This window comes from Pseudonaja textilis, chromosome Z (assembly GCF_049901715.1).
Source record: "Pseudonaja textilis isolate UNSWEBS1 chromosome Z, rPseTex1.2, whole genome shotgun sequence".
Classification (NCBI taxonomy): Eukaryota; Metazoa; Chordata; class Lepidosauria; order Squamata; family Elapidae; genus Pseudonaja; species Pseudonaja textilis.
The window spans coordinates 99758113-99830201 of NC_142008.1; positions in this window are offsets into that span (position 1 = coordinate 99758113).

The following is a 72089-nucleotide window of genomic DNA, read 5'->3' on the forward strand; positions in this document are numbered from 1 at the left end:
CCATGGATTCTATGGCTGGTAATAATGAATCCCACAGCATCTAGAGGGCCATAATCTCCAAACCTTGGATTTAGATTAGAATCACCACAGCAGAAAACAAACAAGAGATTTGGACAACAGGTTGATGCATTTAAGAATTTTAGATCAAAGATACCAATGAATGAATGAATGGATTTGTATCTCGCCTGTATTATTTTTATAGAGTGGCAAACACCTTCTTCCTATTTTCTCCATCTTTTTCTTCCTATTTTCTCTGCGAGGTGATTTGGGCTGAGAGAGAGTAATTAACTGAAAGTCAACTCGCCAGCTTTCATGCCTAATCTGGGACTAGAACTCACAATCTTCTGCCCTGTTTTTTGAAGCTGCTCTTTGGTCCGTTTGAAAGGCAACTAGGGCTATTTATAAAAGAAATTTATAGAAATAAACTTATGTAATTTATTTCTACAGTATATTTATAAATTAGAAAGCTAGTTAGTATTTTTTTCTTGTTGAGGCTGGAGTTGAACTGAATCCAGATAGAAAATGATTAGTCATCAGAGGAATGCCTCACTTTTCCCAACTCCCAATAGTTTCCCAACTCTGAATAAACCTGAGTATTAGTTCTTACTCTTATGTGGCATTAGTTTCAAAATATGGGTATATGCATTTAAAGAAAGATAGTAAGTGGGCTGACAGGTACAATGAGAAGCCTAAAACAAGTGGATATATTTATTCAAGCTTCAAGAAATCTTATCTGGAAATGTATTTCCACAGAACAGAGTACGAGTCAATTTTGTTAGATTTTGTTAACCTGGATTAGTGCTTCACCTATTAATTGAAACATAGAATGCAAAGGTTGAAATTAATCTTAGAGATTATATGGAACAGTGCAGGAATTCAATTCAATAGATCTACAACAAATGGTCTTTCAGATTCTGTTTAAATAACTCCAATGCAATAGTCTACCATCTCTGAATTTATTCTGATCCTAATATCCCACCAGAATCTATTCTCTTGAAATTTAAAATGGTTGTTCCTTGCCCTGAATTCTAGAGCAACTCTGAATAATTCTGCATTGTCTTCTATCTGACAGCTTATCAGATACTTTGGAAACAGCCATCACATTCTCCCTGTTATATTTTCTTCTCCAGCCTATCCAACAACTGTTCCCCATGATTCCCTCCCTTTATCACCTTGATTGTTCTCCTCTAGACATGTCCCAGTTTGTCAATATTCTTCCTCAAACGTGGTGCCTAAAATTATATAAAGTTGTCTGACTAATTTAGAATGAAAAGGTTTGGTTACTTCTCAAGTGTAATCCTATATTTCTGTTGATGCATTTGAGAATTGCCTTTGCATTTTTTATAGCTCCATTAAACTCCTAGTTCATCTTTAACTTGTGATCCACAAAGATACACAGATCCTTTCTCATGTGTTACAGTCCCAATCCTACACTCTTTTCTTTTCTTATCCTATTGTAGGATCTTGCCATTATCTTTGTTGAAATTCCTCTCGCTGATTCTGGTTCATTATTCCATGATCCTCCTGTAGTGCTTGCTATTCCTAATCTCTTAATGTTATCTGTAATAATTTTCTATTATCCAAGTAATGTAAAACTATGCCACACAAGTAGTCCTTAACCTATGTCTATAGGCAGTAAATTTTTAGTTGCTAAGGAAGATTATTAAGTTAATCATGATTTTACAAACTTTTTTTTGTCACAGTTATTAAACAAATCATAGCAACTGGCATAGCAGAAGAATCCATAAGATCTTTGAAGACTCACATAAGTAATTGGTTGGGTCCTAGAGATTTCATTCGTGACAGTCAGATAATCCCTAATTATGCATACTCCTCCTCTTTCTGCTAATTGTTCTGCTTAGGTTTGGGAGAGATTCATAGCAAAATAAAAACTGAAATGTTATGTCCTCTTCCCCCTCTCCTGTTATTATTTACCTATCTTCTTCTAGCAGTGGATCCATCCTTGGTTTACTTACTGGGAAAGCCACAAAATTTAGTTTTAGTGCTTTTATCTTCCCTTTTATCTTAAAGGTGATGTCTTCACTTCCACCGAAGGAAGTGCTTCACTGAAACCTCTTCAACCAGCATTTTCATACTTGTTATGATTTATCTCTTCTTCAACCCTTTGGGAACTGAAACAGCTGGAAGACCAGAGAAATGTTGGGATCAATTTAATTTTGGCCAGCTTTATTTTTCAAAGGTTTTCTGGGTCCCATTATTACTATGTATCTCTTCCCTGAAAATTCTGTAGCATGAACTGGAAGAGCATCATCCAGATCTTCTGCCTTTCTTCTACACTTGATTGGTTAAATTCTGAACCCCAATATATATATAATGTATATATAATGTAATTCTGTCTCCATTTTGCCTGTCTTATTATTTTTGAATAATTTATATTCCTCAAATCCTTACATTCAAGTCACGTTACTCTATCAAATTCATGAGTGGAATGAGTTATTTTTCTATTTACTCAGTTTTCTAAATCATTTTCTTATAAATTTCTTAATGATTCTAATTTTGCCTGTTCCCCTGCTCTTTACAGTTCTATATGGGCAGTAGAACCATTGGGTCACAAAACTTGGTCTGGTACAGGGGTGTCAAACTTGCGGTCTGTGCTGGCCACACCCAAGCCCTGTTTAGTGAAGGGGGGGAAAGATGCGATACATCACGAGACGACATCGTGATGATGTGAGTTTGACACCCCTGGTCTAGTAGTTAAGGCACCAGCTAGAAAGTGGGAGACTGGGATTTCTACCCATGAAATACAGCTGGGTGATCTTGGCCAATCACTCTCTCTCAGCCTAACTCACCTCAAGGGTTGTTGTTGTGGGGAAATCTGGAGAAGGAAGGTGATTTAGATATGTTTCATGCGGGGGTGGGATTCAAATTTTTAACAACCGGTTCTGTGTGGCTTAGGTGGTGGGAGTGGCTTGGTGGTCATGTGACTGGGTGGACATGGTATCTTAGGGTTACACAAGTGTTCCATCAAGGAGAACTGTGCCAATTCTTTACCTCCACAAAAAGAATCATATTATCTCCATGAAGCGCCTCTTCAAAATAAACCAAGCATCCACATGCTGAACCAACACACAACTAATTAGAAAATCATATATCTAAATGTCTAAAACGGAGGTTCACAAACTTTTTGCCATCACTCCCCCCTTTAATATCTTAATATACATACATACCTGCCATAAAATAGATAATCTACAATCATTTGTTTAATGATCAAAGTTACAGTGGTACTGAAAAAAATCATTTATAACTAGTCCTTGCACTTACAACTGTTGTAGCATCACCACGTTTTTGTGATTAAAATTCAGGTACTTGGCAACTAACATTTACAAGAGTTGCATCATCCCAGGGTCATATGATCATCATTTGCGACCTTCCCAACTGACTTGTGATAAGCAAAGAAAATGCGGGAACTCAAATTCACTTAACAACCATGTGATTCACTTAACAACTATAGAGACTTGTTTAAAAACTATGGCAAAAATGTCATAAAACTGAATGCAACTCACTTAACAATCACCTTCCTTAGCAACTGGAACTCTGGTTCCAATCGTAGTCATTAGTTATCTCTATTCAAACTCCAAAATGAATACAAATGAAGAATGAAAATAATATTGCATAATGAAACACTGGGAAAAATAATTTATTGTAACAATGTAACTAAAACACGTGTGCGTCACATTGCCATCACATGATGTCTTTCCCTTCATGGAATTGGGGTGGGCGTGGCCTGCGGGTGACACATCCGGCCCACAAGCCGCCAGTTTGACCCTCCTGAATTAAAAGGGTCTTCACACTTTCCCCAGAATGTCTACATCTCCACAATGGAAGTACATTTTACCATTTGGGAAACCTTGATCCCAAAAATAGATCATCAATAACCCAGAGTTTTTTGGAAAGGGGTGCCAGAGCCACTTCATTCAGTATTGAGGCCCATACTTTTTAAAAAGAGTACAAGACGGAGCAGGTTTGAAGGATGGTAACAGAAAATGCAGCATCTTCCCTACTACATGCAATCTCTTACTCCTTTTCCAGGGTAGATACACATAGCACCTGGACTGTAGCAGTACGTCGTTTTTATTTTCTAAGAAAGCTCATGGGATCTTTTTGAGCCCTGGAGGTATTCTTGGAAATAAAGTTAAGTCTCGGGGCTGGTACTTTTGCTTTATAGCATTCTGCTTTTTCATTTTTTTAATTAAAATAATTCTTTAATGTAAAAAAACAGGTGGGGCAGAGAGTCTGGTAGATGCCAAAACAAAATATCCATGGGCACCTTCTCTACACACAATTGGAGAGAGATGCTCTGTGTCTGGATTTCTTGAAACACATATGGGGTTGGACTACAGGGTTTTTCTAATTCAGTGACCTGCATTACCACACTAAACTTTGGTCTATTTAAACAAAGCACCACAATGGTGGACTTTTCCCAATACACTAAATGACAAAGAACTACTTACTAGCTTAACCCAATGTGTGATTCCAGTCAATGGTCTTCAGAATCTCCCTCCTAAGATTCTACCCTCAAATTCCCTACTAACCCAGCGGTGATTTGAACCTCTATCTTTCCAATTCTAGTGATCACTGACCACTACATCGTGGAACAAGGCAGAAAGCAATTAGACTGGTGTAATTTTCTGTTCAGCTTTGATATACAAACAACCGATACAAACTCAAGCGAAGCTGTTCCAAACTCGATTGCAGAAAATATGACTTCAGCAGCAGAGTGGTCAATGCCTGGAACGCCCTACCTGACTCTGTTGTTACAGCCTCAACCCCTCACACCTTCAAACTCAAGTCTACTGGGGACCTCCCCCTATTCCTAAGAGGTCCTTAAAGGGGACATGCATAAGCGCACCAGTGTGCCTACCGTCCCTGTCTTACTGTCCCTATTTATCTCTATTTACTCCCTTTGTTCTTATGTTCACACTTATACTTGTTGTCTTGCACATGTTTGATAAACAAACAAATAAATAAAACAAACAAACAAATGGAGCAAACCTTTGGAAGGCCAAAAAAAAAAAAAAAAGTTCAGCTTATGTCCCCTCTCCCCACTCTCCTTTTCTCATTAGGAGCCAAGTGAGGCCTGGAAACTCCAGGCTCTTAGAACCACTCCTTCACTGAGATTCCATCAGCCCAGGCCTTTATAAGGACACAGGCACTGATGGACTTGATCCTAGTTAAGAGAACTCGGCTTCCAAGGTACAGGAGCCTCTGTCAGGCAACCTCTCGCTCAGAAATGTGCAAGCCAGCAATCTCAACACCACCCAGCTAGCTAGCCAGCCACCCTCTGGACCTGTTGCCTTGACTCCCTCGCTCCCGAATCGGAATATTTCAAAAGGCAGTCGTTTGAATTAGCCTGGAGGAGGCAGCTCTTTCAACTCGATCCAAAAACGAGCTGGGATGAGCCGAGCTAGTCACGCAGCTGTCAGTCACTCTGAAGGAATGCAGACAGGGCTGCCCTGTGGTTAGAGCTGGCTCCACCCCAGAGACAGGGGCAGGCGCCCAGGTACCAACAACGCACAGGCTGTGGGGATTTGGCCGGAGTTCCCGACGCCTGCATTCAGCGGGTTAACTCTTCCCTATCTGCGGAGATCTCTCGCTTTTTTCTTTTCTTCCTTCTTTCTTTCTTCCCTTCGAATAAACGCTCTGCAACAGCGCGCGTTGTGAGCATTTCTAAACCGGGCTGGGTAAGGCGGCACGAAGGCGCCTTAATGTTGGAAAGAGGTTGGAAGGAGAAGTGTTTATTAGCCGGAAGGAGGCGCTCTCTATTCAACGCCAAATCGGTTCTACGGTACCTTCAATATAGCCAAGGCTAACTTTAAAGACTGCTGAAATTTCAGCTTCCAGCCGCCCCAAATCTGTCTGGTCAAAACTAGGGGATGCTGGGAAGTGTAGTTCAGTAAATAACTATACAGCGTCGCAACCAGCATTATGAGAAATCTTGGTTTAACCACAACTCGCTTAAGTAGTAAGAGATCTCGCAGATGGTTTCGTCAACAAAAACAGGAACTAAACCTCTTAGTTATGTTTTTTGGGTGACTTATTTCTATGTTCACAATCAGTTTTTTTCTTGGGTTATAATTAACTGCATTGTGTAAACTCAGAAAACTTAACTCTGATAACTAAGTTAAACACGCTGTTAGATCATAAATCTTTCTCAGATTTTCTTAGTCACTCGTGCCTTGATCGACTCTGATTAGCTATAAATAGTTACCCTTTTACAGCTTCCTTAGTGCTTGACTATTAAATCAGCTTTGGCAAGGGAGAAGGGTAATTATCTTTTATGTGAAAGGTTCAGCAACTGCCCTGTACTAAATGTTTACCAAATTAGAACCTCTTCCTACTAATATAACATGAATAATAATTGCACATATATCTTGCCTCATTTATTCTAAGGTGTTAGTTTGTGATTTGTATTCCATGTTAAAACATAGTGCTTAAGTGGCTCATTCAGAAATAACTCTCATCAATGCCCATTATGACTATCATTACAGTCTTAAGTATGCAAAATACTTTTTCTTCACTTTCTCCATCTCCTCCTCTTCTTGGGTTCAAGCTGTTGCCTTTACTTCTTTTTTAACCTCACTATGGATGCCAACTGTACATTGTAGAACAGGGTGATGATCTCTGTGCTCAACCACAGGCAATGTTAATCGTTTATTGGATAAACTACATTTAGTTGTAAGGAGGCCATTGCCAGGTAATTCCAAGGGCAGGAGAGGATGATGGACTTTGATGAATCTGTATCATTCTGAGTTTTCTGCATCCAAATCTAATGATTTTTGATATGCATGGCTGCCTGTAACTCTGTCTGGCATTGTAACATGAATAACTAGAACAGAAAATCACAAATCATTTTAAAAAGGAGCAACACTTTGCTAGATAACAGTGTAATGTGTAAACCTTTATAAAAGAAAGAGTGCAACTAAGTTGCTCTAAGAATTCCTTCATTTGTGGGTAAGTAAGGGCCGTCCTCTATAGTATATAAGCTATGCATTATTCAAAGCAGTGTAATACATACACAAATTTAAAAGAAAATGTAAGGAGTATTTTTATTGGAAGTCTAAGGAGCCTTCTAAACTATGGAGTGGACACTACTTTATAATCTGTTCCCCCCACCCCACCAAAAGCTGGCTTCACATCAAGGACAGGAAAGATAAACTGCCTATTAAACTTTCTCTCCTCTTTCTAAAGCTGTGTATGGGGAAAAAGTACTTTGTGTATACTCAGATGAACTCTTTGTTAATACTTTAAAATCTAGGGTTGTGCCCCTGATCTGGCTTCAAATTAGATAACCATACTCTTCACAAGTCACAGCATTTTTACAAAAGTTTTAAAAAGAATTTTAAATGGTGGGAATTATTTCCCACTTCCAGCTCCTTTTAATGTTATCTCCCCCAAAAGTTGAAAAAAGTTTTTTTCTAATCTCAAGTGGGGGTAAGAGAAGCAATTATCAAATGGCAGAGAAAATTATCTCTGGAAATGCGTGGCAGATTTAAAATATATTGCTTTATATAACAGTTAAGGTGGTTCTGTTTCAGAGGCAAAGAAGGAATAGTGTAGAACAGGGGTGTCAAACTTGATTTCATTGAGGGCCACATCAGGGTTGTGTTTGACTACAGGTGGGCCAAGTGGGCATGACTGGGGTGGGCATAGCCAGCTCGACATCCTGCAGACTGTGCATGGCCTTCCTGAGCTCCATTTTCAGATGTGATGGCCTCCTGCAGCCCTTTGCCAGTGAAAATGGATTTTGGGAGGGCCGCATGCAGTCCTTCCGAGCTCCATTTTTGCTGGCAGAGGCACTGTAGGCCAGTCCTTTGCTGTTTCTCGGATAGCTCTGTGGGTCAGATCTAAGCACTCTGCAGGCCAGATCTGGCCCATGGGCCTTGAGTTTGACACCTCTGGTGTAATAATTTTTTTTTTTACCTGTGGTGGTTTTTAAATCAAAATTAGACAGCCTATCTAAAGGTAGGCAGCCTATGGCTGGTGCCTGCATGCAGCCTCAAATCTAGATGTTGATGTCTTGTTTGAGAACAGGCAGTAGGCTAAGCCTCTGCTGTTTTAGCACACCTCTTTTGCCATCCCCCAAAGCAAAGGAAGCCCTCTGTTTCAGCTTGCAGCACAACCACCATAATTTTGGTTCTGCCCTGTGACCCTTGGAGGCAATAAATAAATAAATAAATTGCAAGTATCACCCTGGGAAGAAGAAAAATTCTTTACCCACTAAGGGACAGAAGAAGTATTTAATACAGGAAAGTATTAGCAGATAATCTTGGAGCAGATAATGGAAAACATTTATCTTTTGACTAAAAGTATTACAGTGGGGAGGGGTGATATTTGCTTAGTATGTAAAGCGGTAGTTTATTTTATTTTATTTTACCCAAACTTAGCAATTTTAAGAAGTATGGACTTCAACTCCTAGAATTCTCCTAGCCAGGATATTGACAGAGGAGTTCTGGGAGTTAAAAATCCATAGTTCTTAAAGTTGCCAAGTTTGAAAAATACTGAGGTAAAGCATCTCACATGCTAGGCTATACTAAAAAAACCTGCTTGGCTTTGTAAGAGACACATCAGGTTTCATCAAGTTAAGTAAGTGCTGAATGAGTAGTCAGGATGTTACCTTTCTCTCAGAGGCAAGAAACAAGCAGAGCAGGCCTAACTGCTGAACACCTCGGAAGCAGGGGAACATCTCCTTAAAAATCAAAAGAGAAGGAGGAGAGGATAGGACTACTTGGTGGTGACACCCAGATTGAAACACTGACCTGGTATCAATTGCAGGGCCAAGTAGTTGCATTAAATTGAACTCTTGGCACCCAGAATTTGTGGAAAGACTAGTCTGAGTTGCAAAATAATATGTTAAATTCCCACTGGTGGTTTTATTGTGCTTTTTTGTACAGTAATGTTTCAGAGAGCCATATTTCATATCAGAATAATTTTGCATTCATTTGTTCTAGAGTAACATAAACTAGACTTCCTTCTCCTGCTTGAAAGTTGTCACGGATCTGTAGGGTATGTTTAAAAAAGTCAAAGTGATAGTCACAACAGCATGATTCAGTGATTACATATGGTTATGTTTAAAAAAAGCTGTCAGGTCAACAATGTAGATCAAGAAACCAATGCCATAGAGGTCATGACTATCTTTATTGTAACTGCTAATAGCAGTATTTCTCAACTTCATTATCTTGAAGTCTACATATCTCCAAACGGCCAAGGCTGAGAAACACTCAGCTAGAGGAACAAAACCTTGTAAATCTGAATGTGCTTCTCCTTCATTTTAATTTTCTGTAATCTATTGTATGAAATATTTTTTGATGTTATTTCCTTAGCCTCTCTTCCTTGATAGCAGCTCTCCCTTCTATCCTGCAAGGCCACTTTTCCTTCTGCTCTCTAAACAGGCAGAGGTTTAAACTTACTATTGCAAGGGCCATCTTGGGATATTTTATCATACCCACAATCACTTCTGGTTTGAGAAATTTTAGGGCAGCTTTCAGGGCAGGGGAGACAGCCTGTGACACCATTACAGGTGGCCCTCAAGCTATTTTGATGCTGCTCTCTGCTTTCCAATTTTTAGAAGCGTTCTGCCAGTATTCAGTTCAGGCCTTTGATAAGAGTCATCTTCTGTCCTTTTCCTGACAACCAATTGCTTGAGAGAAAGAAAAAGGGTGTCAAAAGAAGAAAAGTTCTGACTAGTCCAGGTCATTTGCTTAAAATTTGTGGCTGTATTTGGAGAGCATTTTAAACTTGGTTAGTTTTAATCATAGTGGGTTTTGGATGGGTGGTCTTAGCTTGATGGATGAGCTCGGTCCTTTTGTTAATTTAAAATTCAATATGTTATACAAATCCAGAGAAATGACTCAACTTACTAACCAAACGCATTGTATGAATACACCCTCTGACAGAATAGCAGGGTGTAGGAAAAAAGGAAAAGGGAAATGTAGAATGAAATGGGTACCTGATTTTAGACTCGATTCATTTTGGCCCTGCCCACCACCAACAAGAAGTTGATACAAAGATCATTGATGCTTTTGAATGTTGGCGTGGGAGAAGATTTCCAAGATTCCTGAGATTCCTATGGCCAGACAAGAAAATAAGTGAATCCTCATTCAAATCAATCCAGAATTTTCAACCAGAGCACAAATGACTAGACTCAAATTAACCTAATTTGACACATTATACAGAGACTAACCCTCTGGAAATGGTGCTAATGCTGGGAAATTTGGAAGGGAAAAGAAGAGATGACTAGCAGCCAGGTGGATGGATTCAACACTGGCAAATGATACACCATTAGAAGACTTGAAACCAGGGAAAGGACGTGGAGAAAATCTATGTGATCTAAGAATTTACAATAACTTGATGACATATAATTAGCCAGTGAATCAATCGGTCAATAAAAAAGTACAGTCTTCAACAAAAGAAATTTTGTCGCTATTTTATTTAAAAATAAGTCACTTTCAAGTTAATTTAAATAAAAAGGATAAAAGGTATATTTGGATCTAGACTTACTGTCTAGATAAACCAATTGAAAGAAGAGAATGAAGTTAATTAGTTATAAATAATACATTTAAATCCAATTCAGTTCCATAAAACAGAAATCTGAATGTTTCAAAAGCCAGTTCAGAACCCATATTAGCTGAAGCAGGCAACATAAGCAAATAGCAAAGACCAGTTTAAAAATAGCAGCCATTTATTTTATTATTTTTTAAAGACAGGCGTCCTGATGAAAAACAGCTCACAGAAACAGGTTTTCCAGGTCCTTTTAAAGAGGCAATAATGTACCAAATGCATATCCCTTGAAAGGGAATTCTGTAAATACAGAACATACCTAAATAAAGAAATAAAGCTCTATGCCAATTTCTCCCTCTACCCCAAATTAATGTCATTTTCTCTTCTTTTTTCTACCATAGTTTCTAATCACTTTGGGTTGCTTGACATCAGTTGTTTGTTAGCAATTTTACAGCATGGGTTTGACTAATTGTTCACCTCTACTGTAGCTGGTTCTTCTTCTTCTTCTTTAATTGTCCATGATGCCCAGTTGTTCCTGTATTTTATGTGTTTCTAAAGAACTTGAAATGTTTAAATCATGCATAAAAATAGAGAATATAGCTAAACTGATATATGATCTCTTGCCTACATATTTCTGCTGAGATTGTACTTACAGCATCTTGAGAGATCTCTCATTCAGCCTTTTCCTAATATAATATTGCATAAGTTTATATTTAGAATAGTCATTACATAAATATAGAATTATATTTAGAAAGAGATTATGAAAATACTTAGCACGTGGAACCAGCTTCCATAAGGCAGATTACTTCTTTGCTTACTTTGGCTTTTGGGATGGGTGATGTACCTATATGAGGTATTTGAAGGTTGCTTGCAGCATTCCCACCTCAGGAAATGGGTCTGCATTTCTCCAATTAATCTGGTTGTCATTGCCTATGGGGGGTGGGGGGGAGAAAGGAAGGGAATAATACAATATCCCTAAAACAAGGGTTGGAAATGAAATATTAGTATTGTAAAGTATGTGGTCACTGATTTAAGCCAGTGTGGAGATTCCAAAAGATGCCCCCCTCTCTCTCATTTGGAAAGCATCTTAGTTAGCCAGCAACCTTGGGAAGAGGTATATGCAGGGGTGGGCTGCTGAGGGTTCGCAAGGGTTCAGGAGAGCCCCTAGCTAAGATTCTGTACAGTTTGGAGAACCCCCAAATCCCACTTTTGGCTGGCCCCACCCACCCTGCCCCTCCCCTCCCAGGAGTCCCCACGTGGCCTGTTTTGGATGCAAGTAAGTGCAGGGTGCGTATGGAGGCTCAGGGAGGGCGATAAATGGGCCTCCCAGAAGTTCGGTGTGCAAGTAAGTGCAGTCGCCTTCAGAGCCCAGGGCGGCAGTTTTTACCCTCCCAGAAGCTTGAGAAAAACCTCTGGAGCACGGGGCGGGCAAAAACACCCCCCCACTATGGTGCAGGAGGCCTACTAGGCCACACCTACCATGGCCACACCCACCCAGCAATTGGGCAGAGAACCCTTTGCTAAAATTTTTGAAGCCCACCCCTGTGTATGTGGAAACACAGGCATGTTTATGGAAGTTTGGTCTTGACTAGTGAGTGCTGAAGCTCATGGGAACTAGAGGGCCTCATTTGGACCAGATAGTAGCCCCCGCTGTGAACTATCTTTTAGTTTGCTGTAGTTCCATATGCCAAACTGGCAAAGGGAAGAATGGTAAGCCAAGAGAAAGCACAACTCATTCTGCTTTTTACCAGAGCCTTCTCCAAACCTTGGATGTGCCCTCAATTTTCAAAGCTTGTTACCAATTTATAATTTTAAATAGAATAAAAAGAGGAAATTATTGCTAACAGGGAGTAATCATATTAACTATATTTAATGTTTATTAACTATAGAGATAGTATCCCTTTTAAGGATTCTTCTGGCCTCGCCCATTATTTTTCAGGATGTGTTTCCTCCCCAGAACATCCCTCAAAAACCAAGCATGGTCCTTGGTCTAGAAGGCATCTCTCTTCTAAACAAGCACCAAGTGATATTATGCATACTATTGCCATATGTTTCAGATCTGATTTTTGGAAGGAAAAAACTGGGAAAACCCTAAGTTTTGAACTAGAGTAGAGTAGAGTAGAATAGAATTCTTTATTGGCCAAATGTTATTGGACTTGGACAAGGAATTTGTCTTTGGTGGATAAGCTCTCAGTGTACATAAAAAATATCAATGATGAATCATGATAATAGTCATCATTAAATCTGGGAAATAATTCTGCCCGTACAGTATTCTTGCCATGTAAAATTGAGTTCTCAAGATTTGAATTCAAATGATGTATGCTTATTTTGGGGGTACAGGAAGAGTAACCTGTCAATGAATTTTGTCACTGTTGCGAAGGCCTGAAGAAGATGGGCAATATTGGTACCAGTCAATACTTGAATTAGGACCAACCACACAAAACAAACTTTTGAATTTTCTTTTTTTTCTTTTTTTTATTCTAGAAAAAAACATTTATTTGACATACAATTAAAACAGACAAATCAACACACACACACACACATATATACATATATACATTTTACAGCGTATACTGAGCAATTTTTATACAGCGTATATTGAGTTAATTTTTTTTCTTTATCATTGACATGATCTGCCTTGTTACAATAACTCCTTCGTTCTTTTAATGTTTTAATTTCTCGATATAGTTTATAATTAAATGCACGTCTTCTGTCATTTCTATGACTTATCCAAATATCAAATATTACCTTTTCTTCAAAAAATTCAAAACTATAGACCAATATCACTTTTAAATGTAGATTACAAAATAATGGCTACAATATTGGCGGAAAGATTAAAGAGAGTATTAAGTAGAATTATCCACACTGGTCAGAATGGCTTCCTCCCCCATAGGCAAATAAAAACAAATACAAGAACCATTATGGATATATTAGAATACTACGAAGTACACTCAACCAAGACAATGGCATTGATACTTTTAGATGCCCAGAAGGCTTTTGACAACCTGAATTGGAACTTCCTTATTAAACAACTGATAGGCATGAAATTTGGTGAAAATTTTATAGGATTTATTAAGACAATTTATAACATGCAAACCGCAAAAATATTAATAAATGGGGAAAATACAGATACCATAAAGATAAATAAGGGAGTAAGACAAGGCTGCCCCTAGCTCCCCTACTGTATATATTGGCAGAAGAGACTCTCTTAGCACAAATTAGGCAAGATCAAGAGATTAGAGGACTAAAAATTTAAAAAGAGGAATATAAACTCCAGGCATTCGCTGATGATATGACATTTATATTAGAAGAACTCTTAGAAACGAGCGCTATACTACTAAGAGAAATAGAAGAATATGGAAAGGTGGCAGGGTTAAGAATTAACAAAGAAAAAACGAAAGTGTTAACAAAAAACTGTACAAAGGAGCAGGAGGAAAAACTAGCAAATAAATTAGGTATGCAGGTGGTAAATAAAGTAAAATACTTAGAGATCTGGTTGACTGCTAGATATTCGTCGATTAAAAAAGATAACTATGATAAGTTAATAATGCAAATAGTTAAAGATTTAGATAATTGGGCCAAATTGCAGTTATTGCTATTGGGATGTATTTCGACAGTAAAAATGAATATTTTGCCAAAACTGTTGTTCCTGTTTCAGACAGTGCTAGTCAAGTTGGAAAAGAACTTTTTTGTAGAATTAAACAAATGTATATCTAAATTTATGTGGCAGAGGAAAAAACCCAGAGTGAAATATAAGTTATTACAGGACGCCAAGAAGAAAAGTGGATTTGGCCTTCCAGATTTTGAATTATATTATGATGCTGCTTTAGTAAACTGGCTTAAGGATTGGGTTAAATTAGAAAATAGAAGGGTATTAGTATTAGAAGGTTTTGATCCCCAACTTGGCTGGCACGCCTTCATGTGGGATGGAAAATCTAAACAACATTCATATTTCCAAAGGCACTATGTAAGAAATTTGTTGTTCAATATCTGGGGAAAGATTAAAAAAAAACACTACCCAAAGGTTCCATTGTGGCTATCTACATTGGAAGCAGTCACATATCCAAATCTATTAGATTATGAAAATATTGTCAGGTATAAAGATTTACTATATGATACTGGAAAGCTTAAAAATAGGAACCAAATACAAATTCAAGGAAAGGAGATAGCATGGTGGCCCTTTGCACAAATACAAACCCATTATAAAAAAGATAGAGAACAATTTGGCTTTAATATGATCCCACAAGAATTAGATAAAATATGGCTAGGAGAGGAAAAGAAAACAATTAGTAAAACATATAAATATCTTTTGGATTACAAATTAAAAGAAAAAATAGTCACAGAATCTATGATAATTTGGGCTAAAAACGTGGGTCATAGTATTGAATTAGATAAGTGGGAACACATCTGGCAAACAAATTACAAATTAACCATGTCAGTCTCGTATAAAGAAAATTTATATAAAATGGTTCATTGTTGGCACCTACCTCCCGCGAGACTGGCTAAGATGTTCCCCAACCTACCACCCAACTGTTGGAAATGTAACTACACACATGGAACATATTTTCACATGTGGTGGACTTGCCTGTGTGCTCAGAAGTTTTTGAGAAATATTAGAAATTGGATTTTAAATATAACAAAACAAAATTTAAAACTTGAACCCGAAATCTTTCTGCTAAGTATGATAGATTTAAACATGGAGAAAAAATATCAATATTTAATTTTGCACATGATAACTGCGGCCAGAATAACCTACGCACAAAACTGGAAACTGTCTTTCATTCCTTCAGAGGATATGGTAATTAAAAAAATACATGAATGTGCTGAGATGGATAGCCTAACCAAACTGTTAAAAAATAAACAAGATAGTGACTATTATGAAATATGGAATATTTGGTATGATTGGTTAAAAACTTTTGAGTTTTCTATAACTCTGTCACTAGACTGGATATTAGTCAAAGAGAAGCAAATAAAGCTGAACTGAGCTGAAGTCAGAAAACTTACATTTAATCACAATTTGCAGGAATATAGACAGTTGGGACATTCAATTTCAATAAAGAGTATAAGATGAGTATAGATTTGAGATTCTTTTTCAACTGGACCAACAAAGCTCTCTTTGCTTTTTAGGAAACCAAAGGCATCTTGAGTTACCCCTGAGGCTTAGCGTTCCACTGATAATCTATCCAGGCAGAAATCAGTTGCCCTAGGGAGTCTCCAAGATTACAGGTGTGAAGTGCACTTGGGGTTTGTTTAGGATTTTTTTTTACTCCCCCTACTCTGTTTTTCTCTATTCTGCAAAGAAAACATACCTGGTAATGTCTCTGTAGCGGCAGCAAGCCACTCCTTCTCACCTTTCAAAAAGTACTTCAGCAGATCAAACTCCCACAAGGCATTATTTGTGGTATCTCTGGAGACCAAGCCAACTTCTGACAGAGGCCCAGAGTGGATTGACGTGCAGGCCCGTTTACAAGTGGGACCACGAAGTCACGAGAACAGCTGGGGACCAGCTGCTTTTTAGCTTCTGGGATGTTTGTAAGGGAGAGGAGGGTGTATCTGAACAGTCACAGGCAATGGGTCCCTGAGGACCACAAAGAAACCAGCTTTTACTCATTTAGAAACTCATCTTCCTTACTTCAGGACTTCCCACTGAACTTGGACAAGAGAAGCATTTAAAGGAGAATCTTAATACCCCTGCCAATGCAGCCAATGCTGCCAAATAACAATATATTAGGGATGGGTGCTAAACTAGGGTATTTTTATGTAACTTGTATCATTAAATGTTGGTTTTCCCCTTCATTCTTACTGGATTTTCTTACTGAATACCCCAATCTAAAGTAGCAACAAATTGATTTTACCTTACAGAAGCCCAGGAGATGGGTTTTTCTTCTGTGACCTGAAAAGGCCAAAGAGAATATATACACATTTGTGAGATTACACAAAACAGCAACTGCTTCAAATCTTTCCAGGATTTGTAGGCAAATGGCATTGGTTCAACCCAGAGACATATGGGAATGACTTAAAATACTCTTGGAAAGCTGCTGCCTATTCAGAAGGACTAACAATGGGCTTTGTATGAAGGGAACATGATTTTATTGATTGGTCAGGCTGGGGAAGTCATAATATCATGAGACTGAACAAGTAGAATATGTTTAGCTTTTGGGTGGCATGGTGAAGAAAGGTTTAAGTGATTAAAAAGGTCACTTAAGTTCAACCCCCTCTAGTTTTCCCTTCAAGAACAAAGTTGCTTCAATATTTATCCAATCTATACACAGTTGCTCTAGAGGTCTCCAAACAGAATTCTGGGAATTGAAGTCCACAAGTCTTACAGTTGCCAAGTTTGGGGACCCCAGACCTAAAGGATTGCAGGCTATCTGGGTTAGGCAATACTGGATGGCATATAAACAATGATGGAGCAGTAGCCTAACTCAGGATAAAGCATTTTCCTACCTTGATTTCCCCTTCATTTTATAACACTCCAAGCCAGTGTAGGATAGTGCTTCAGAACAATGATCAGGGGCATTGAAGGAAATTTAAAAGCCAGCTTGATTTAGCTTTCTAGGTTGCCTCGTGCACTACTTTTGCTACATTTGCCTTCTGAGGTTATGCTTTAAGAGCATAGTTCTTTAAATAAAGTACTTTAAGCCCTTGCAAGTAGTAAGCTTTGATTTCATTGGCTTTGATTTCATTGGAAAAGGCAAATTTTCAATCTGTATTTCCTTCTTTTTCTCCCCTTTTCCAAATAGGTGCATTGAATCTACTAGAAGATGGTTAATCATAGTTATCAGATTAGAGGTTGGATGTTCCTTTGTTTTACTGAAAACTAGTCTTTGCAACCCAAACATGGTGACTTGATCTTCAGAGGGTATAAAATGGGACTGAGGACTGTAATTGGTCCACTTGTATAACTTGACTGGAAAGAAAGCCTAGTCCAAAAATCAGAGGAAAGGAGAGTTGAGTGTTGATGTACTTAATTAATTAATTACAGCTAGGTCTTGATTAGGGCAGTTAATCTGGTGCAAGGGTCACATTTAAATTTAAATTTCACCTTATTTAAAATTGAATTTCACTTTAAAAATCAATTGATTCACTCTGGAAGCAATTCACTTTTGAAAATAGGATAACTGGTTCCAATAGAATAAAATATTCTATTATATATGCATCTCCCGGTTGAACTGTGAAGTCTTTCATACTTTCTGATGTATGACTGAGATGTTACCTACTAGGTTAATAAAATGTCTGCAAGCAAACAACCAAGTTCAGAAAGCGCCAAGAAGTTCAAAACTGGTTATAGCTTGTTGAAAATGTAGGCAATCAAAAAAAGGTAAATGTATTTTACATGTATATTAATGAAATGTTACAGGAGAGATAGTCCTTCACTTATGACTATAATGGAGCCTGCCCATTATGGTCATAAGTTGTGACAATTGCACACCAACCCAATTTTACAGTCTTTTTTGTGGCAGTTGTTAAACAAATGTTGTGGTTGTTAAGCAAACCTATTGTTATGGAGCATTTTTGTCAAAAAACAGAAGTAAAGACTGTAAGTACCTTTGGGGGGGGAAGGTGTTATGTAAAGCAGCGATCCCCAATCTTTCTGGCCTTGCAGACCGACAGTGTCGACATTGGCCTGTGTGTGGGAAATAGGGGATGGTCCCAGGTGCACATACTCTGTGAAGACCTAGCTCTCCGGAAAAGGTTCTAATGCTGGGAAAGATGTAGAGGGGATGATTGGCAGGAAGGTCAACGGATTCAGTTACAGTAGTGATGAGTGCACCATTGGGAGATCTGAAATACTCGATAAAGGACAGATTGTCATGGAGAAAATCCATATGGTCACTAGGAGTTAAAAATTATGCCACATAATCAGAGAATATGAAGCTGGGTTCTCACAGAATATTTAACTAGGTTACTAAATTTAAATAATTAAAATCATTTTCTGGGTTAACTTAATGCATTATAGTATAAACTAATCAAATACACTAGACTTGTATAATACACTAAGACACAAACAGACCAGGGGTGGGATTCTCCCAGTTCAGATCTATTTGGGCGAACCCCTCGTTCCAACAATCAGCTGGCTCCTAACTGGTTCGCTCCGATGAACAAGTGGGCCCTCCTGCCCTTGCTCTTTCTTGTGCTTTATGTCTTTGTGTTAGAGCTTAGCTGATTTGCGTGGCAGAGAGTTTGCCACACCTCAGCTGTTTTCTTCAGCTGCAGTTGAAGATAATTTTTAGCTTTTTTAAAACGCAGAGCATGCGCGCAGAGCACGCGTTTGGCACGTGCTCTCACTGAACCAGTTGTTATGCCGGCTGAATCGCTGAAACAGACGCACACAAACTAACCAATTCTAACACTGTAGTGACCCACCTGTTACACATACACAGTTGCTAAATCTTTCACTGTCCTCGTTAAGCATGCTGGGTGAACAAATCTATCAGCATAACAAATCTGTGACTTCTTTGTAATCTTTTTTAAGATTAGTCCCTTCTTTTTCTCTGTGTATGAAGAGAGGCCTAGAGCAAGAGAAAAGGTCTTCCACAAAACATTTTGACCAGAATATCTTCTCAGTTTTAAGATTTAGACTGTGTAATTGCAGTCCTTAGGAAAGACTGTTTAGGATAGCACTGGAAGAAAACCCACTCTTGGTAGGTTGTTTGGAAGTCCAGAGGCAAGAGGCATATTTACATTCCAAGGATGAGACATGCTGTATTGTCTCTATATTAATATCTGAAAAAACTAAAAACTTGAGCATAATGTGATTCTATGAAGAATGAAAAAGATTCATAACTTGTTTATTCCCAGAAGTTTTCAAGAAATAAAACTTCTACTTCAATGGTTAAAAAGACAAAGAAACTGATTATATCTATCTGTAACTGTGTGTAAATAAATATATAAAGAGAACAAGAACATATTATTATGACATGAAACTCCCTCTTCTCCCTTCACAGTAAAAACAAATCATGAGAAAATAAGGGAGACCACAGATGGGGAAAATATTCATGGAAACAGAAGTTTCTTATCTTAATAAAAGAATGAAAAGTCATTGAAACAATTCAGAGAGAGATGGTCAGTAAATCGGTCTGGGAACTGAAACCATGTGCTTTTAATCTCTTTCACTGTGCTGGAAGCAAAGGATCATGTTATATGGTTCAGTTCACAAACAATATGGCCCAGTACTATATAGAATAAGCTATGTGATACTTGAGGCTTGATATAATTCCAACCTTCTTTAGGAATTCTGTCTCACTGTATCCTAGAGCAGGGGTCTCCAACTAAAAGAATAGGGAAGTCTATAACATGTGAATCAGGCATCTGATGTTATAGCAGCTCCCTGAAACCCCCAAACATTAAAAAAAAAATGTTAATCTTACTTCCACTGGGGTTGACATCATCACTAATTCTTTACAAGCTTCAGTGGCCTAATTTTTCAAAAACAGAAGACAAAAATTTAAAGTAACCCTGCCTGCCTTTCCTTATCATAGCAGGACATATAGATCCCTGCCACAAAGAGCTTATCCTGAATTCTAAATGCTGTTTGTGGAAAACAGCCAAGAAGGAAAGTAGCAATTTTCCTATCAGGCTTGACTACAGTTTTGCGGAATTCATTCAGCATACTATTCCAGGCTGAAATTATTTTACATTGTTTAATGCCTTAGTATCTTGCATTATTCAACCCATCATTTTACACCAAATGCGTGCTTTATTTATTTGGATCTAGTTCTGTTTTTAACACCAGGTTTAGAGCAGCAGTGGTGCAATGGTTAGATGCAGTACTGAGAGCTACTTCTGCAGACTGCTGGCTTCCTGCAATTCGGAAGTTCAAATCTCACCAGGCTCAAGGTTGACTAAGCCTTCCATTCTACCGAGGTCAGTAAAATGAAGACCCAGATTGTTGGGGACAATATGTTGACTCTTTGTAAACTGCTTAGGGAGGGGTGTAAAGCCCCGTGAAGCAATATATAAGTCTAAGTGCTATTGCTATTTAGTATGGTGTATGAATTCAGGCTTTCCAACATCTATTGTGATGGTGGTGGCAGTGATGGTATTATTAAATATTTAATGGTAAAGGTATGGTTTGAAGAAGATTTAGTTTAAGCAGTGAGTGGAGATGCCTACTGCCAATTTTTTGTGAAACAGTTATAAAAAGTTATCAACTCAATGTTATCAATAGTGTTGCATGAGGAAAGTATTTTTTCTCCTATACCTCAATATAAACGAGCTTGTAGATGCGCAAAAGGGGAAATTGCAACCATGGGTGATTGCTGCCCCATACCATTGTTTTAGGTAATATGGACCTTCTTGGAAAAAAGGGGTATGGACATGGAACCATGTCCTACAGTGGTTCGTGGAGGAATTTGCACAGCATCTGTTGGATAAAGTTGTTTCGATTTTTTTCCTAGTTGGACAGTGGTCTTGTCTCAGGACCAGAGGAGATAATGAGTCTTGCTCAGTTATCTGTCAGTGGATATTAACTCATATTAACTGGACCCTAAACGAATGTAAAACTGAACCCATACATGCAACCTTCTATAATGCCATAACAAATCTGGGACTGGAACAACTAGTAACCAAGAATACTAGACTTAACAATTGCCTCGATCTCATCTTCTGCAATAGTTTGAAATCAATTTACGGAATACAAATTGAAGAACCCTTTTCCAACAATGACCACAGCATGACTGACTTTTGTCTCAACATATGTCCACACAAAAATCATAATGACGGGATCCCCAATTATAACTTCAAAAAAGGCAACTATGATCTTATAGACAATGATCACTCATCCCTTGACAGGCAATTTCTATTCACTGAATGCAATACTGTTGAAGACCATTACAACATATTTTTACTTGAAGTCAAAAGAGTCATCAAACTATATGTAACAATAATAACTCCCAAAACCAGAAAAAAAAAGATAACCCATAACAATAAGGAAGCTACAATCCAAAAAGAGATCCCTTTGGCGGGAAAACAAATCTGGTCACGTTGCCAACTTCAAAAGCTGATACAAAAATTTATGCCACCAGATAAAGACTGAATGCACCAATTATCACATTAAACAAGAGGAAAATCTACACACTAATTCCACTCAGGCTTTCTACAATTTTGTAAACAACAAACTAAAAGACTCAAGGTCAATCCCACCCCTGAAAGGACCTAATGGTAAAGACTGCAACGATGACACCATTAAAGCCAACCTCTTTAATACATTCTTTGGCTCAGTATTTGTAAACAGCAATGGATCATGCCCAGTATTTCCTAGTCGAACCACAGACAACTACAATGATCCAATACATATCGATTTTACAGAAGACAATGTTGAAAAAGCACTACGCAATCTAAAACCATCTCTATCTATTGGACCGGACGGAATATGTGCCTACTTCTTAAAAAAGTTATCCACTGCCATAGCCAAACCTCTAAGCATAATCTTTGAAAAATCCTTCAGGACCAGCTCCTTGCCAAACCTATGGTCACTAGCCATGGTCATCCCCATCTTCAAAAAGGGAGACCCCAGCCTAGCTGAAAATTACAGACCAATCTCTTTATGCTGCCTCACCTGTAAAGTCATGGAATTAATTATTAACCTATCCATAATCCTCCACTTAGAGACAAACAACCTACTCTCTGACAAATGATTTGGTTTCAGAAAAAAACTATCCTGTAATCTGCAACTCTTACACTGCAAAAACATGGACTACACAACTCGATCAGGGCAAAGCAACAGATGCAATTTACATAGACTTCTGTAAAGCCTTTGATTCAGTGGTACACGACAAACTACTCCTAAAACTAAAATCTTATGGTATTTCTGGACACCTGCATAACTGGATAGAAGCATTCCTGTCAAACAGACAACAAATGGTCAAAATTGGGAGTGTCCTATCAAATTCTGTACCTGTCAATAGTGGTGTCCCCCAAGGCAGTGTTCTGGGACCAACTCTCTTCATACTCTACATAAATGACCTCTGTGACCATATTAAGAGCAACCGCGTTCTCTTCGCTAATGATGTAAAGCTATTCAATACCACAGAAAATACTGCTACCCTTTAAAAAGATCTTGACTATGTATCAGAATGGTCAAATAAATGGCAACTTCAAATCTCAACAAATAAATGCTCTGTCTTACATATTGGCATATATGTATATATATCAGAAAATAAAATACAAGCTGAATAGTCAAGACCTTGTTGATGATCCAAACTCTGTCAAGGATCTTGGAGTACTCATCTCTAATGATCTAAGTGCTAGAGCTCACTGTAACTACATAGCCAAAAAGGCATTAAGAGTTGTTAACCTAATCCTGTGTAGCTTTTTCTCCAGTAATATCATGCTACTAACTAGAGCATACAAAACATTTGCTAGACCAATACTTGAATACAGCTCCTCAGTCTGGAACTCATATTACATATCTGATATTAATACAGCTGAGAAAGTCCAGAAATATTTCACAAGAAGAGTTCTCCACTCTACTCATTGCAGAATACCTTATGCCACCAGACTTGAAATTCCAGACCTAGAAAACCTAGAACTATGCTATCTTCGGTCCAATCTAAGTATGGTATATAAAATTATATATTGCAATGTCCTACCTGTCAATGAATACTTCAGTTTCAACCATAACAACACAAGAGCACACAACAGATACAAACTCAAGGTTAACTGCACCAAACTTGATTGCAGGAAATACGACTTCAGCAGCAGAGTGGTCAATGTTTGTAATACCCTACCTGACTCTGTGGTTTCTTCCCCAAACCCCAAAAACTTCAACCTTAGACTGTCTACTATTGACCTCATCCCTTTCCTAAGAGGTCTGTAGGGGGCGTGCATAAGCGCACCAACATGGCTACTGTTCTTGTCCTATTGTTTCTTTTATATATATATACATGTATCAATTTCATGTATTCATAACTATGTTTATACTTATACCTGTTATCTTATAATCGCTTGACAAAATAAATAAAATAATTAAATAAATTAAAAATGGCTTGTTAAAGCAGTCCATGGACTGTGTTGCATGAGTGGATTCTGATGGTGATTAATTCTTGTTTGAGGGAGGGACTTGTTTCTTCACCTCTTAAATAGATGTGGGTGGAATGGGTAGTGTATCTATCTTTGCCCTACTTGATCTCTCTGTGAGTTTAAATACCACTGACTATGATATCCCTCTGGATTAGTTTAGAGGATTGGGGGTGTTGTGGTGATTTGCCTCCTTCCTTGATTCCATTCAGTGATGATTGGAGAAGAGAGATCTCAGCAATTTGTGAATTGCTACATGATTTGGTGCTTTCTCCTCTCCTTTTTAAGGGCTGTATGGGGCTTTTGGATGAGCTCATTTATTTCCACAGGGTTAGAATCATAGGTATGCTGATGGTACTCAATTATACATCTCCACCATGGGCAAATTAAATGATGCTCTGAATGTCTTATCTCTGGAGGCTGTGAGGACCTGGTTGGGGAACAACAGACTTCTACTAAACACTGGCAAGAATAAGTAGATCTGGATTTTAGGGCCCACAGGTTCCAGGACTGTGCCATCTTTAATTCTAAAGGGGTTGCACTGCCCCTGGTAGACCATGTACAACCTATTGATCCTCCTAGACTCATAATTCCTATTCAATAAGCTGGAGGAAATCATGGCCAGGAGAGCCTTTGAACAGCTTAGTCTTCTGAGCCTGTTGCACCTGTCTCTGGATTAGAAGGCCCTGCTCACGTCACTCATAGTGTGGTCATCTCTGGATTGAACTATTGCAACACATTCTACATGGGGCTGTCTTTGAAGCATATTTAGAAGTTTTCGCAGATACAGAATGCAGAGGAGCAGGGAATCATGTGTTCCTAGAACATCACATGTTACACCTCTGATCCAGGAGCACATTGGTCAGGATCAAGGTGTAGATAGCTTGGGATCAGACTGTCTGAGGGACCTCCTCTCCCAGGTCATATCAACCCACGCCATTATATCTATCAAAGAAGGCATACTGCATGTACCATCAACCAGCAGCCTACATTTGGCAGGTCTTGGGAGATGTGCCTTCTCTGCCATGTTGTGCACTTTAAAGAACATTCTTCCTCCTCCCCAAAATTAGATTAGTTCCATCCCTTTTGATAATCTAGAACAGGGGTCTCCAACCTTTTGGACCTCAGGGACCACCAAACTCATAATTTTAGATCCCAGGGACCACTAATTGGTTCTGTGGGCATGGCCTAATTTGTGAGTGTGGCTTGATGGTCGTGTGACTGGCTGGGCATGGCTTGTATGTAAATATTATAAATATTTATATAAATATTGAATTTTTTATAAAAAAGAGCAACTTTTACCCAAAATCAGGCAAAGCAGGCAGGTAGATTAAATTGCTCACAGAATCACACATTCATTCAGAAATCTATCTGCCATTGGCTAGCTCAGTCTGTCACATAAAATTTGCTTGCAAGCAAACTCACAAAATTAACTCACAACACACCATGCATGTAAATATTGAATTTTTTATTTAAAAGAAAAAGCAACTTTTATCCAAAATCAGGCAAAGCAGGCAGATTGAGTTGCTCACAGAATCATTCAGTGATCTATCTATCTGCCATTGGCTAGCTCAGTCTCTCAAATTTGCTTGCTGTGAGTCTGCACTGAATGTGCTTGCAAGCAAACTTTCAGTCCTAAGGGAGGGTAGGCTGTGCTTAGCTAGAAAGCAGGAAATCCAACCATTTTCCTGCTTCCTAGCTAATCTAAATCTCCCGGCACAGCAGAGCAGATGATGGTCAGAAAAAGGAAAAATAGCAACTTAACAAACAAGTTTGCCGGGTAAGGAGTGAGTGGGCGGGGAGGGTTCCCATGGGCCATGTGTGCTGAGCAGCCTTGTGTTTCTGTGCAGCCTGGATTAATTGCTTTGGGAGGGTGCTCTGGGGGTGAGATTTCTCTGCGGCCCACCAAAAATTTTTCACGGCCCACCAGTTGGTGACCGCTGATCCTCAAAACTTGATTACCCTCAAAACTTGATTACGTTATATGGCTGAGGGCTCCTAAGGAACTTGAGACACACTTACATGGCTACATTCTGAGTAGACTATTTTTATTCCTTCTTTGCCTATGTCTTCTTTGTCTGGGGTCCTTTGTATCTAATAATATTTTATAGTACACCATTATTTGGTGTATCTGTCATTTTCTATGTGGTTTTACCCATTAATAGTGTGCTGTGGCTTTCAATGAGATAGGTGGCTATATAAAGTTAATTAATTAATTAATAAAAAGTAAAGTTAACAATTAAACAAAGATGGCACATATTATTCTGTTTTCTGTTATATGTGCTAAGCACTTAACAACTTGTATAGTATAGTATATGAATAATCTTATTTAGGTAAACATTTCCTCTCTGAAGGTCACAGTATCAGGGTTTCAACCGTCTTAATAAAAACAAAGCAAAAGTGCAAAACAAACAATAGAAACAACTCATAAGTGCTCTGACAGGTGTTTTCTAAATTGGGTTATGTACTTTTAAACATTGCCAAGTCTTTGCCTACACTTACAAACCACAGAAATGAATGTCAACATTCCAATATTGACTTGCTATGATTATTCCACAGAATGTGAACCAATACGGGTTGAACATCGCTCTTCAGAGATCTTTTGTTTCTGAGACTGTAGCATTTTATGTACATTTACAATACCTTCAAAGGCTTTTATTAGAACCAGTTCTGAAATGCTTCAATCAATACCATCATCCTTATAAATCTCAATTCTTTTGAATCAGAACTTTGGAGATACCACTAATCTGTGTCACCCTTATATGGAGCTTTGTATTGACACAATCCATGCAGATACCCTCCAGATATCTAAGCAGTTCAATGTTCAATGACTTTTGTTTCTTGAAGTAAAGAACATGAGAGAAGATATGTCTTCAAAAGTTGGTCAAATAGGAACTGGGTTTTATTATAACAGCAGTGATGAGACATTGTCCTCTTCTTAACTTGAAGGCAGCAAAATAGTTTAGAAGGCAGAGAACAGGCCTTATAGAATGCCTAGCAATATCTCCCACTGAAAGAAATGGTAGAAAATTGTTTCTCAGTTCCCTACCATCATCTGTTCACATGGTCTAAAAGTAGGTCAAATGGTTTATTCAAACACAGCTGCTTTCCTTCATTGAACTTCGGTGTTTTGAGAGCTGACATCCTAAGCAGATATTCATGCACTTCACAATCTAAGAAGTCAACATAACTTGACTAGGCTGTCAGGTCACCTTTTAGGATCAGAGTTTCACCTGAGGAAAGGTGATTCAGAACACCATGGCTGTGAAGAAGAAGCCAGTGTGCCTGGACATGGTGAATCATCTATGGCTGGAAAGGGAGAAGAAAAAATTATGAAGAAGCATGCATGAGAGCATAAAAGACCCAGGAGCATAAGAATCACCCAGCAGTCCCAGAAGGGTACCTGTCATCATTTCAGGAATGCATTCAGGAATCCGCAGCTGAACATTTTTCACATGCATCCCATTTATATATATTTACAGATTATCTCAAACCTAAAAGATTCTAAGAATTCCTGAATTAATTATTCTTAAAAGATAAAGGTTCCCCTCGCACATATTTGCTAGTAATTTCTGGCTCTAGGGGGCGGTGCTCATCTCCGTTACAAAGTCGAAGAGCCAGCGCTGTCCGTATGGCCAGCATGACTAAATGCCAAAGGCGCATGGAATGCTGTAACCTTCCCACTAAAGTAGCCCCTATTTTTCTACTTGCATTTTAACATGCTTTCAAACTGCTAGGTTGGCAGAAGCTGGGACAAGTAATGGGAGTTCACTCCATTATATGGCACTAGGGATTCAAACGGCTGATGTTTCTGATCGACAAGCTCAGCCTCTTAGCCACTGAGCCACCATATCCCTGTATAATTATTCTCAGCTAGGTGCTTTTTAAGCTGACAAGTAAGCAAATTTTATTGTTTATTTTCTGACAGGTACATTTCAAATACTGAAACAGACAATTCCCATTGTATAGATTGTTGGGGGCAATATGCTGACTCTGTAAACCACTAAGAGAGGGCTGTAAAAGCACTATAAAGCAGTATATAAGTCTAAGTGCTATTACTATAGGATCCTGGCTCAGTCATCAATGTTCATGGCCTTTAAAGGATCTATATAACTCTGGGAATTAGAGAAATGAATTTGTTCATTCTTTTTGAAACAATACTTTTGAACCACCTCTGAGCAGACTATAATACTTGCCTCTGTCTCTCTCTTTGTCTCTCTCTGTCTCTGTCTCTCTCTTAGGAAAATTGATTTAAACAATGAAGTAAGTTTATATCACTTGTATTTCAAGTGTATCAGTACAGGTTGTCCAAATTGGCAGGATGCATAAAATACAACTTTGGCTTGCTCAGTAGACCTAAAATTCAAGAGGCTAGGTTGCATATAACAATGTAAGTATGCTTGGGGTTAAACTGGACTTTGAATTTAATTGTGGCATACTAGCCAAAATGATTGCTCAAGCCATGGGAGGTCAATATCTATAGAGTGTTGGTAACCATAATATATGGAAGGCTGCAATTTGGAATGAAAGTGGAGTAAATGAAATTAATTACTTAATTAAAGGAAAAAGAAAGAAAAGGTTAGGTGTCATCAATAGGTCTTAATAAAGGCATATAGTGAAATTGATAAATACTATCCAGGAAGTAATTGTGTATGTCAGAAATGGTATCATCAAGGTTGATTTTTTTAAAATGATTTAAGGCTCTCACCAAACAATCCTCGGTGACTTATGTAAGATCAAAACTATTATGTAGGATAAAAATCATAACAGTAATGAATGTATTAAAAACACATTACACTGGGCAATTGACTCCAAACTCCACCTAAGCAGGATCACGTGACATCTTGGCCCAGTGCCTATAGTAAACCCAGGTCTTTAAAATCCTATAGAAAATTAGTAGGATTGAAGCTGTCCAGATCTTGGCATGGGGATTCTAATCCACAGAGAAAGAGTGGTGACAAGAAAAAGCATGCCTCCGGAGTTCCATCAGGTGGCATTATTTTATTGATGGAACTGGAATATGTTGAAAGTACATATGCAAGTAGAAGTCATAGGCTGGAGGTAAAGACATCTTATGAACCTAATTTGGAAGAACCTGGGTTGAGTTTAGGGAAATATTATTCACTTGAATTAATGCAATATAGAAAAAAATTAAATGATATGAATGGATAGGTTGGATGAAAACAAGAGATTTAAAGAAAAAGTGATTGCGCAATTGGAAAAAAATATTGGTCCCCTATTCAAAGAGAAAACCCCCAGACTGAATGCAAAACATTTATTGGGGAAATAATTTGGGAAGTGTCTCCAGACAGTATTTGGCAGAATTCTGATTGAAAGATTATGAAGGATGACAATGAGCAAAATTTGGTAAGTGCACTAAGCAAAGATGTGTGATAGTCTCTTAGTTGTTCACTGTGTGGACAAAGTGATGTCCATATAAATAATACTAATGGTGACATCAATGCTGTGTGGTTAGGGACATGAACGTGCTTTTTCCATTCCTTTGGCTGAGAAAAAGAATGATTTCCACCAAATGTTTCATTTATTCTGATACATTTTTCTGAGAAGGGGCATGAAGGGGTATTTCAAAGGGGTCCATGACACAACCAAATAAAAAACCCTGCCACAGCCAAATTTATTTGAATTCCAGAAAAAAAAGATGTATTTTCTGATGTATATCTTAAAATCCTACGGAACATAGGATTTTAAGCTACACATGTAAAGTAAAGATGTAAAGATGCCTCAAGAAGTGGCGATCCAAACAGTCATATATCAAAGATCAAGGAAGTTGAATTTCATAAGGAAAATTGAGCAAACAACTAAATCAAGCAAATAAATTTGTCTGTCTTTGTATAATGTTTTTGATACCAAAGCTAGGAGTGGCACAAAGAGCCATGGAAAGATACTTGCTCAGCATTACAAGACGAGATAGAAAGACCCTCACATGGAAAGGACAATAGTAATAGTTACCAGTCAGTGATAAAGTTCACAGCCAATTGTTTTATCTTGCTTATTTTGGAAAATCTTGATTATACCTAAGGAGGGCAGATTTGTGTAGTGTTTAAGTAAGAACCCACCAGAAATCCCAAACTTTTAGAACAGAAAGGTAAGATTTTTTTTTTTTTTTAAAGGAGAAATAAACAGTAGCCAACTATTTCCATTCTGCTGCCAAGGAACTATACGGACATGGAGCCACCAGAAGCCAAAGTCCTCATGAGGGAAATATGCAGACATTTTGATGTTTGTTGTTCAAGTGTGCTTTGGCAGAACATGCCAAGTAGATTACAAACTCATCTCCTTTTAGGTTTTAAAAACTGCCCCAAGGAAAAATAAATAAAGGGAGAGGTTATAAAACAAGTTCAAAAGACAAGCTAAGGCTCCTTTTCCACCTCTCCCATTTTTACCCCCTGGAAGATATAACATGTCATTTCTAGATGAAATATTTTTATTTTTCCTGATCTGACAAGTTAATTAGAGGTGGGTTAATCAAATAAGTGATACTTGATTTTTCTCTGTGTGTGTGTGTGTGTTTGTATGAGGAAGCTAACTTTGGCAGGAAAAGTTGTAAAACGGGGCAAAATTCATTTAACAAATGTCTCAGAAATAGAAATTGGGTTCAATGGTTGTCGTAAGTCGAAAACTACTTGAATTAAGCAGATTAAATAAATACAGGTGGTTCTTGATTTATAACCACAACTGAGCCTCTTTTGCTGAATGAAACAGTTGTTAAGCAAATTTTACCCTATTTTGCAACCTTTCTTGCCACAGTTATTAAGTGAATCACTGCAGTTGTTAAATTAGTAGCACGGATGTTAAGTGAATCTGGCTTCCTCGTTGACCTTGCTTGTCAGGAGGTCACAAAAGGGGACACTGCAACCATCATAAACATAAATCAGTTGCCAAGCACCCCAATTTTGGTCATGCAGCCATGGGGATGCCACAACAGTCATAAGTATGAAAACCAGTTATTATACGTCCATTTTTTCGGGGCTGTTGTAACTTTGAATAGTCATTGAATGAACTGTTGTAAATTGAAGACTACCTGTAAGTTGAAAATGTTGGCTTTCTTACATCTAGGCAAAGATCTAAAGGCCTTGGGAATGGACATCAACAGCTGGGGAACCTTGACCTCTGATCGTTCAGCTTGGAGGCTAAAGACACAGCATGGTCTTCTCCAATTTGAAGAGACACTCGTTTGGCAGGCTGAGGTAAAGAAGCAGTCCCGGAACCAGTGAAACCTGGGAGCTGGACAGGGGATAGGCTGTATTTGTCCTCAGTGTGGACGGGATTGCCACTCTCAAATTGGCCTTTTTAGCCACACTAGATGCTGTTTTAGGACCTCTTTTCAGACCACGATACCAGTCTTTTGAGACTGAAGGATGCCAATAAAGGAAAAGATCCCTGTTTGGTCGAGTCTGTTAGAGAGGGAAATGTGAGAGATGGATGCGAGCCCCTGTGTGAGGGGATCAGAGGAGCATGAACATGACGGCAAACTGTTGAATTTCCACCACATGCTTTATCGTATCAATTAATTATAACCTAGAGTTGCATTTGCTATTAGTGCTACGTTCGGTTCAGATTAAATTTCATTGGGGTTTTTGCTTTGGAGTTTTGCTTAGCCAGTTATATAAACCCCACTTGCTTGGTTAGATTATGATTTCTTAGGAGAGAAAAGGAGATGCTATCAGATTTCAGCATAAAGAGTAAAGAAAAACGGGTCCAATCAGAGGCATCCTCATGTAGTGTTGGGGAGGAATGAGGTAAGCAGGGTTTTGCCAGCACAGTGCAAACTCTCCCTCATTTATTTATTAAATTTAAAAGAGCCACCCAACTTATATACTTGTATGTGCAATGTGACTCATATGCATATAGGAAAGGAGTGGAGTTTGCAGCATGATACATGGTGTTGTTTTTGCCATTTTGACAGAAGTGATGGATCATATGGACACCTCCAGGATTGCCATCAATTCACTCGAGAAGCCACCTTCTTCAGGTTCTATTCTATCCAAAGGTCATTCTGCCAATCACTGCCAAGGAACTGTAATGGCATAAGAAAGGACTTTGGACGTACCATGTCCAAAGATTGGCTATCATTTTGGAATATGACATTTTATTCTGTTTGCTGATTATCTTGACCAAAAGATAACCACCAAATTGTTACTTCCTCTCTTTCGACGCAAGATTGCATTCTAGCCACCTAGAACTCTATTCCAGGGTATCTGTTCATCTTCTATAACAATGCAAACAATCTAATTTGGACATTTTGTCAACATTACTTCCTCTACCCAATAACTTTCTTGCTCAACTGGAAGAAGTTCCTCTCCTCTGGTTAGGCCTTATGATCTCATGTCATAGATTGCCTCAGAAAATAGGTTATGGAATTGCTGCTTGACAATAGGATGTTGCTAGTAGGAGTCAAGAATAGTCTGAGATCTGATGTGGTGTGCAAATGCCTTCAGGGACTTAGGTAAGTTGTCATGCTGCAGAAGAAGGCTTCTTGGCTCTCCAAGCTGGGTGTTCACCAACTTCAAAGGTGCTTTGGGAAACAGGATGTAGAAGGGAGGGCCTGTTTAAGAACACCACTGCATAAAAGCAACATGATTTACTACAGTTAAAGGTTCAGCTTATTCTGAAAAAGAATTCCTGAGGATTTTACCAGATCATACTCTAAATGGCTTGTTCTGCTAGTTAATCACAACCTTTTGCAATCTGGTGCTTTCCTGGTGTGTTGGATTGTGTTGTTGGGAATGAGAACAATTATCCTATACATTTGGAAGACACGAGTTTGCTTTATAACATAATGTTGTAAACATACACCTGCACACACCTACATCTTATGATGGTGCTTTACAGTCAAGAAGTATAGTATCACATTAGCAAACACCCTTGTATACACACCCATAAAGATAAAGAGGAAGAAATTGCTGTAAACAATGGACACAAGCACAATTAATATTTCTATGGCCACATATTGCTTGGGGGGGAGGGGAAGGGGGAATAGAACATCTGATGGGAGGAGGAGGAGTGGAATCTAGAAGGGCACCCAACTATATTCTGAATAGAATACTTTTATTAAAGTCAGGCCAGAATGCGAAACTAACAATGAATGATAAGCATGGATCATTATGAAAAATTCAGATGAAAATGACCACATTGGTAACAATAGAATTGGACTTTAACAAATTAACTCAAATTCATGTAACAAATTCAAACTGAACCTGTAAGGATTACAGGAACATGATAAATCTTTCTGGGTAAAAAAGCTTAACATTTTGCAACCAAAAATAAAACTTTTGCTTCCCCCCCACCCCCCCAGCTTTTCCTTTCTTTTTTAAAAGAATAATTATCTCAAAGGAGGGAAAGGCAGTGCTCCTGAAATACTGGATATATTACTTCCTATCCTTCTTTTGAAAAAGTTATAGGGAACACATCAGCCTTTTCTTGCCTAATATTGCTTCACTTCTTGAGTGAAATGGACAATGTTGAATTAATTTCTCTACAAGCTAGTCTTCATCAATCCCTTTGAATGTGGCAGCTAATAAATCCCAAGACAGACAGAGAACAAGTTCAGTCCCACCAGGTACTAGGCTGAGAAAAGTAGACAGAACTTAGGAGTTTCAATTGCATCAAGGAGTTTTATTATATGCATCTTCCTGTCCAGGAGGATTATCCAGTGGGTAGAGTCATGGAATGACATTGGCCAGCACCTATTCAAAAACTCAGTAGTCATTGTGCCATAATTTATGGCAGGGTTTCTCAACCATGGCAACTTTAAGAAGTGTGGATTTCAATTCCCAGAATTCTGCAGCCAGCATCTCCACCCATCTTAAAGCGGCTGTGTTGAGAAACACTGATTTATGATGTTTTAGTATGGAGGCCCATGGTGATCCCGGAAATGAGATGGCATGGGCAAGATGAAAACAAGTCCCAGACTGATAAAGATTCTGGAGATTGTGATCTGTCAACTGCATGGCTTCCTATGATCACTGAAGGGTTCTTAAGAACTGTGTCATAGTAAGCCTGTTTGGAAGGAAAACCAGAAACTCACCACTCAAATATTCTCTTAAGTACGTATATCAGTTTAACTTGAAAGTAATTCTAACCTTGGAATTCTCATAGTTCCCTCTTTTCATTTTAGTAAATGTTATTTAAGAGAACTATGGGAAAGTGTGAAAATCTTGCTGGGGAAATAAACATTTTCAGTTTTAGGCGACTGCTAAATATTCTGTTTCAATTTGTTTGGGATATTAAAATAAATGTATTACATGTTGTAGTTTCTTCTAGGGATTAAACTACAGTGTACAAAATCTGTACCATTAAGATTCAGACCAACAAATATCGTTCCCTAGTAACATAACCATGGAGTTATAAGAGCCATGCTAGTGCAATGGTTAGAATACAGTATTGCAGGCTAATTCTGCTGATTGCCAACTGCCAGCAGTTTGGCAGTTCGAGTCTCACCAGCTCAAGGTTAACTCAGCCTTCCATCCTTCCGAGGTCAGTCAAATGAGGATTCAGATTGACTCTGTACTGCTGCAGAGACTGCAGAGATTTACAATATATCAAAAACACTTACACTTATCTACCACCTCATAGTGGTTTTACAGCACTCTATGGTGGTTTACAATGTCAGCATATTGCCCCCAACAATCTGGATCAACTTTGAGCCCCATCAGGATCAAACTCCAGACTGTGAACAGAATTTGTCTGCAATATCACACTTTAACCACTGTGCCACCAGGTAAATGTGTTATATGAACACAGCCAATGTGTGTACTGAACAGAAATTTGGATTTTTGATTCCTTGTACCATGACTGGAAACTTGAACACAATACATAGTTGGGTTTCTGATTTATTTTTTAATTTGACCCAGATTTGGAAGAAGCACCCACTCCTCTTGTGATCTTTTGCTGAAGTTCTCTGGGTCCTGATGTTGTCGAGGGACAAGTCTGAGCATTCTCAGATGGCTTCTCCCATAACGTCTGGCTCCAGAGAAGTTTGGAGACAACAAGAAGAGCCATGATTTTCCCACGGTATTCCCTTATAGGCTTGATGAGAATGTCTCTGTATTTTCAGGGGGGAAAAAAAAAGTGGAGACAGAATTGGGAGCATGGGAGTGGATCTTTATTCCTGTCTTGTGAGTAACAAATCCCTCCCCCCAAGGGTACAGGGAGATTAGTCTGCCTCAGGGAGGGTGTTGAGTCATCCCTGACACCACAAGGGACTTTATGAATTAGAGGAGAATTTCTCTGTGCGGAATGGGATGTTCCTTGTGAAATGGGTGACCACAGATGCTTGGCAAGGCCAGCTAGTGATGATGGGAAAGTAGGGAGATTCAGGGAGGGCAGCTTATGCTTTCAAGTACAGCTCTGAGGTTTGTTCAATGGTTTGTTTTTATGCACAGCTATTTGCTTTAGTTTCAACATTGTCCTTGGTAGAGCTGGAAGGAAAACTCCTGAGTGTAGACCAAACCAATATAGTTCTATTTAGGGGCAGTTTCAGAATTTTTTGTAGTTTTTTTAAAAAAATCTTGCTAGTAGCAAATAAATCTGCTAATTTCCCTTTGTTAAATCTGGGAATAGTTTTTCTAAGCATTTTGCTCTAAAAAACATATCCTTAACATTATTATTGTTTTAATAAATTAAATATATGCCTAAATATCTATCTATCTATCTATCTATCTATCTATCTATCTATCTATCTATCTATCTATCTATCTATCTACCTACCTACCTATCTATTTAATAACCACCAATTCAAGACCTTGGTGGAGTTTTACTTATTTTTGGATATGTTAGATGCTTCCTCTATAGCGGACTAGTCTTGCCTGTAGGCATTATTTCAGTGTGTCAACTTATTTTTATTGGGCTGTAAGGATCCTGTATTTACCGTGTCAAATGATCCACCCAATGCAATATTTTTCTTTCAGACTAGCAATGACCCTTAAGAAATTGAAGTAAAGGTTTTTACCATTTTCTGCTCCCTAATACCATTAACTGAAAAGGAAAAAAAACCCTCACCAGAGATTAAACCTGTATTCAAGAGCTGTACCCTGTCCTGAAATTATGTCACTCCACAAGTCTTTCCTTTTTTCCCACACTATAGTCAGGTATGTGCAACTTTCAGCAGGTTTACTGATGGCAAGAGGCTGGAGGGTTGGAGAAAGATATTAAACTGATTATAGCTGTTGAAAAAAAAGTGTAAAGGATGCCAAAATGAGAGATAAGCATTTACTTATGACTTAGACACTGATATAGAAAAATCAAGTTGCCTTGTGCTAAAAAGGATGGATTCAATGGTTAGACAATTTCTTACATCAGGAAATTTTCCTTCTATCTTGAAAAAAATATATCTAAAGAGATATCTGAGAAGCATCATCTTGTTTCAAATATTTCTTTTAGGGCCAGGTGCTCAAGAGGATGGTAGCTGACAAGTTTTAGTATGGGACAGTATGGATTATCTAAACCCATCCCGGTGAAGCTTCAGATGGGTTGTGGCACCAAAACTGACTTGGAGGTCTTGGTAGATGACTTGCTTTGGGAACAGTAGAGGGAACAAAGTGGATCATTTTGAATGTGCGTTTTTTGATATGTAATGGTCAAATTATCCTATCAAATTGACTTAGACTTTTTTCTGATAGCAATGACTTACTCCCAGTAGCTTGATTAGATTACCAAAACATACCACCTGTTGGCTTGTCTTTGAAGACAATTTGGGGGGAGAGTACAGAATGGATCAGTGAGAATGCTGCCTGAAATTCCTTTTATTGCCAAATAACACAGAGACAAATGATAGGTGATCTTGAATGCTATGCTGTGAAACTGATTGATTTCTGCAGAATAAGCTCTCATTAAATAGTATGAATAATAGTTAATAGAATAGAATTGTGATCGCATATAATATTTACCCTCTTTTGATCAATAATGAATCTCTATTAGTGTTGTCAAACATTTGAGGTTTTGTAGGTTAGGCTACTTCAGGGAAAATAAGTTTACTTATCTACGTGGTTTGGATTCTTCTCTTCATCAGGTATCATACTGACTGTCATAGAGGCACAAGGACAGTCATGTTGTTGTTGTTTTAAGTAAAAGAGGTACATTCAGTGAAGTGAGGACTTAACGCAACTCTTTACTGGGTTATTTTTTTCTTAAGTAGAAATTCACACCGCAAGAATTTACAGATTTGATGTTGCCTCTCAGAAATGCAATACTGGAGAGAAACATCTGTAATCTGCAACAAAAACTAGATGGCATATACGGCTAGCAAGTTGCATATTGTTCATCTCAGTGACTATATCCCAGTGAATTTTGTATTTCTCGTGTGTGTCGCCTATGGGTTTCAAAACTGAGCTTGGAACAAGACTGAAATTGGGAGAACTAAACACAACACAAAAGCTAAGCATCCAGGTGGATATAATTTTTGTGGGCTTTAGGGAGTGAGTGGAGAAGAATGGAGTTTAAAGGAAACATTTCTCTTTGCTTTACAATGTTCCAAAGAAAGAGGGGTTGAAATGTGTGGTTTGAAAGAGCTGGAGCTAATGTCCTCCCTGAAATGGGACTGCAAGTATTGGGTTACAGCATAGCCTGACATGTGAAAGTTCCACTGGAGGTCACAGATGGATTAAAGAATTCCAGTCCCTATTCAGTGGCCACTGAACCAGAGTTAACAAGAATATTGTTATGAAAGTGGACAGGTAAGGTTGTAAGAGAAAGTGTCTACAATGAACAGTCTACCAATAGAGGTATTCATCTTTTCTCCAAATGACTGCCCAGACTACGTAATCTAATGGCAGAGATCTAAGGTTGAAATATTGAGTTTACCATTTGATTCTAGACTTGTACAATTTCAAATATGATCATTCTAGTAAAGGACTTTGATTTGATTGGGAAGTTCAAAGGAAGCCTTCAAAGGACTGACATGTTTGTGAGCCCAAACCTGTCAACCCTTTGAGTATAATCTCAGATGGATGCTGATGCTAGTAATGTTATTGGGCCTTCATACAAATGAAATCTGAAGGATAATATACAGTAGCTACATGGAGTTCTGTTTGTTCCATATTCCAGCTAACCTGTGAGCCCTGTCTTTCCCCACAAACCTGCTTCCAATAAGCACTAACATACCTTGGCCAATCAGAATGCTCATTTCCATTTCCACAAACATGTTTAATATTTTTTTAAATTTCCACAATTCTGTGAATTATTACATTCCCTGAATCCTTTTATCTCTTATTTATTGGAATTTGTAGGATTTATGTTCAATCTGTCATTAGTAAAATATTGAAGTCAGCTTTCTCCAGCTTGGTGCAGTCTACTGGCCATGCTGGCTAGAGATGACAGGAGCTCTAGTCAGCTGACTTGGAGGGCATAAGAAGACATCATCCTTCTTCCATAAATAGGCCCCCATGTGACATTGTAGTGTCACCAAATAGACTACTGAATTTTAGTACCACAATTCTGAAACCTGGGTGCAAAGGGGTTTTTTTGACAACTGAAGAGCGAACTTACAGAATTGGCAAGGTTTACCCCAAATAGACTAAACAGTTTAAAAAACAAAAAACCCATTTGCTATTTAAAAAAAATGTCCAGAGACTCTCCTCAGCCCCCAAATCCAGTTTTTCTGACACGAGTGATGAGTCTTTTATGTACACCATTGTCCAATACATCTGAGGCGGGAAAGGCTCCCTCCAAAGGATTTCCACATACTTCTTGTTGTCTCCCTTTCTTTTAAGAAAGAAAGAATGAAGGGAAAAAAACACAAGAATAGGATTCAAAAAAGGGAGGCATGGGTTTGGGTATTTTTTTTTTTTGACTCCTACTCTTTCAAGCAAGCCTTCTTGATCTCCTTCTTTCAGGTTGGCTTTAGAAATGAAACATAACCAGGGTTGTGAAATACAAACCTCTAGAATGAATTCCAGGGACTAACCATTGAGGAAATCAGCAAACAAAAGACAAGGGCAATTTAGATTTTAAAACACTGAAAAGGAGAAGAAGGGATATACTATTATATAGCAGTAATGTTTCTGATTAACACAAGCTCATCTGTATTTTCTTTAGTTGTTAATTAGATTTTTGATATTGACTGGCTGATACAAAATTAATTTATAATTTACAAGGAGTTTTTAATGGTTTATTTTTTTTTAAATGAGTTAAGTACCTTCCCTGCTTTTCAGTATTTCTTTTAGCTCTTGACCTTTGGTTCTCTACTATTTAGCAACAGGATTCTCATTTATGAAGCTGCCAAAGAGATGTACAGTATTTCTGGGCCCAGCTGCAGGTATTCAGGTAGTCCTTGATTTACAACAGGTCACATGGTCACATTTTGGGCCCTTAATAAGTGGCCCACATTTATGTCTATTTGCAGCATCCTGTGGCCATGAAACCATGATTTTAGACATTTTTTTTTTCTAGAATCTTTCACTTTTAGTTTCAGGTCATAAAATCAGGCATGGTCATATAATGACCTGTTTAATGACTGCCACAGCTCACCACCATAATTCCAGGCCCAATTATGATTATAAATCAAGGACTACTTCTATTTGTACTTGTTCAAATGTTCCACTAATGTCAATGGAATACTATACCGTATTGGATGACAATCCTGTTTTCTTGAATGTAGGAAAGCATTTATTTCAACATCCAAGATGAAGGAGATTGATGCTATCAAAGTTGATTCACTGAGCATTCAGCAGAGAGGTGTGGACTTCATTGTGCATGCTGTCTTGGTAATTTGCTTTCTTTATTTAAAAAAGGGACAAAACTTCATTTGGATATAATTCTAATGGATTTGCGGCTCCATCAACAAAAATACACTTTTGTGCATTGTTATAATTCTTCTTGAACTAAAGCAATAGAATTGAAATAAATCATTAATTGTCTGATGGTAAGGACTGTTTGAGAAATAAAGGACTTGAGAAGTAATGGATTCGTTTTAAGGTTTACACTGGCAAGTATTAGACAAAAAGAAAGGGAGAATAAGAATAGGCAATGCAGTATACTCAAATACAGTATACTCAAATGAGACAAGAAAGAAAGGAAGGAAGGAAGGAAGGAAGGAAGGAAGGAAGGAAGGAAGGAAGGAAGGAAGGAAGGAAGGAAGGAAGGAAGGAAAGGAAAGAAAAAGGTTATGGAATTCTGGGAGTTGAAGTTCATACATCTTGAAGTTGTCAAGATTAAGGAACACTGTTCTACTCTGTTCAAATATTTGACCAAGAATTATTGGAATTTTGATTAATAAATTCATTACATCTGCCTTTATCTGCAAAATAAAGAGAGGGATGAATATAAAGTTCCTCAAATATATAGCCCCACCAGATCTAAAATTAGTTAGTACTGATGAATGGACACTCAGAAATGAGACCAAGAATCTTTTTTCCTGTGTGTGTATGTGTGTGTGTTTGTGTTATTCCCACTTGCTGGGTTGGCAAAGCAAATCCAGCTGTGAATTGTTCTTGGTATTAGCCCAGAAGGCAGGAATTAAGCAGTTTTTTCTACCAATGAGCTGCAGCTGATGGAAACATTACTCCAGCATAACTAAAGAGACCAGGTTGGGCACCTTAAATAGGATGAGAGAAAGAAAGAAAAGAGAAGAGTGTTCAGCCCCTTTTTTCGTTCTCTGGTTGCAAAGAATTGTGCCATTTGTTCCACTGAGTTTCCTTTGCTTGTCTACCATGCTCCCAGTAACAACTGCTGCACATGTGGTCTGAAGGTTTGAAAAACAGGTCACCATAGAAAAACCTAAAAATGTGGGAGTGTGTATGTGAATGGGGGAACCTGGTAGGTGAAAATTTTGGTGGGCTGCAAAGAAATCTCACCCCCAGAACACCCTCCCAAAGCAATTAATCCAGGCTGCGCAGAAACACAAGGCTGCTCAGCCCACATGGCCCGCAGGAACCCTCCCCGCCCACTCACTCCTTACCCGGCAAACTTGTCTGCTAAGTTGCTATTTTTCCTTTTTCCGACCATCATCTGTTCTGCTGTGCCGGGAGATTTAGATCAGCTAGGAAGCAGGAAATTGTTGGATTTCTTGCTTTCTAGCTAAGCACAGCCGAATCTCCCTTAGGAATGAAGATTTGCTTGCAAGCACATTCAGTGCAGACTCACGGCAAGCAAATTTGAGAAACTGAGCTCGCCGATGGCAGATAGATAGATCACTGAATGATTCTGTGAGCAACTGAATCTGCCTGCCTGCTTTGCCTGGTTTTGAGTAAAGGTTGCTCTTTTTATATAAAAAAAATCAATATTTACATACATGGTGTGTTGTGAGCTAATTTTATGAGTTTGCTTGCAGACAAATTTTATGTGACAGACTGAGCTAGCCGATGGCAGATAGATAGATCTCAGAATGAATCTGTGATTCTCTAAGCAACGCAATCTGCCTGCCTGCTTTGCCTGATTTTGGGTAAAAGTTGCTCTTTTTTAAAAAAAAAAAATCACTATTTATATGAATATTTATAATATTTACATACAGGCCATTCCCAGCCAGTCACATGACCACCAAGCCACACCCACAAATTAGGCCACACCCACAGAACCAGTTAGTGGTCCCTGGGATCTAAAATTATGAGTTTGGTGGTCCCTGAGGTCCAAAAGGTTGGCGACCCCTGCTTTAAATTGTCTAGGACAAGAAGGATTTATTGGTCTAAAAGTAGATAAGTTTTTTTCTCTGTAGTTAGTGATGTCATAATTTTGGGAGTTGGGGTAGGATTTGATAGATTCTTAAAGATTACAACAGACCTCTTAAACTCCTGTAAACCTTGCCAAAAATCCAGCAATACTTATCACATTATTTTGAGGTAAGCACTGTTATGCAAAGTTCAGAAGAGGAGTACACTGAATAAATTAAATATCAGCTAAGAAAAACTGAAGGTTCTACAGCAGAGCTGAATCTGGTTTGCACTGACCATTCTCTATACCTGGCCATATCTTTAAAACCCTACATACTTTCCTGCTTCCACCATTTTCACACGGTTATTCATAACTATTCCTCATTCTTTAAACTTACCTCTTTTTTTCAGAGGATGTCACAAACTCCATCTAACAACGTTCTCAATTTTTTTCATTCTTCTGTGACTCATTCATTCTTCCATTTTTACCTTTTGAACATTTATTCTCTATACAGTATGACCAAACCACTTTATTTTACTTTTATTTATTTTGATTTTATATTTAATTAACATTTTTTCTGTTATTTCCTGTCTTTATCTTTTCTTGTTTCACATATCTTTGAAACTATCACATTCCCACAACTTTCAACTTATTATGTTGTTCCTTACATATGCAACTTTCACTTATGTATAACAAAGCGGGCAGAAATATATTCTTCTTTTCTTCCCACAAAAAATTATTTCTCACTCTAGCTACTTACTTCCCACAACTTTTTCCCCAGCATTTCTAGAAGAGGTCAATGAAGTAAGATAAGACCCCTTCTCCTCCTCGTATGCATCTTGCTCTCTTTCTCCTTATCTTTGTCAATATTAAACCACATTTAATTTTACTATTTATTGTTTGGATATTTCATCTTGGTGCTCTATTGATTGTAAACCACCTAAAGTCATTTCTAGGTGAGATATGCAGCTTATAAGCTTAATAATTAAATAATACCTCTTGAAGTTCTTCCGTCTATGTATCTGTTGTGGAGCGATGGTAAGGAAGAGGCAGAAGCCAGAGCGTACAACTAACAAGGCTTTATTGCAGAGAATAAAGGGTTGTCACGTCTGCTTGCTAACTGGCAGACCATCGGGCGACAACGGAGCTGGCTCTGCTCAACAGCCGGCTTTTATAGCCGACTGTCAAACGGAGCCAGCCAACGGGAGCGGCTGGTGCTTCCGCTCAAACAGCGGACCTGGTTGGGAACTCCAACCAGTTCCACAGACATAACACTCCTTTCCCCCAGCTGGGAACATGCGTAGTCTTGTAGGTAAGTTGGCTGCCTGCGCTGGCGACCAGAACGTCGCAGTTCGGGTGAACTGTTGGCTGGTGACAAGTCCAGGCCCTCGGGACATGCCTCGACGGTCGTTGGGGCATGGGCTTGCCCTGGCGTAATGTTCTGAGAAGTCAGCGATTTCCCTTGCTTGGGCTGACCTGGGCGAGTCGCGATGTCCGGTTGGCAAACTGGCTCGCTCGGCTGCGGGGTCGGTGATCCTAGCCAGAAACTCGGGTCCTCCAGCAAACCCTCCTGATCGACGGGGAAGACCGGGTTCCGCAGGGAGCTTCCGTCTGGCACCGGTAGGGAGACGTTGGCGCTGGCAGGTCGGGTTGGGTTGGTATCGGTCGCACTTCTCCATCGCCTTCTGAGTTGGTCCACGTGTCTCCGCCACAAACGTCCATCTTCCAGGAGGACCCTGTAGGATCTTGGACCTGTGACTGACACGATTTGACCTGGTACCCACAAAGGATCCCTCGCATAGTCCCTGGTGTACACCAGGTCTTGCAAGGCAAAGTCTCTGACCAGACTGTCAGACCCTAAAGGGGTGTCTGGGCAGTAGTGGGAGTGTAACCTGTCCAGGGTGGTTCTAAGGCGTCTCCCCATTAAAAGTTCGGCCGGGGATTTGTTAGTAGTGGTGCAAGGCGTCGTATGTTGGCTGAGCAGGTAACGAGACAGTTTAGAGTGCCAGTTTTCCTGGCCAAACCTGGCGAGTGCCTCCTTGGCTGACCTAACTGCTCTCTCCGCCATCCTGTTGCTAGCGGGGTGAAAGGGGGCTGTAAGGACGTGTCTGATGCCCAAATTAGCAACATACATACTGAACTCGCATGAAGTGAACTGTGGGCCATTGTCAGACACCAGCGTGTCTGGAAGTCCATGGGTGACAAATAAACGGGTCAGGGCCTTAACTATTGCCTGGGTGGTGGTCGTGGGAAGCAGGGCCAAGTCTATCCACTTGGAGTAGGAGTCCGCGACCACCAAGAAAGTCCTGCCATGCACCGGTCCAGCCAGGTCGATGTGTAGGCGAGACCAAGGGGCACTAGCACTTTCCCACCTGGTGGGCGTGGCAGCTGGTGGGGCAGCCCTGGTTTCTTGGCAAGGTTGGCAAGAGCTTACCCAGTCGGCGATTTGGGCATCCATGCCGGGCCACCAAACGTAGCTGCGGGCCAACGCCTTCATCCTTACGATGCCCGGATGGCCCTCGTGAAGCACCTTCAGGATGGGTACACGAAGGGTGTTTGGGATGACTACTCTTGTACCCCACAATAGACATCCCTGTAGCTTTGACAGTTCCTGCTGACGGGTTTTAAAAGGAGCAAAGTCAACTGTACATTGAGTTTCCGGCCACCCCCTTCCCACCCAGTCCAGAACCTGGGCAATTATTTTGTCTTTTTCGAGTGTGCCGCGATGTCCTCGGCTGTCACTGGCAGCTTGAGTTCGTTGACCTCAAAGATGGCGTGAATTGGTGCTGGGTCTTCGACTGGAACTGGCAGGGGGCAGCGACTAAGGGCATCGGCGTGACTCAAGTTCTTGCCAGGACGATGCATCAACTTGAATGAGTAAGCGGCCAGAAACAAAGTCCATCTGGTCATTCTGGGTGAAAGTACCTGCGGGGTTTGCTTATCTCCAGATAAGAGTCCTAGGAGAGGTTTATGGTCAGTCACAAGTTCAAAGTGGTGGCCAAACAAGAATTCGTGAAACTTTTTAACTGCAGCAACCGCAGCCAGGGCTTCTTTATCGATTTGGCTGTAGTTCCTTTCTGCTGAGGAGAAGGTCCTAGAAAAGAAGGCAATTGGTGCCTCGGAGCCGTTGGGGAGTCTGTGGCTAAGGACAGCCCCAATCCCAAAAGGGGATGCGTCAGCAGCCAGGACCAGGGGAAGACGTTGATCGAACTGAATTAAGACTGCTTCCGATGTGAGTAAGGATTTGACTGACTTGAAAGCATGGGTTTCTTTGGGTCCCCAATGCCAGGGTGAGTCTTTATCTAATAGTCTATGCAAGGGTTCAGCGACAGATGCTTTGTGCGGGAGAAATGAGGCGTAAAAGTTTAGTAGCCCCAGAAAAGCTTGTAGTTCAGTTTTGTTGGTTGGTGTGGGTGCCTCGTGGATGGCCTTCACCTTGGACTCAATTGGGTGGATGTCAGAGGCATCAATCCTATAACCCAGAAAGTCCACCTGCCTAGTGGCGATGGCGCACTTCTCCCTTTTAAGTTTGAGGCCATGCTGCCTAAACTTCTCTAGCACTGTCCTGACCCTCTGAATGAGTTGGAGGCGGTTGGTAGCTGAGACTAAGATGTCATCGAAATACGGAACAACTCCTGGGAGACCCTGGAGAATCCTTTCCATGAGTGATTGGAATATACCCGGGGCCACACTGACACCGAATTGGAGGCGTTTACATTTGAATGCCCCTCTATGCGTGACTATGGTTTGTAATTCAGCTTTCTGATCATCAACAGGGAACTGTTGGTATGCCTGGGACATATCTAACTTGGCGAAAATGGTGCCGGGTTCGAAAGTGTGTAACAGGTGCTGAATAACGGGGACAGGGTATGTGCTGACCTGTAAATAACGGTTGAGTGTGGTTTTGTAGTCTGCGCAGATTCTTAAACTGCCATCCTTCTTGAGTGGGGTGACTATGGGGGTCTCCCATTTGGCAAAATCAGTAGGTTCTAACACCCCTTGCTTAAGTAGCTTATCTAATTCTGCATCCAATTTGGGACGGATGGCGAAAGGCACCCTGCGTGGCTTAAGGCGGAGAGGAATTGCCTGGGGGTCTACAGAAAACGAGATGGGGGTGCCAGAATAGCAACCTAGCTCGCTGCTAAACACATCGGAAAAGTCAGAAAATAATGTATCTACGTCAGAAGTTGAGACAGCATGGATCCCGTTACACTAAGGCCGAGGGAGGAAACCAATCTAGCCCCAACAGGCTGGGAGGGCACCATTAACAACCACTAAAGGCAAATGGCCTTTAAAGGCTTGGAATTGAATGAGGAACTTGCCTTTCCCAAGGACAGGGATGTTCTTGCCCTGGTAGTCCCGCAGTGTCAGGTGGCATCTTTGTAGCTGCTTCCTTGACAGTCTGGGCTGGATCTTCTTCAGGGTTTCCCAGGAGATGATTGAGAGCGCAGACCCGTGTCTACCTCCATCCTGCAGGGTTTACCTTCTAGGAAAACAGAAATTTTGATTTTATCAGGGGTTTGGGAAGTATGGTTAGTGTGGTAGCAGGTATAGCAGTCCTCCACTTGCCTTTGGAAATTAGAAGGTGGTGGAGGTCTTTGAGGCAAAGTGCGCCCTGCTTGGCAGACTCTAGCGAGGTGACCCTTCTTTTTGGCAGTTCAGGCAGATGGCATTTCTAAACCTGCAGGATGCCCTAGAGTGGGAGCCTCCCAGAGTTAGGCAAATGGGAGGTTGTTTGGGGCGAAGTTGTTTCTCTGCCCCGCTCCTACCTGTGGAGGCTTCTGATGGTTGAGGCGGTTAATATCTGATGGGTCTGTGGGGTCTTCTTCACTGAGCACTTCTTCTGAATGGACTGTGGGATTGCTGGGCTTTACTGGAGTGCCTTGAATCTCAGCTGCTGATTGGGCAGAGAGCTCAGCAGCTAGGGCTTCCTCCATGGCTAAGGATAGATTCAAGTCCTTTTTTGCCAGCAAACGTCTTTGGAGCCTCAGGTCTCTAACCCCACAGACGATCTGGTCCAGCAGCATGTCTTCCAAGTAGTCTTTGAAACCGCACTGCAAGGCAGCTGTCCTCAGGGCTGCCATGTATTTGTTGATTGACTCCCCTACTGCCTGTTTCCTAATTCTGAAGGCGTACCTTCTGGCTATCTGGGATGGTTTAGGCGAGTAGTGGTTGGAGAGTATTTCTTGTAGCTCATCCCAGGGAACGCTTCTGATGGTGTGTGGAGCAACTAACGCTGTAGCAGTGTCAAAAACGGCAGCCCCGCAATAGCTGAGGAAATAGGACTTCTTCCTATGTTCAGCAGCATGAGCCAACCCGATGGCATCGAGGAAATGGCTGAAACGATTTTTGTAGGAGTCCCACGTCTCCTCGTTGGGCTTGAATGGTGGAAATGCTGGATTAGCATTCATCGTGAGTATGCAGGGTTCGTCTTCTTCAGGCGTCTTTTGAATTCGTGCTCTTAAAAGAGCGCAGGCTGTGACTGTCTCTCTGGGCTACGTAGCTCTTTTGAATTTCGCGCTCTTTGTGAGCGTCGGCGGCCGCGGTTACAGTGCCCACGGCTCGCTTCAGTGAATACAGCTCAAGCAATGGCGGTTTGAATTTCGCGCTCTTAGTGAGCATTGGCGGCTGTGGCTTCAGCGCCCGTGACTTTGCTCTTCGTGATTACAGCTCTTTGAAGCAAACACGTCTGACTAGCCTTCGATCCATCCCATCCTCATCGCCAGTGTTGTGGAGCGATGGTAAGGAAGAGGCAGAAGCCAGAGCGTATAACTAACAAGGCTTTATTGCAGAGAATAAAGGGTTGTTGCGTCTGCTTGCTAACTGGCAGACCAGCGGGCGACAACGGAGCTGGCTCTGCTCGACAGCCGGCTTTTATAGCCGACTGTCAAACGGAGCCAGCCAATGGGAGCGGCTGGTGCTCCCGCTCAAACAGCGGACCTGGTTGGGAACTCCAACCAGTTCCACAGACATAACAGTATCCTTCTCTAGTAAACAACAACATCATCATCATCATCATCATCATCATCATCATCATCGCCATCATTTTAGCTATTGTGTATCTATTGCAGGATGAAGGCCTCTTCCACATGTTCCCAATCTATACAGTCCTGAGCTTTCTTTTGCCAGTTGGGCCCACCATACCTGCTGATGTTTTCAATCCGTCTTGTTTTAGGTCTCTTTTGTGGATCTGCTTTTAATCAAGTGGGATCCATTCTATAACTCCCTTGGTCCATTTGCCATCAGTTCTTTTGCTATGTGACCAGCCCATTTTCATTTTAATACTCTTGATGATATACTTTTGTTTGTTTTCTAATCCAGTGGTTGCCAACTGGTAGGCCACGGCCCACTGGTGGGCCCCGATAAAATTTTGGTGGGCTGCAGAGAAATCTCATTCCCAGAGCACCCCACAAAGCAATTAATCCAGGCTGCACCACCCACATGGCCTGTGGGAACCCTCCCCACCCACTCACTCCTTACCTGGAAAATTTGCCTGCTAAGTTGCTATTTTTCTTTTTCCTGACCATCAGCTATTTTGCTGTACCAGGAGATTTAAATTAGCTAGGAAGCAGGAAATGCTTGGATTCCTTGCTTTCTAGCTAGTCTTTAGATCTTTGGCTCTGCTTTTAAGTACAGCTGAACCTCCCTTAGGACTGAAGGTTCTATTATTCAGTGCAGACTCACGGCAAGCAAATTTTATGTGACAGACTCAGGTAGCTGATGGCAGATAGATAGATCACTGAATGATTCTGTGAGCAACTGAATCTGCCTGCCTGCTTTGCCTGATTTTGAGTAAAGGTTGCTCTTTTTATATAAAAAAAATCAATATTTACATACATGGTGTGTTGTGAGCTAATTTTGTGAGTTTGCTTGCAGACAAATTTTATGTGATAGACTGAGCTAGATGATGGCAGATAGATAGATCTCAGAATGAATCTGTGATTCTCTAAGCAATGCAATCTGCCTGCCTGCTTTGCCTGATTTTGGGTAAAAGTTGCTCTTTTAAAAAATAAATAAATCACTATTTATATGAATATTTATAATATTTACATACAGGCCATTCCCAGCCAGTCACATGACCACCAAGCCACACCCACAAATTAGGCCACACCCACAGAACCAGTTAGTGGTCCCTGGGATCTAAAATTATGAGTTTGGTGGTCCCTGAGGTCCAAAAGGTTGGCGACCCCTGCTCTAAAGCATTGCTTACAAGAATAAAGACATATCACAACCTTGCTGGGAATTATTGAATTCTTCTTCTGCTGCTGCTACAATCTGATTATCCCTATTACTTGTTTATAAAATCTAGAATGATGGCAACATCAGCGGAAAAATAATGACTTCATGTGAGCACCCCAGGCAATAGTATCAGGACTAAAGGTAAAGGTTCCCCTCGTACATACGTGTTAGTTGTTCCTGACTCTAGGGGGCCATGCTCATCTCCGTTACAAAGCCGAAGAGCCAGCGCTGTCTGAAGACATCTCTGTGGTCATGTGGCTGGCATGACTAAACACCAAAGACGCATGGAACACTGTTACCTTCCCACCAAAGTGGTCCCTATTTTTCTACTTGCATTTTTACATGCTTTCCAACTGCTAGGATGGCAGAAGCTGGGACAAATAATGGGAGCTCACTCCGTTATGGCATGCTTGGGATTTGAACCGCTGAACTGCTGACCTTTCTGATCGACAAGTTCAGCATCTTATTCATTGAGCCATCGCATCCCTACAGTATCAGGATTAGCTCAATCTAAATTTACTGTTTTGAATATAATTTCTAGGGAGAGATTATGCACTGCCAAAGTTGGCTTTAATAATAGCACTCATATATGCCTATGAACTTTTCTTGGAAGTGAAGTTGAATCCATAGAAATGTCATGGATCTGCCAATGGACCCTTCTTCGGAGACAAGTTCGAAGGAGGAGGATGAGTTTGAGTCAGCAGAGGAAAATGTGGAGCTGAGCGATGGCTCAGATCAGGGCTTGGAGAGTGCTAGCCTGATGGAGAAGCCTCTGCTGGATTGATCAGGCAAGCGACAGCTGAGCCTGTGCAAGCTGAGCCATAGCCACAGCAAATTGGTCAGGTGGCTCCAGGCAAGGACTGGGAGCAACTGCCACCCTTAAGCAATAAGAGGCATTGGAGTCCATATGTCCTCCTGATCCAAGGTCATGTAGGGCAGAGAGGAGACAGACACAATACCGGTCAGCTAAACTACACGTGAGGAGGCAACATTGCATCTCGTGAAGGGGTGCATCAGCATTGCCTACTTAATCACACCCCAAAGACTTGAGCATTGCTGGAGCAACATACCCAGTTTGTGCCTTGTGTGTTCATGTAATATATCCTGAGCCATTCAACTGGTGGACTGCTTTCCTGGGCTTTGTGCGTGCCCATTGGACTTGGTTACCCAGTGACTCTTGCCATGCTGAATTCAGAATCTGAACTGTGCCTCGGGGATACTTTTTGAGGACTTTTTGGGGGGTATGAATAAACCCTGCAGAACTTTTGCTGTATGTGAGTGTGTGTGAGGGGAACAGGGCAGCACAGTAAGGCCCAGCCACCACATTCACACACATGGCTGTGGATCTGTCATAACATGGAATATTAAGTGACTTAAGAATATTAAGTGCCATCAAGTAAAGAACAAGCCAGGCTCCCCATGAGGACTGTTTATGCCATTGCCCATGGCAGAAAGGCCTTGAGGAAGCATATCAATGGATTTCAACACTACCTCCTGAAGTCATGGGGATGGTGGTGATGGACATGCTCACCAAGATGGCCAATTTTGTGCCATGCATGGGCCTACCCAAAGGCGATGGTGCAGTTGTTTGTGTGCCATATCTTCTAGCTGCATGGACTCTCTGAGCGCATTGTATTGGACCGAGGTACCCAATTCACAACCCAGTTTTGGTGTGCATTCTAGGGACAGCTACAAGTGCAGGTGTCCCTCGCATCATAGGGAAATAGATGGAGAGACAGCATATGAATGCCATGCAGGAGCAATATTTGTGATGCTTTGTGAATTTTCAGCGGGATAACTGGGTAGATCTGCTGGTGCTGGCAGAGTTTGCATGCAACAATGCACATCATGCTTCAACATGCATGTCCTGTCCCCATTCTTGGCAACCTACAGATTTCATCCACATTTGTTTCCTTTGGCCCTTTTGGCCCAGTGGTCATCCCTTTTGACCACTGTGCACCAAGCATTGCAGTTGGAGCAGGTCAAAAAGTTTGTGGATTAACATCAATGAGATATGCCTCCCTTAGCAGTTGACAATTGTGTCTGGCTCTCTACCCATATGATGTGATCTGAAAACTGGATCACCGCTTCCTAGGTCAATTTCTTGGTGGAAGCTGTCATCTATTCAGTGGCATATTGTCTGACCCTGTGTGAACCCACCCAGTATTCCATTGGTCTCATCTTGTGGCCACTATGCTGGCCAGCCCCCTTTGGGTGTCAGGGGCCCCCTGGAGTCATTGTTAGTGCAAAGGAAACTGGAATAAAAGGTGATGTGCATCAGGGATTCCCGAGTCTGCTGGGTTCCTCCAATATTTGATAGACTGGAAGAGCTATGGCCCTGAAGACATGTCATGGAGGAGACCCCGAAGCAGTTCATGGCCACTAAAGCAGATGGTTTAATATTTCCATCACTGCAGAAACCTGGTCCTCAGGGACCTAAGGGTGGGGGGAGAGTGTCATGGATCCATCCCCATATCCCTCTACAGATGTGAGTTTGGAAGAGGAGGAGATTGAGAGGGAATTGGCATGAAAGCATGGAGCTGAGTGATGGCCCGGATCCAGGTTCGGAGAGAGCTAGCCTGAAGGAGCAGCCTCAGCTGGATAGATCAGCAGATAGACGAGTGACAGGTGGTGTCTGAGCTAGGTGAATCACGGCTGCAACAAGTTGGTCAGGAGGCTCCAGGTGAGATCTGGGAGCAGTTGTTGCCTGTTAGCACTGCCTGTTAGTCATCCAAGGGCAGATGGCATAGAGGAGACAGACACGACGCCGGTCAGTAGACTATTTGTGAGGACACAACCTTGCCTGTAATGTATGGCTGCACTAGTGTCACCTACTTAATCCTGTCCCAAGGATTCAAGCCTTGCTGGAGCAACGTGCCCAGTCCCATGCCTTGTTTGCTCATATTGTGTATCCTGACCTGTTTGACACATGGACTGCTTTCCTGGACTTCATATGTGTCCAGTGACTCTTGCTGTGATGAGCTCGGAATCCGAATGGGGGTGCTTACTTTCTGAGGAGCTGTTTGGGGGATTTGAATAAAAAACTGTAGAATTCTTGCAGAATGAACCTGTAGAAGGTGCATATATGTGAAGGGAGTGAGGCAACACAATAAATCAGACATGAATGGTAGGTGATCCATGCTATCTTTCATATAAATTAAAACCCACCGGGGATAGAGATATGCATCCATTCTGGGCACTCTATTTCAATTTAGTACCTTCCAGATGTGTTGATGTGTCCCGTGATCCCAAACTAACTCCACTGTTAATGGGAACTGGTCTAACAGGTCTGAAAGCACCAGGATGAAAAATAGTGCTATTGTGCTTTCTCCTTGACTATCATCATGGGGCAAGAAAGCTCAAGATCTGGCTACCTAAGAAATTCCATTCAATAGATGAGCAGATGAAAATGAGGATCATTTGCTAAAGGAAGGTTGTAGGAAAATGCCAGCTCAAGGTGAGGCTGATAGATGGAACTGTGGCTTCTGAAAACTCGTGGTTGCCCTCAGTCAGAGGCTGGATTTCTCTCAAGGCTGAATCCACCTGTTATATATCAGTGTCCGTCCTGGCCCAGCCTTCCCTTGAAGGACCACCTTGTGGCTGTAGAAAAGGGCGGGTGGTAAATAGCAGAGCAAAAATCTGCCCGCAGCATGTCTGCCTTGCTTGCAAAGAGACTGTGAGGCGCCTCTTAATAGCCCTTTAATTATACATCTACCATCACTTATTTGTTTTATTCTTTTTTTTCTCCCCTTTCTTTCATGACTTCTTTTAATTTTTTTTTTTACAAAAAGCTTAGGGTACTCTAGATATGTAAATATACCACACAGAAAACAGTTCTGCTTAATTACCACTTTGAAAATTGTGTACTGCTGAGAACTAAGCTGAGATTGGAGGCAGCAGGATGATACCCTGGTGGGTAGGAGCTCCACTTTAGAGGACAGAAACAGTGTAAAGGAGAAGACACTTCAGTCTCTCTTGGAAATTTCAGGCAACTTGTAAATCTGGACTTCAAGTCATTGAGGAAACTCTCTTTTCCTCTATTGTCTGCATTATTTTATCTGATTGGGCAACCACAATTGGAAATGACTCATTAGGGAAAAGGGCTTAGTTTTATTTTGGATCATATTCCATAGACTGAGGAAAGCTTGTAGCCTGATGTACACCTGGGTGGATTTGATGTTTCAACCCAAGCTTAGATGGGCTACTTCACTTGTCTTATACAATGAGATTTATCACCATTGCTAAAGAAAAAGTCAGACTCTTTCTGTTTGCCTAGAGTGTCATGGATCACTCAGGACTTTGGTCCAGATTGGATGACCATGGACCATCAACAAAAGCCCAGCTCCATTTTATGGACTTGCAAATTGCTGAAACACATGCTTCCAATTGCAATGCAATAGGATGTGATTTAGTTCTCAATCTAAAAAGATTATATTTCCTTGTTGTATTGGAAGGGCTACCCAAAGTCCAACTTTAGTTTAAATATTTGTCTGCTTTTTTAAAAAAACTAGTTTTTCATTAAGTCAAACTACATGTTGAACCTGGATCTTAAATTAATTCATGTTCAGATTTTATGCAAAACATTAATTCATATATTAATGTAAGTCCCCAGGTGTAGATACATTAAATAGCAAAAGAAAAACTAACCAATGTTAATATTAGTCAAATGCAAATTTATGTTCTGCAAAGGCAATTCAAAAATAATCCTAAGAAGAGGAGAATGAATCTTGACTTTTCTTTTAGACAGTTTAAAGTGAACAGGCATATGCCATCTGTTTCTATTTATCTTGTTAGGCAAAATCTTTCCAAGTGACATTTTTGTCTAAACTGGCACCTGTAGATACCGACGTGTGCAAACTTTGCTTGAATTTGCCTCTTCCTTTCACTTCTTTTGGGTTGATGCTTTTCCTGCCTTTCTTGGTGATACAAAAGCATCACCCTAGGTGGGTAATTATATTTTAAATAATTAAAAATAGATCCCCATTCTAACTTTTGCCACCTACAGGGAAGGGAAATTGGGAACTTCTTGTGCTTAGAATGACCATTTATTAGTTAAGTCAAGTCAACAGTTAGAAATTCTTGAGATGATAGAATTGAATGGATAAATGGATTCTGTCTTTCCTCCAGTAACCTCCATTGGGGAGATGACAGCTGGAGATAAAAGTCTTCCAACTGAAGCTATAATGAGAATACAGCTTTCTATGCATGTTTAAATGCACTCCATCACAATTTCAACACCCCTTCCCCCTTGACACATGTGTCTATACACAGACACACACAGAGACAGTCAGAAAGAGAGACAGAGACACGGAGACAGAAAGAAAGAGAGTAGAAAAGAGGAAGAACCACTTTTGGATATGCTTTTTACTATGTATAATACATTCCATATTTCATGTTTAATCCACGCCTGGAGTCCTGCAACCTGGTAACTTCAAATCTGATTGGATAGTTCATAGCTTAGGTATTGTACAAACTAAACCAATGTATTAGTTCATAATTTGGCATTCAGTCATTCATATAGTTAAGTAAACCAAGGGAATCTGAATACAGTATCTTTTCAGTAGCAATAAAGACTTCATGTGCAATTCAGAGACCATAAGACTGGCAGATGTATTATTTTGTGTTTCAAATACTATACATTAGATTTTTTTCAGCTATCCAAGAAGGAAAATGTAACTTTGCTAATAAAATAAACACGCTTCTCTACTCTATTTCCATAAGCAGGAAAAATCTATGTGCCTGAGCGGTGAGCAAATTTATTCTTTAAACAAATGCTTAGATTTTACAAAGTCAAAGAAACTGGGATTCTCATGGAGTGAGTGTGCGCTCCAAGGATTCTTCACTATTTATCCCAATGCACAAAACTGTGTGCCACTCAGATTTAGGAGTGTTTTTTGCCTTGCTCAAACTCAAGCTAAAAAGGTAGGGAAGTGAAACCATTCCAGCAGCTTTTTAATTTTCCAGAAGAATAAACTAAATATGATTTGTGTTGGCTCCTGCGGCCTTCCCCTTAGCACAGCCTACAGTAGGTCTGCTATGGAAAGAACTTTATTATTTCCCTTGTCAATCAGTTACTCTTTGGAAACCTGAACAACAAAGCAATTTTCTGATATTAACCAAGATAGGCTGTCACAAGTGATGACTGGGAATGCTGTCAGAGGTAGGGTTACCTTTTCCTGCCATGCTTACAATATTTTGCATAACTCTTCCCACAAAATTGTCTCTTTTGACAGATCCAGAAGATGTTGGCAATAAGACATTGCTGCAAGAGAAAATTTTGAGTCGATGTTTTATCTGCTTAGCAACCCATGCCTGTTGGCATGGAAGTCCCAATCCCTTGAACCTCAAATATGTGAGCATCAAAACCAGTTATTTGGTGTGAAAGCTTTGTGCAAATTGTGGAATTATGGCGTAGGACTCAAAGCTCAAGAATTCAACTTGTCCTTTTTAACACAGAACAGTTCTCTTTGAAAGATACCTAAACCAAATGAAGTTCAAATGAAAAACTCCTCAGAAGATCAAGAAGTGGCCTTGCACTTACCTGTCAACACGTAGTACATGAGACACAGACTGAGAGTGTAAACAGAAAGATCACTTGATAACAGTCTTGCATGTTCAAGACGTAAGGGATCGTATTTCTTTTTAAATAAGGTATCAGGAATATCTTTTTCTTGGACCTAATGTGGCTCATGGTTGGATCTGCACTCAATGAGTCTTTCCCAGACCCTCCTTCCCTATCCTAGGCCCCACGTTTTGCCCCTTGCACAAGACTAGCGGTGGGATTCAAATAATTTGTCAACCGCTTCTCTGCCCTAATGATTTCTTCCAACAACTAATTCACTAAACTGCTCAGAAAGTTAACAACCAGTTCTCCTGAACTGGTGAGAACTGGCTGAATCCCACCACTTCACTAGACCTACAAAATAAGAAAGCGAGTCTTTCTAATCTCCAAACATACTGAAAATTAGCTTTTTCCCCCTTCTCCAGGGCTAAAAGAGGGGTGGGTGGGTTTATTTCAAACTAAATTTCTTTTTTTTTTTTAATGATTCCTGGGATGAGTTTCTTTAACTTTTGTGAAGTCTAAGATTTTTTTTTTAAGAGTCAATGCTCACTGCTCAGGGTACATAGACTCTCCTGCTTAATTTGGGACTAGGAACAATAGTCATGAGGTAGCATATGTATGAATTATGTGTGGGTATGCAGGACAGAGTTGGCAACCTGGGAACAGTTAGGGATCAAATTCAGTTCCACTTGCAAGCCAGAAACCAGGGTTAATAAGGGGTAGAGACTCTACTCATTTTCAAAAGCCCTTCTCAGACATTATTTGCTTTTCTAGACCTGCCCTGCTCCATCCTGCACGAAGGGCATGTGTTTTGCAGCTGCTGAATAATTTCACAAGGTGGTTGAAGCACAAGGTTCTGACAATGTTTACTTGAATAGCACCTGTATTTTTCTTCCAATTTGCTTTAATGCCTATCTGTCATGGGCAATGGCTTAAGAACAACATTATTTTCCACTGCGATATTTTGAATTCCCATTATGTCCATTGGCAAAATACTTCAAAAGACATTTATTCCTCCTAGATATCTCTGGCAGTAGCATGTGTTTCACCTTACCAGAAAGTTTTCACCTTACAAGAAAACTTCAGATTCAGTTCCACAAATTTAACTCCCTTCTCTATTTTAGCATTTAGCAACAATGTAGGCAGTTTAGGATGGAATAGGACTTCCGATGAAGGATCAGGCCTGCACTCTGAAATGCAGCCAGGTGCAACTTTCCATTGGGAGGTTCAAAGGTTATTTACAAGCAGGAGTGCCTTTAGCTGCCCACTACCTGAGCAGCCATAAAGCAGGCACAATGGCATATAGCAATAGGAATAGCACTTAGACTTATATACCGCTTTATAGTGCTTTACAGCCCTCTCAAAGCGGTTTACAGATATTGCCCCCAACAATTTGGGTCCTCATTTTACCCACCTCGAAAGGCTGGAAGGCTGAGTCAACCTTGAGCCTGGTGGGATATGCTTTGTGATGGGATTATTGTCATGTATGCTATTCATGACTTTTGTAGAATCTGGAAATTGCATGTAGACTAGAATGCAGCAATTGCTGCTTGCAGGAAAGACCATATCAGGCCTGTAAGGCTGAAATGATTATCACTTTCTCATCAAACTCCGTGTTGGTGACAAATGTTAGGCTACCTTAGAAGCAGCCTCCTATTATACTGTTTGCAATGGAGAGTTCCTTTTGACTGTGAAGTTCTACAATGGAAACAAATTCCTTTGTGTCAAATCACACTTGGTCAATAAAGAATTCTATTCTAATTCTAATTCTATTATTTCCACTCTACTCCACTGCACTCCATCCTAGCTGTGGCAGAGGCACAATTAGGGAGGTCAACAGAAAGGGAGTTCTTGGTGGATACACCCAACCTGTGAAATTCTTCACTTTGAGAAATTTTACAAACCATTTAAGGCCGTGTTTTTCAATCTTGGCAACTGTAAGATATGTGAAACTCATGGTGGCTGGAGAATTCTGGGAGTGGATTTCTAGTGAAATTACGGGAATCACAATGATTAAAGGGCCCTTTTACACATTTAAGGAACCAGCAAGTAATTAAGGTATAGATTCTGCAGAGAAGTCTCGGAGACAGTCCAACACATGATGGCATAGTGTAAGATGCATGCAAGAACAGCTTACACTGAATAACACAATCAAGTAATAGCACCATGTACAGGAACATCTGCATCATGTAAGCTAGGTTTTCCCAAGTCCATAGAAGTTTATGGAAAGTTGCAGAGCTAAGATTCTAAGAGACTTTTGATCCAGACGGACTGCCAGGTATAGACAGTGTGGCAGTAGACAAGGACCAACGACAGCTGTGGTGAAAGATGTAGTAATGCCAAGTGACAACAACGTAGGAAGAAAGTATATGAGAAGCTGAAAAAGTACCAGAGCCTGAAAGAAAAACAAGAGAGCACTCAGGATTGTAACTGGTAAGCTGGAGGACTGACTGCAACAGATCCCAGGAACATCAGAACTCTTGTGTCCAGAAAACTGTAGTGCTAGGAGCAATAAAGATACTGTCCAAAACACTCAAATTCCCAGGAGATTCTCTGGTAGGGAATCTGAGACCGATGAAGACCTATAATATATCACATATACAGGTGAGAAATTATTTTTTACATATTTTTTTTAAAATTAAAAGTATAGATAAAAAAATTATCAACAGCAAACCCATATAAAGTAAAGAAGGAAAAAGGAATCCAATCCAATCCCCAAATGTCCAATTTATGATTATTTTTCCCACTGCTTTGATCTACAGTGAATATAGGTCCTTGAAGAAAGTTGGCAAGTTTAGCAGATGAAGTAAGATGTGAGAATATGTCAGTCTATGTGAAAATAAAGGCTTTAGAAGAAAACCCCATCAGGATTGATGCTACATTGTGGTCCCAAGGTTTACAAGTCAGGACACTGAACATATTCTTCCTTCAGCATGAACTCATTGATAGTTCTAGGTAAGCCATCTTTCTCAGCTTCAGTATTCCCTACTGTAAAATGGGAAAAATAATACTGCTTTAATTTATTATTAAAATGAAGTATGTTAATGATAACTGACAGCAATATAAATAAAAGGGCATAGCTGGTGATGTTAATTAGCACTAGAAGAAGAAAAATAGCAATAGGTTCAAAAGCTCCGTATTAACAAAATAAAAAAAATATCAACTTCTCATTTTTTACTTTTCTGGCACCCCCATCCCTTTAATAGACTCCATTGTAAAATAACAGTTTTAAAATCCCTTTTGAACTGCTCTTACATGTCATAATGGACACAGAAGGCTGGAGTTAATTATTGGCATAATTGATTAAATATGTCACATTTCTTGTTGACACATCCACACCTTCTCAAAAGGGTCCATATGTGGGCTATAATTACACTCACTCCCACCTACCCAAGTCAGCTTAACACAGGCCAAGAAGAGAAGAACAAGAGGTCCAGGGGGAAAAAATGCTTCTAGCAGAAAATAGCTGGCCCCATTACTGCTAGGCATTATCAAAGAAAGATTAGAATGAGAAATAAGTGGTGAAGAATAACTTGAAAGCTAAAGCTAAAGCTTTCCCCAGCCTGATTCCCATCATCCATGGCCAGCATAGCTGGGAATCACTGGAATTGAAGTCCAGTAATTCTAAAATTTACTGCTGAGAAAGGTTGTTCACTCTTTTCCTTCTGTGTATCTTCTTGTATATCTCCTTCCATAGTCAATGTCCAGAGATAGTAATTATATGGCCTTCTAAAGTTTGGCCACATGTCAGTTAGACCCAGGCTCTTTCTGGTTTGTGAAAATAGCCCAGGAGGTGATCTGTGTGTGTGTGTGTGTGTGTGTGTGTGTGTGTGTGTGTGTGTGTGTGTGGCATGACGGGGGGAGGCGGGGTGCTGTCCTTGTGGCTTTAAAGGAGGCTGTGGTGTACACCTTCTCAGGAACTTCCTGGACCTCTTCATTCTGGAGAGTTAACCAATTTCTAAACTTCCCTTTGTGGGAAAGGTAATTGTGAAGGTGGCTGGATAGAAGTTGCAGAAAATTTTGGAGGAAGCAGATTATGTGGACCATTCCAGCTGGGTTTGAAGGCCAGGATGTAATACAGAGACATCATTGGTTGCATTTATTGATGGCATTTGGCAAAACTAGATGGAAGTGCTTCTTGATTTCTCAATGAATTTTTTTTAATCCTGTGAACCCATGGTATCTTTTATGACCATCTGTGGAGGTTTGGAACAAACACATTGTGCCTCCATGTTTGCCTCTTTTCTCAGAGGCCAATCCCAATCAGTACTGTTAGAAGGAGAGAGATCACATCCACAACCCTCCACTTGTGGGGCATTGATGCTCTAACACCTCTTGTTTAAGATCTACATGAAACATCAGAGCGAAGGTCATCTGTAAATTTGGGGTTGACCAATATGCAGATGAAACTAAACTATACAATTACCCCGTTTCTAGAAACTTTCCAGATATGATGAGGAGGATCAGATTTGGACTAAGTCCTGACAAGATAGAGTGAATGCAACTGTTTGGCCTCTAGATTGGGAATTTCTCTACCTTTGGTCTTGGTAGGATTGGACTTCACTATTTGAGATCATTGTCAGCTGTTCATCCGAGATTGAGGGGGTGAACAATAAGATATCAACTCACTCCTGTAGCTTCAGTGAAGTTTTTTATTCATCTTCCACACCACAACAACAAGTAACAGTGATCAAATTATGTTTCGTTGCAACCCAGAGCTGTATTTATACATGTTATACTTTGGATCACAACATAATTACTATAACCACCTTCCGTCTAGCTTCACTGCCTAGCATCCGGCATCCTTAAATTAAAGAAACATGGTAACTGCACCTTTCCCATGCTCGATAAGTCCATGTACCCTCATTTGTTTCTTACCATAAAAACAACATCACCCCCTTGACATCCAGCCATGAATCATTATTATTACACCACTCCTTATCAGGAAGCCGATGTTACTTATTTGATGAATATTCATTATCGTGTCCACACTAGGCAAGTGAAAGAATATGGTCATATCACATCCTGGCTGTCTCAACTCCAGTCCATTCTTTATTGGAGTCATGACAGAGCGGCTCCCTCTACCAAGATTCTGCCTAGAATACAAGAAAACATTAGACAAAAGGGATAATGGTATATAGAGGTTATACATTGGCCTCTGGCTTATCAGGATGTCGGCTGTTGATTTTTTTCCTCAATCTATCTGCACACATATCCGACTCATTCACCCAGGATGCCTCTGATTTGGGATACCCTTTCCATTGTACGAGGTATTGAATAGTATGTCTTCGTATTCTAGAATCTAGTATGTCTTTGTATTCTAGAATCTAGTATTCTATATATTTCAGATTGTTCTGGTTCTCTATGTACTGGTTTCATAGGTATCTCATTTCTAGGGATACTTGTTTTAAGTAAATTTGTATGAAAAACGGGATGAATCCACCCTAGCCATGATGGTAATTTGAGTTTAACTGTCATGGGGTTAATGACTCTTACTATATCAAAAGGGCCTAAATATTTTGGACCCAGTTTTCGGCTGTTCAATTTTAATTTGATATATTTGGTAGGAAGATACACTTTATCTCCCATCTGGAAGGGTTTAATATTCTTCCATTTTTTGTTTGTTTGAATTTTATATTCTCTGGAAGCTTTTTCTAATGCTTTTTGTATGTTATTCCAACATCCTTGTATTTTTTCTGTCCGTTTTTTAACACCAGGTAGGTCTTCCCCTTGGCAGATTAATTCCAAACTTGGGCTGAATTCCATACCATGTACTATATAAAATGGACTATACCCGGTACTGCTATGCAGGGTGTTGTTGTAAGCAATTTCAGCAAACGGTAATAAATCTACCCATTCTCTTTGTTGATGTGAATATATGATTTTAAATATCGTTCGACCATGGCATTTGCTCTTTCTGTGGTTTCGTTTGTATTTGGGTGGTATGCTGAGCTGAGTCCCCATCAAAGTGAGGAACAGCCTCCAAAATCGCACCATGAACTGCATCCCCCTGTCAGATATTATTCTTCTGGGCGCCCCATGTAATCTATACACTTGTGTCACAAACATATCTGCCAATTGTTCTGCTGATGGTAGGCCTTTACAGGGGACAAAATGCACCTGTTTTGAAAATAAGTCAATTATGGTCCATATTACCGTGTATCCCTTGCTGTTTGGCAATTCAACAATAAAATCCATGGCTATATCTTGCCATGGACGTGTTGGCTCTGATACTGTCTGCAATAGTCCCATTGGTTTGCCTACTCTAGGCTTAGATGTTGTGCATACATGGCATGTCTTTACATACTATTTGACATCAACCCTCATTTTGGGCCACCAAAACTGACAACGGGTTAGATGTAATGTCTTTAAAAATCCGAAATGTCCTGCCTGTTTTACATCATGACAATTCATAAGTATTTCGTCTCTACACTTGGCTGGCACGTACACTCTATTACCTCTCCAAGCTATGCCATCTTTAAATGAACACAAATGGGATTTTTTTTTTCAGCCAAGCATCTTGTGTAGTAGCATTTCGTATTGTGTCATAGGTTGTTTTCTTTAAACGAGTCACTTGACCAACATTTTTAGATGAGTTATCAACAGTTAGGGATTGAACAGTAATATCTCATGTTGATTGATATTGGGGCAACCGGGACAAGGCATCCGCCATGAAATTTTGTCCTTTCAGTACATACTTTAATTTGAAATTAAATCAATTAAAGCAGTGGTCCCCAACCTTTTTTGTGCCGTGGCCCGGTACCAGCATCACAAAATCATCCGCGGCCCGGTACCAGCATCAGCATGCATGGCAAGGCGAGCCGAGCGACCGGCCAGCCAGCTGTCCCCCGCTTCTCCCCGCCACCTTCAACTCCTGCTTTGTACCTGTATCGATGGGCTTCGCAACGGCTTCGGGACGGTCACTCAGCTCACCTTGCCATGTGTGCTGAAAGAATCCTCGCGCCTTAGTTTTGTTTGAAGCCACCACCCCCCGATGAAACTAAGGCGCGAGGATTCTTTCAGCACCCAAACGCCGCTTTCTACCCAGAAAAGCTCACCGGCAGCACTTTTTCATCAAAACAAGATGGCGGCGCCCAGCAAACCGGCTGCCCAGTAGAAATTGTTCCACGGACCAGTACCGGTCCCCGGACCAGTGGTTGGGGACCCCTGAATTAAAGTACAGAGCCCACCTGACCTGCTTAGGAGACAATCGTCTTGGTTTTTGTAATGCTTCCAAATTTCGGTGATCCGTCCACACTTCAAAAACCTCCTGTGCCTCTTCCAGGAAATGCCTCCAAGTACATAGTGCCTATTTTACGGTGACGGCCTCCTTCTCCCATATCGCCCAGCCTCTCTCTGTAGTAGTAAACTTCCTTGATGTATATGCAAATGGCTGTAGTGCTCTGGTTTCATTTTCCTGTAACAGGATAGGCCCTATAGCTACATCACTTGTGTCCTCCTGCACAATGTGTTTCTTCGTTGGATCAGGATGTCACAAAATAGCTGCTTGAGAGAATAACGATTTCAATGTTTCAAAGGCCTGTTGACATTGGTACGACCATTTAACTGGTTGATTTGGCTTTGGTTTTTCTGCTTGTTTCTTTGTTTTTAGCAACTCGGTTAATGGCAGTGCAATGTGGGCAAATTTAGATATAAATTGTTGATAAAAGTTTGCAAAGTCTAAAAAACTTTGTACCTGTCTTCTTGTTTGTGGGATTTTCCATTCCATTACAGTTTTTACCTTCATGGGATCCATCTCCAATCCTGCATTAGAGATTCAGATCCCAGGTAGTCTAGTTTCGTATAATGGAACTCACACTTGGATAATTTGATATATAATTTGGCATTCAATAATTTAGTTAATACACTCCTCACCAATTGGATGTGTTCTTCCATAGTTTTTATGTAAATAAGTATATCACCAAATATACTAGCACCCCATGGTATAAATGTTCCTGTAGTACACCATTAATAAGTTTCATGAACACTGTGGGGCCCCCTTGTAATCCAAAAGGCATTACTCGGAATTGATAGCTTCCAAGGGGACAATTGAATGTTGTTTTCCATTCATCTTCAGGTCTTACTCTCACTTGATAATATGCCTCATGCAAGTCTAATTTAGTATAGAAATGTCCAGTTGATAGGGTAGCCAAGAACTCACTGATTAATGGTAACGGGTACAGGTTATTGATGCAGACCGCGTTAAGTTCTCTAAAATCAACACACAAATGTAGGCCACCATCTTTTTTTTCTCAGAATAGTACAGGGGCAGCTATTTGCAATTGTCTGGCTTTAATAAATCCCTGAGCTAAATTCTTGTCCAGAAAGTTCCACATTTCTGTCATTTCTTTCGGTGTCATTGCATACATTCGGGGTTTTGGCAATTTTGCCCCTGGAATCAGTTTGATAGCACAATCCATTGGGTGATGTGGTGGTAGAATCTCACACTTTGTCTCACTAAATACTTCCACCAAATCCTGATATACTGATGGAAAAGAGGAACTACTATGTTCATCTAGTAAACTAATGGGCTCCACCCTTAAACTCTGCTGTTGTACTTCTGGTTCTTGTTGTGGCAGTTCTGGTCCTATAGTAAGTCTCAGCCATATAAAACCACCTTCTCACCAAATGGTGGGTTTCCAATGATCTAACCATACTAAACCTAAAATAACTGCCTCTCGCATTTCCGATACTACAATGAATCTTAATCGTTCCCAATGGGTTCCAATTTCTAATCGAATAGGAACAGTCTTTCAGAGCCGGCACTCCCCCTAACAATGACCCATCAACCTGCTCGAACTTCATGGGGGTAAGAAGGGGTTCTAATGGTACATGCAGTTCATCTACCACACATTGACTGATTAGACATCTGGTACTTCCAGTATCTATCAATGCTCCATATCGACCTCTAATCCCTACATTATCTAATAAATGGTCTAACAGGAATGCTTACCATGGTGTCTTCTTGGCTGTCATCACCGCTATCATACAGTCCCGACACAACTCTCAGCTGCCGCAGTTCACTGTATTGCTTCATCTCTCATGAGGCCGGAGCTACAGATGGTTTTTGTTGTGTGACACCCTGTGATTTTTCATGACCACTAACTCCCCTGCCACTATATCCAATTTGTGAAACATTTCCAGAATGACCCCTCGCTGTTTGTTTCATACATCCTGTATCTATCGTAGGGCATTCAAATGCCCTATGTCCTAATATGTTACAATGAAGACACCTTAGATTTAAATGACCCCTGGTATTGTTGGTCACAATTCCTTGTACACCCCTTCCTATTCCCACATTAGTTCCAACCAGACCAGTCCTTCGTGGACCTTTGGATTTCTCTCTAAATTCCTTCAACCCTACGTCTAGTTCAACAACAGTTTTATACCGGTCTGTTATTCATTGGGGCACAGCCCTGTAGAGACTAGCCTGTCATAATCCTCTATCTAAACTGGCCCTGAATTCTCTAATCAATAGATGTCTGGCCAAGTTCTCAGTTTCCCAGCCAATCGTCTGAACTCCCTGACGTATTCAATAGCTGGTCTTCCATTCTGTTTTAATGTCATTATTGCTTCCTCAGTCTGCTGTACTCCAGACTTATCCTCAAATTGATTACAAAGCGAATCCAAGAATAATCCTACATCGATCAATTCTCTAGCATGGGCAATATTCAGCTCTGCCACCCAGTCTGCTGCATCTCCGGTTAACACCCCAGTAATTGCTACTATCATTGACCATTGGGAGGGGTAATATGTTGCATATAATTCCAAATGATTTACTACTTGGCTGAGAAATAAAGCTATACGATCGGGATTTCCATCAAAAGAAGTCTGCAGTGGGGGTGGACCCTGTACCATGTGCTGTTCCCAGCGGCCAGTCCTTCCGGGGAATCCCCAAGTCTCTTCTTGTGGTTCATGTTGAGGTAAGGACTCTGAATGTTCACCGCTAGACGTCATGTGTGTGGCTCCTCTTCTTCTGGGCTCTGAACCTCCCACCGCCTCTACAAGTGAGGAATCAAACCCAGCTGAAAAGTCATGTGTTGTTCTTCTATGGGTATGGTCTCTTTCATCCTGGGGCAGAGAACTAAAAAAAGAAGTGTTCTCCATGCTGCTTCCGCAGTGATGTTTGGTATCACGGCTGCTGATGCTCAATTCCCCAAATTTTACACGGAGAAGTTCAAGAGTACTAGCTCCAAGGCTGGATGGGGATGTGCTCCATTTGTCTCCTTCACCTATTCTCCTTTCTTTCCACTTCTCAAAGGTGTCAGAGTGTGCAGAAACCTGGAGGTTTACTCCGAAGAAACCCCATGTCCTCTGTTAAGTCAAACCCACTCCTCCTTCCAGGTTGTGTCTTTGGTCACATCACCTTTTGTAAACTGTCATCTGTTCCTCTGTCCGAACCTCCTGTTCCTTCATCGGGTGGAATATTACCTGCAACCACACTAGCGCCATCAGCTTCCAACTGGCTCTCCTCCTCCTTCCTGGTCTCCAACTGCAATTCATCTTCCCCATCTTTACCTTCAGCCATAGTTCATTACTCCTAGGATTCCAAAGGAATGGAAGCCTCCGGAGGGATTAGACTTTGTGAAGGGGAGAGCTGACTTTCTTTGTCAGCTGTTCGTCCGAGATTGAGGGGGGTGAACGATATCAACTCACTCCTGTAGCTTCAGTGAAGTTTTTTATTCGTCTTCCACACCACAACAACAAGTAACAGCAATCAAATTATGTTTAAAGTCAGCTCTGGGTTTCGTTGCAACCCAGAGCTGTATTTATACATGTTATACTTTGGATCACAACATAATTACTATAACCACCTTCCGTCTGGCTTCACTGCTTAACATCCAGCATCCTTAAATTAAAGAAACATGGTAACTGCACCTTTCCCCTGATCGATGAGTCCATGCACCCTCATTTATTTCTTATCATTATTACAACATCACCCCTTGACATCCAGCCATGAATCATTATTATTACACCACTCCTTGTCAGGAAGTCGATGTTAGTTATTTGACGAATATTCATTGTAGCGTCCACGTGGTAACACTAAGCAAGTGAAAGAATATGGTCATATCACATCCTGGCTGTCTCTGCTCCAGTCCGTTCTTTATTGGAGTCGTGACAATTATGGCACCACTTGGGGGAATTCCTGGACTTAAAATTACTGTTTGAAGAGCAAGTTCTCAGGTCTGAACTTAAGAATGTAGTGGAGCCCCTGTCAAATATTTTTAAATGCAATTGTTACTGCTTTGTCCGGGCAGTTACGCTTTTAAGTGTTTTTAATTATGTATTTGAAATATTGCAACCAATCTTTAAGACCTTTGGAGAGGACCCTTACTGCATAACTACTAAGAATTGACTCCTAGCCAATTATTGGAGAGATGATCTTAGGGACTGTGACATCCTTGCTATGAATCTTCTACCTTCGGGGTTCAAGCAAGCATCTTCTCACTCCAATTTTGCTCTGTGTTCAGGATGCAATCTTTCATCAAGCTACCACAGCAATTGAATTTTCTTAGTCACCCTGTGTTAAGAAAGAAAAACATTGGGAAGCTCATCTTGCCTGTGTTGACTTAGTTCCTTTAATTTGAATATCAAATTAATCCATTTTTCTACCTTTGGGCCATAAATTAAACCACCAATTAAGTAAACAGAACTTAGAGTCACTCAACAGTCAAATGGCCAGCACATAAATTTAATAAACAAACAGGTAGATCAGGGGTGTTCAATTCGATTTCATTGAGGGCTGCATCAGGGTTGTGTTTAACCTCAGGCGAGGCTGTTGGAGTGGCCAGGTGGCCAGCTCAACGTCACTCATCAAGGCTCTGTTTTTGGCTGTGATGGCCTCCTGCAGCCCTCTGCCAACAAAAATGGAGCTTCAGGAGATCACATGTAGCCTCCTCAAGCTCCGTTTTTGCTGGCAGAGGGCTGCAGGAGGCTGTCATAGCTAAAAACAGAGCCTGGGCAGGCCACACTCACACCCTCCCAAAGCTGTTTTTGCCAGCAGAGGCACCATGGGCTGATCCTTTGCTGTTTCCAGGGTGGGCCTGCAGGCCAGATCTAAGCACCCCATGGGCTGGATCCGGCCCACAGGCCTTGAGTTTGACAACCCTCAGCTAGATTAAGATGGCATAGGAAGGAGAAGACAAAAAAACCCTAATCAAAATTAAATCCAACTGGGGTTTCATATGTTGAGCAGATGCACCCACTAGATCTTCCACTAACTTGGCTAAAGATATCATCTAAGCCCAGGACATGTTTTTATACTTTAAACCAGAAGGTCTAGCAAGGCCATGTGCACTATTGTTGAAGCCAAAGCAACATCTGCATGAAGATCAAGGTCAAGTAGATCAAGATTGCTTGGTCACCTTCTCTGAAAAATAGGCAACATAATGACAGGTAATCCCCTGGATGAAACAGTTGTCCTTCTCCACCGTCTGGATTTTTGTCCTTGGTCTTTTTATTCATAAAGTGCTGCCAGAGCTGCTGCTTACAGTAGTGAACAGGACTTCAGTGTGTGTGGGAGGCCAGACGCCAAGCTGTCTGTTAAGTCTTCTGTTGTCTTGTTATTAACTCCTCCTTGGGCTTCCATTAAACTGAAGCTTCTGTACTTGGCTTCGGGCCTTTGCAATTGTTATTGTGGTTTTTCATTTACTCTTTTCCTCCTCTCTTTCTTTCCTTCATTCTTTTTTTTTCCGGTTCTACAGCTAATGCATAATTATAGCTGTCTGGACTTTTGTTATCTTTGAAGGTTTCTGCAGGTTTATTACCTGGAACTTGCTTTTCTTTCTTCCTGCAGCCAAAAACATGATATATTTCCCACCTTCGATCTGTCATGATAGGAAAAATCAGATGTTTAACTGTTTGGTTTTAATTAGAAATTTTCAATATAGCAAATATGTATAGATTTTAAAAATGGAGAAAGTAAGAAAAAAAAGATGAAATTAAAAAAAACAGTTATACCTTCTACTTTCTTTCTATCAAATAATTACTATCTTATTCTATGCTCTTTGGCTTTTTTAAAATTTCCAGATCCAGAAATCACCAGTTCAATCTTTTCTTTTTCAACAAAAAGCCCATATAACATTTCAAGTATTGCCTGACCAAAACTGATCAGTTTTGCCATGTCTGCAAGTTTGGCTAGTTTTACATTCAATTTTCCACTGTAGGTGTTTCATTACTTATCCAACTTTTTGCAAAAAATCTATTTAATGTTTGAATATAGGTAGTCCTTGACTCACAACCATAATGGAACCCAAAATTTCTGTTGCTAAATGAGACAATTGTTAAGTGAATTTTGTCCCAATTTAAAAGCCTTTCTGGACACAGTTGTTAAGTGAATCATTTCAATTGTTAAGTTAGTAATACGGTTGTTATACAAATCTGTCTTCCCCATTGACTTTGCTTGTCAGAAGGTCACAAAAGTTGATCACATGACACACACACACCCCAGGTCACTGAAATCATCATAAACATGAGCCAGTTGCCAAGCATTCAAATATTGGTGACTTGAGCATGGGAATCTTACAACAGTCATAAATGTGAAAAATGGTCATAAGTCACTTTTTTCAGTGCTACTGTAAATTTGAACAGTCGCTAAATGAACTGTTGTAAGTCTAGAACTACCTGTATTTGGCTTTTTTATTTATAATTGTCATGTTTGAAAATTATTAACTTAAAAAACCCACACCATTTATTTGATCCATAAGTTAATAGGATATTTCTAACATTACATAAGATAAATTAAGAAAAGCCATAGAAAAAACTGAGTTAATATGAAATAAATACTAAAGTTGAGAATTGAAAATATTCTAAATTTAAAGTAGAGCATAACAAAGACAGCAATTTGATTGCTAATAGTTGGAGTCATGTTCACAACAAGGTTAGTTTAGTAGTTCAGCATCTGATATATATAATAATAAAACAAATAACAACCACACAGACCACAACAAATAACAACAACAACCAGATATTAAAGGAAAATGCATAAACATGCTTGCAATCAAGAAAACAATATAAAGCAAAGGGAACATTTGCCTCAAATGATATTCATTAGAAAGAAATTAAAATTGGAGACAAAATGCTTCTGGAGAGAGAAAAATCTCTCTCTCTGGGTGTAAAACAGTTAACTTACAAATGTAAAAAAATGAAAAGCTGAACAAAAGCAAAATGGACACTTTCCTCTTCTCGTTTGAGATCCTGAACAAACCTCTTACCAAATGCACAAATACTATATTCAACACTGTGCAGATAATTCTTTGCTTTGTGAGGTTTAGCATTTAAAAGTTATTTCCTCCCAGGGTAAATAAAATCCACAGTTTCATAAATTACAGGTGCATTATATAGGAAATATATGCATCCTGAACAACAAAAATTAGAAAATGCAGAAATATTTTTACATGAAACCACATTCTTCCTCATAGAAAGGTTGGTTTTTGATTAATTGATTGACAGATAGATTATAATGCTTTGTAAGAGGTAATAAAAGCCAACTGAGCCTGTGTTGAAAGCTATGCTTTCATTTCTAAATTAGAACTCTTAACTCTTAGGCATCTTGGATTAGCCTTGTAGTATAAATCATTAATTTAAATACTTACTTTGAGTGCGTACTTTCAATCAGAACTTATGGAGGGACCCTTTCTTAATGCAATAGGATCTTATTTTATTTTTTGTTACCTCATTTGTTTCTTCCAAATATTTTTTTAAATGATCAAAACAAATTTATATTTTAAAAAAGTCAAAACAAAGAACACATCAGGAAAAATCAATAATTTAGTAACAGCCCACCTTGAATCTACATTTTATCAAAAAGAAGGAAGGAAGGAAGGAAGGAAGGAAGGAAGGAAGGAAGGAAGGAAGGAAGGAAGGAAGGAAGGAAGATGACAAACAAATATGGAACACTAACAGATTTAACAGATAATCACAGTTAGAAGGGACCTTGTAGGTCATCTAGTCCAACCCGCTGCCCAAGCAGGAGACCCTACACCAGGGGTGTCCAACCTTTCACCTTCCCTGGGCCACATTAGAAGATGAAAATTTGGTTTGGGCCGCACATAAAATAAAATAACAGTAACAATACCTGATCATCCAAAAAAACCATAGAAAACATAGTTAACATATTAAATTTATTTGGAAATGAAGTTAGTGAGATGTTTTTATTATTAATTATTTATTGAAAATTATTTATTTTTTATCACAGTTTTTTTATCACGGTTTTTTTATCATGGTTTATTTTCCGGCCAAATTTTGCTGTGGGGGGGGAGAAAGCTCACCCGCCTCGCGCCTACCTCTCCTCCTGCAAATGGCCCAGCTGGATGAGGCAGGACTGGAAGGCAGAAGCAGCAGCAGCAGCGGGGGGCAGAAGCAGAGGCGATGGCGGTGGTGGCAACAGCAGGAGGTGGCGCTCTGACGGCGCCTGCTTTTTCTGTTGCTGCCTGGCCTGGGGCTCGCCTCGCCCTGCCTCGCGCCTGCTTGTCCTCCTCCTTGCTGGCTCTGGCACGAAGGTTGGGGTGGGCACTGGGCCGCATTACAAGGTGACCTGGGCCGCATGCGGCCCTTGGGCCGCAGGTTGGACAAGCCTGCCCTACACCATTTCTGACAGTCCAATCTTTTCTTGAAAGTCTCAAGTGATGGCGCTCCCACAACTTCCGAGGGCAAGCTGTTCCATTGGTTGATTGTTCTCACCTTCAGAAAATTTCTGCTTGTTTCCAGGTTAAATCTCTCCTTGTTCAGTTTCCATCCATTATTCCTTGTCTGGCCTACAGGCACTTTAGAAAATAGCTTGACTCCTTCCTCCCTGTGGCAGCCCTCAAATATTGGAAGACCGCTATCATGTCTCCCCTGATCCTTCTCTTTACTAGACTAGTCAAGCCAAGTTCCTGCAACTGTTCTTCATATGTTTTAGCCTCCAGTCCCCTAATCATCCTGGTTGCTCTTCTCTGTACTTTTTCTAGAGTCTCAACATCTTTTTATAATGTGGTGAACAAAACTGGATGCAATACTTTAGGTGTGGTCTTACTAAGGCTTTATAGAGTGGTATTAGTACTTCCCTTGATCTTGATTGTATCCCTCTTGTTCCTATTGGTCCGGAAGAGCCGGGCCGTGATTGGACGATATAAAGCACTCTTGATTGGTTCGTATGAGGCTTGCCGTGACTGGGTAAAACCACGCGTGGCAAGCTCAAAAGACTGTCATAGGCTGCCTAGCCGCAGCCAGCTCTATAAAAGGGGCTGCCGTGGCTGGGCTTGTCGTCTCAGAATCTGCCTCCTTAATAAAGAGCTGTTGTTCACTACTTGAGCCTCGTGTCTCAATGGGACCCACCGACCATACTTAACACTGGGGACGAGGATGGGATTCTGTGACAACAAGGTTGATTAACACGTGGCAAACAGCGCTAAGACGACCAGCGAAATGGCCAGCAGCGCCGCACCGCCCGCACCATTCAAGCCAGCCAGCGAAGACTGGGATCCTACATTGATCGCTTCCAAATGTTTTTGGAATCTAATAACTTAAAAGATGCTACTGGCAGCAAGAAGCGAGCAGTCTTCTTAATGCATTGTGGGCCTGCTGTCTTTAAAATGGCTAAGGCACTAGCGAAGCCCACAGATGTCAAGATGATGGGTTGGGACACCTTAGCTCCCATCCTCCGGAACCACTACACTCCAGCCGTGCCAACACTCATCTGAAGGCATGATTTCTATCAGCGAGACCAGCCCGAGGGTGAGAGCGTCAGTGAGTTCGTAGACGACCTGAGGGACCTAGGGGGTCTGTGCGGATTTGCTAACCTGGACGAGGCCATGCATGACCGGGTCGTCCTCGGCCTGAAAGACCCAACGCTTCAAAGCAGGTTAATGGCCAAAGGGGACATCTCCCTCACCGACGCCATAGCCGAAGCCACCGCAGCTTAAATCACCCGTAAGTCAGCGGCGCGAATGCGGCGTTCAAACGGAACTGACCGCCATTCAACCGGTGAGACGATCACTGCAACAGAAAAACTCGCAGCCTCCACCCACCATGGTGACATTGAATCCCCTTCTGACAGAGAAGAGGAAGAAATTCACAGACTTCAGTCAGATTGCGAACGGCAAGACCGGCGTGGTCATAAGTCGAGGTGCCAATGTGCTGGCTATGGAGGAAATCACCCACATTC